Genomic DNA, 66,126 nt, shown 5'->3' with positions numbered 1-66,126 from the left:
CATGAACAAGACCCCGAGATCCTTAAACTCCTCCACTTGAGGCAAGGACACTCCACCGACCTGAAGAGGGCAAAGCACCTTTTTCCGGTCGAGAACCATGGCCTCGGATTTGGAGGTGCTGATCTTCATCCCGGACGCCTCACACTCGGCTGCAAACCGCCTCAGTGCACGCTGAAGGTCCTGATTTGACGAAGCCAACAGAACCACACCGTCCGCAAACAGCAGAGACGAGATTCTGTGGTTCCCAAACCAGACCCCCTCTACACCCTGGCTGTGCCTAGGAATTCTGTCCATAAAAATAATGAACAGAACCGGTGAGAAAGGGCAGCCCTGGCGGAGGCTTTTTTAATACCACAGATGAAAAATAACATCAAATATCAATATTCTGGAAGAAAGTGAGGAATGGAGAGTGCTGTTTTTTTTTGTTTTTTTTTCCTGTCACTCTGCTGCACAACAAAACTCAAATAGGAAACTGTTACATCACAGCATTTTGCCCTAAAACGCTTGTTGTGTTTAAAGCATTGTTATTTAAAAACAGCCACTGACCTCTGAAACGCAGACATAAATTGTTAGTGTTTGAATCCTGTTGTTTTTCATTTAGGATTTAATGTTCACATGCTTAAATAATACATTCAAACAAACTAACAAATGCACCTTTTATTTGAACCTTTCTGTAGTTTTGCTATCTGCCTCAACAAGTTTTCAGTCGCTCAGCAGAACAACTGTGAAGTGAAGCCATTGATCATCTGAGAACAGAAAGTAAAATAGCTTAATTTTATTTTCACATGCACAGTGCAGCGAGTGGAAAAATGTTGAAATGGGTAGAATTTGAGTAAAGTTGGAAAAATTAATGAGCCTGTGGTGATTCTGCAAAAAGCAGCAGATGCACAAAATATGTGGGAAATGTTCTTTGAATAAAGGTTGTATGAATGATGTAGAAATTGTTGTGTGTTGGGGGGTGTGGCTGGATATTTTGGTGTTCTTTTCTTTTCTTTGCTCTCCAGGTGGCATGAGAACTGATTTGTCTGTGGAGAAGGTGCTGGCTGAAGAATCCTTCACCCTCATCAACATCATGTGTAGCACCTGTGAATGGTGCTCACATGCAACCTTAAAGACTTTCAGCTGAAGCAGATAATTGGATGGTGTTCTGCATTTAAGTCATGTGTGATTCAAGCAGAACTGCCGGGAGCTCGACCTTGTGATGTTCATTTGTGAGACGCTGAGGACCGCACCTGGGTTTGACACATCGAGCCCGTGAAGCAAGGAAGGGTGAGGGACACATGCTGTCAGCACACATCAGAGGTGATTAAGTGTTTGACTAATTGTTGATAGTAACTTGGTATTTTGTTACGCAGTATACTTGAATTGTGATGAGGATTGTGCAGCTCGCTTCTCACTGTTGTGGCATGCGGACAAGTGGTCCTCCACCTGTTGTGAGAAGCTGCTTATTTGCATAAAGCTTAAAATACAGACCTGTATGTGTTGCTGATAGTGTGTGTCTTTTGAAGGATATTAGTTGTAACTGCTAATTTACCTCACCTCTTCTATGCTTCGCAGAGAGTCGGTTTGTCGTGTCCACCTGGGGGGTGTTTGGCGGTGGTAGTGGGTCCAGGAGCGCCGGGCTTCGATCCTTTTGGGCGCTGGAGAGCGTGCCAGCCTTCACTCCACCAGAAGGACGCTATTTTTGTTTTTACACTTTTTATGCACCAGTGGGTGAAATAAATATATTGTTTTTGGAACCGCTTTCTGGTTATTTGTAGCGCTGGGTTCCGTCTGACGCAGGTCCGCTCCTCAACCCGCGTCGACACATAACAGAAATATTACAATAAACCCAAGTAAAACTTTACACCCAAACATTCTCTGCACATTAAACGATAATATAGTTAAAAAAAGAGCAATCAGAGATTTCTGACGTCCGCCAATCCAGATCCGGGTCACCTCCAAAATTTAATGGAGTCTTCCATGGCCTAAAATGTATCTGTGCTGAGAATCCGTGAAGTAGTTTTGACGTAATCCTTCAAAGCCTATATAAATGGACATCTTGATCCAGAATCCGGATCTAGATCACCTCCAAAATTCAGTGGAGTCTTCCATGCCCTGATATCTATCTATGGTGCAAATTTGATTAGAATATTTGAAATAGTTTTGACGTAATACTTCAAAGCCTATATAAAGTGAAACTAGATTCCGGATCTGGATGAACTCCAAAATTTAATTTGTTGTTCCATGGCCTAATACCTATCTGTGGTCAAAATTTTGTCAAAATCCGTAGAGTAGTTTTGACGTAATCCTGCTAAAAGACAGACAAATAAACACAGATGATTTTATTACGCTCCTGGCGGACATAATGACATTATTGCTTCTTCCAGCTGGTAATTGTGAAGCTCAATAAATGCTGTTGTGATTGAAGAGTCATACAAAGGGAATGAGAGCCGATGAATCAATGATTTTTAAAGGCGATCTGTGATTAACGGTGGGGGGAGTAATGAGGCCGATAAAAGGAAGGAAGGATGGATGAAGAGGCTACGGAATACTGGAAACAGATAGAAGAGGAGTGAACAGATGGAGCAGAAAAGATTTTGTGGCCGGGTGAAGAATGTGGAAACAATGTAGCAGTTACTGTGAGGTACTATGCAGCAACGCCGCCCAGACAAAGCACTGCTGCTTTTATAATTACAAAGATTTCCCAGTACACAATCCTAACGGTTTGATATACTTTTATTTCTTCTGCTAATCTTAAGTGTGAAGTGTAAAATTTTTACATTTGGATGTTCAGTAGAACAAATGTTATCCTGACATCGCTTTTATTCTCTACGATTATCAACAACACCATTTTCAAAACCACACCAGTTGGCAGAGATTAGGATTTGTTTTTTTTTTTAAATGTAATTTATATTTTGCTTGTCCCAAGAAAGTTCAGTAAAACATGTTAATTATTTAATGTTGCCAGTACGATGTTGATAGATTGCCTTTCTGCCTATATTTGCTGCGTGCTTGCGGCATACCGAGTGAAAAATAAGTGGTCTGTTTATTCTGTGTGTGTGTGGGGGGGGCATTTCTAAGGTATAATCTGTGTACACAGCGAATAAAAATCAACACGCAACCCAGCAGTAGTTGGGTTTCTATTACCCTCCAAATTGCACAATTTCAAGTCATACTTTGAAAATGCATTTAATGGAAACATATATATATATATATATATATATATAAGCCAAATATCGCAAAAACATTTTTCAGGCAACTCAAAAGTAATTTCAAAATAAGCGGAATGGAAAGTTTCTAGCTCACATGAGGTAGAGAAAGCATCTCGGTACAATCTAAAATACGTGACACAATATGAGTACACGTGTTTTCTTTAATCATATTTTCATTATGTGACTAATTTGTGTCATTTGGAGGGTAATGTAAACCTGCCTACCTACACTGTGCAGTGTGCTGCTTTGCTCTGCATGGAAGATAGGGCCCCGTGTGTGTTTGTATTTTAATCAGCCAGCCAAAGTCCTGGTCATCATGTGATGACCATAATGTGGTTCGACTGAAATGAGCAGCAGCTACGGTACAGCCATCGGGCTGTTAGTGTGTGACTGCAGTGTGAAAAAATGTCTTTAGTGGGCGTTGTCTACTTCAGTGGACTCAGTGGTTCAGTAGCACAGACCAGCTTCAGGATTGCTGGTGGAATCACATTTTTTACCTCACTGGCTGGTCTAGGATCTGCACTTTAAGAATTGACAGATTATAAAGTTAGCCTTACTTTAGCCTAGCTGTCCTCTTCTGTTGTCCTGCAAAGTGCAAACAAGTCGAGTGAGGAGGAGGGGCTCTGTCTCAGAGAATGGGCTCCGACAGCACTCAACTTGTTATCAGTGTGTGAAACAACAGAAGAGGACAGCTAGGCTAAGGTAAGACTAACTGCATAATTTGGAGTTTTAAAAGGTTTGTTTGCATTTTATGATGTAAACGTGTGCACGTGTACCTCTGAGGGGAACTGTCCGAGCTACCAGACATTTCTAATGACATTTTTGTCTGATTATTGGCAACAAGAATACGTTGGAGTGTTTCTGATTGCCCTGTGACATTACATTAATTAGCCAGTTAGTCCATAATAGTGTTTGCATTGTAAATAAATAATGTGTGGATTCATTTCATTTTGGTCCACAGTGAAACAATAACCCCTGAAATGTCTATAAATAGAACCTAGTTTGTAAAATCTTAGAGTTCTCATTTAAAGTAGCAAAGTGTACATAGTGTTGCTATAATACAGCTCGTCAAACCAGCTAGTGTGCCTGGTTAGGATGTAGCCTGCTGGAATTCATACTTGGCACACTTATTTCTGAGCATTTGTTTATTTATGAGTGTTCATTGGTTAACATTAACCTACTAACCAGTTAAGTGATTATTTTTGATATTGGCTCCACAATGACAACTGAGGAGCTGCAAAAAACATCTCAAAAACAAAGGACATGCAGGACAGAAAGACGATCATCTAGGCTGGAGAGAGAGACGGGAAGGGAGGAGAGACAGTTTCAGTGTCACAGAGAAATCATAAAAAGACGAAGTGATGCTCGACTTAAAACAGGAAGAGGAGAATGTTTCCCGCCTCAGGTGCATTTCACTCCTCAAAACCGCCAACTGTAAAAGTGCATGTGTGAAGAAAATCTGCCGAAGGGGAAGTGGCACCTGTTTTACACATAATTTACACTTAAATCCCTGCTTGCTCACTCGAGTAATCACTGATACAGTGACAGCTGACACGCGGTGCGTCTACACTGTAAAACATCCTATGCTAAAAACAAATTGGCCCCAGCGTGAACAGTTTGTGTTTGGACACTGCACCGCCTCACGGAGTCATATGTTGCAAGTAGTGTGATTAAGTAATCACCAAACAAGCTTTAACCTGGTTGTTAATGTAGTAAAAATGGAGGTTGGTGTTTTTTGGACAGAGACGATGGACAGCCTGCGGGACATTCGTGTCTCCATATTGTCACTTTTTGCACATAGAACAAATGCTCCCTTCTGTGAAGTAACTTCAGTTGTTTCATAACTGGACAAGTTGCTCATTTTGTCTTGTTTTATGTCCTTCCAAAAGTGAAGTGTGTATTATGCTGTTAGTGGAAAAAGCATCAAACCATCATTCAGTTAATTGTTTACACGCGGGCACAGCGGGAGCACAGGCTGGTTTATTATTCTCAGCACTTTGTGAGTGTGTGAACAACATTGACCTGATTTGGAACAAACCAAACATGTCCTTATCGGCCAGGGACATGTCCAAAATACTCTCTGTTCCACTCCCCTCGTCGCTCGGGCTCCTCTGACGCGGCACTAACTTGCCACGCACAGGTCGTCTGAGCGAGAGGAGCTCCAGTTCTTCTTTGAGCCTGTTGGGTTTTTGTTAAATCCTTGGGTTTATCCTGTTGGGTAACGTTTTCCTGAAAACAAAGACCCTTCTGTCAGGGTTAGCTTCTTGTGGTTCCACTTGGTTTGGTCTGAAAGAGGAAAACTTGACTGTATGGTGGAGACGTGTGTTTGAAGTCGTTTCATGCGGTGGTGGCCCCGCAATGAGCCTCACTGCTGCTTGTGAATACAAATGAGTGAATTTGAGTTTGTGCCAAACACACGGCGTGACAGGTGAGCGGGAGGACGGGGGACGGAGAGCCTGATAGAGAGGTGAGGAGGAGGGTGAAGGAAGAAGTTGGTGTTTGAGACTCTTTTGCATCCTGCCTCTTCCTCTAACCACATTTGAAAAGTGGGGACCGAAAGTAGAATATTGCGCTTTTTCCTCTAACACCCCCCCATGGCTGAAGTGATACCTGAAGGTTGTCTGTCCATCTTACAGTGACCATCTGTCACTTCTCAGATTTCTAATTATGTTTGGCCAACATTTTGAAATTCACCCTAAGGTCAGATTATCTACAAACAAGGGGGACAAGCAAGTTGCCGTTTGTCACTTGATGGGCGTGGCCAGCTCATGGTTACTCGCCGTTAATGTGCATAATGTTTAATGGCAGATCATAAAAGACGGGAAAACCCGACGCTGTCACTGGGTTTTTCTTTGGTGCTTGACTGCTCCCCAGATCCAAAGATCACTTGATTTGTTTCAGTCCATTGTCTTTCCCGTGTCGCTAGTTAGCATGCTAATATCACTGTAAGATGTCTTGTAAATCACTTCAGCGGTGTGACATAAGCGTTTTTAGATTTAGAAGTGTTTATTTCTCACCAACTTTTACAGAATATATGACAAAAAAATGATCCCTGGGGACCAGGACTGGGAAAAACTGTCTGATAGAGGGATGATGCCGTTAGGACAGTTTGGGGACGAAGTCAGAGGGTCACAGGTTGTAAACAGCTGCGAAAGGAAAAATCTTAAGTCCACCCTTAAAGTAGTCCGTGGAACTCAAGTGCCTGATGTCAGTCGCTAAACGACTCCAAAGTCTCGATGCACGAAAAGAAAATGCTCTCCTTAAAGTCTTAAAGATGAACAGTCAGGAGAAAGAAGAATCTTCACCTAGTTTTTGCCGAAGAATCTTGGTGTGTATTTCTGCGGTGTAGATAATAAAAGTCGACACACATTCACGTTGACAATATGTACAACAAAAATTTATAAAAATGCAGCACGAGTACAGAATTTCTTTTCTGCTGATGGAGCGCTTCTGTCCATGGTGGAATCACGGCAGCTGTCGTGTCGCTGGGGACGACGCTGCTTTCCAACACATTAATATTCATCATGGCTTTAATCTGCAGAAATGAGGTTATTGGCAACTAGACGATTCTGGGCTTTTGCTTCACTCGCCCTGCTCTCTCTCGCTCTCTCTCTCTCTCTCTCTCTCTCTCTCTCTCTCTCTCTCTCTCTCTCTCTCTCTCTTGCGCTCTCTCTTGCTCTCTCTCTCTCTCTCTCTCTCTCTCTCTTGCTCTCTCTCGCTCTCTTCAAAGAAAAACAGGGGGAGAAAAAAACAGCACAAAAGGCCAAAAATATGTTTGGGAAAGCAGGAGGAGAAGACAAGCTAAGAGAAGGAGTTGTATAAGAGAGGGAGAAAGGAGGAGTGGAAGAGACCGCTGTGATGTCACGGTCGCATTAAGTAGGTCAAACACAAAGTTCTGATGTCAGTTACACCAAAGACAAGCCACTGGGCCAATCGCAGGCACGTTCACGCCCCCTTTTTCCACCGCCCATTTCTGCAGCTGTCTCAGATCACGTGCACGCGCACATGCACTCCTGCTCCTGACATTTACAGGCTCCTGGTTTCTGATTTACTCATGGGTGCCTTTAAAACTGCAACAATCCGCCATTATTTATGTTTAAACTCTGCTTTGAGCCAAGCTTGCAGTGAGCTGCTTCAGTACGTTCAAACATGGACGTCCTGTGCTGCTGAAGGAATGAGCACATCTTATCAGGACGACAAAGAGCTTCTGTTTGGACCGAAATAGAAACCTGGGCTCAGGCGTCGCTGATGACATCTGTTCTGCAAACTGAGCGCCGAACAATTAAAAACATTAAAACAATCATTGATTTTTTTTACAGTCTGTTGTTAGATTCTGTCTCGGTTTACATACCCCCAAATTCAGCCAAAACACAAACTCTCTCATTTGTGTCCTGTTTATGTCAAAATCTTTAGCTGTAAATATTTTTGAAATATGGATTTTATCACTTGCGTATTTTGTCAGAAACCCCGCAATCTAATCTTCACATCCAACATCATAGTGGACAAGCCCGAATACAAGGAAGGTTCATGGCATGGAGTTTGGCACAATATGGTCATCCTCAAAAATTAGTGCGCACACATGGAGATGAGTGCGTGAGGGAAGCCACCAAGACCACCAGTTAGACCAGTTATAGGAAAGAGAGAATGACACTGTGAAAGAGACTATTAAAAAGAAGACAGAAGAATAACTTAAAAACAACTTCTTCCAGGCGCTGTAATAGAGGCTGAAGCTGAGTTCTTACTTTCGTGGATGTTCATTGTGGAAGGCTACAATTGGAAACCTTGTCCATATCCCAGACATCCTCAGAGGATCAGGGAGGATGTCCATATTGACCCCGGTTATTCTATCGTGTCGTTGCCACGGTACGATTTCCAAGCTGTTCAAAATTTTTGATTTTACATTGTGAACTACACTGAAGCACCAGGACCGCCAGTCTAGAGTGTCCTGGTTTTGGATGGGGGCAAGAGCACCTGTATCGAGTCCAGGGTGTTAGGAAAGTGTAGTGACACGGACCCACAACAGGGGGCGTAAATGAATGGACAATGGATAAACCAAAATATAACAATTTAATGTTGCAAATTGTGGAGGAGTCCCTGTGCCCGTTGGTGGTCGGCTTTTCCCCTGGCGCAGGTGGTGCAGGCCTGGACATACTCCCGGACGTCGGCTTCCATAGACGCCCACCAGAAGCGCTGTCGGACCACTGCCACGGTTCTTCACACCCCTGGGTGATAGGAGAGCTTGGAACCGTGACAGAAGTCCAAGACCGCAGCTCTGGCCTCTGGTGGGACGTATAACTTGTCCTTTGGGCCAGTTCCCAGGTCCGGGTTCCATGCCAGGGCCTCCCGGATGGTCTTCTCCACGTCCCAGGTGAGGGTGGCCACGACAGTGGACTCGGGGATGATGGTTTCCGTGGGATCTGACAGCTCGGTTTTGACCTCCTCTTCGTGAACCCGGGACAAGGCGTCAGAAATCTTGGTCCCGGGGCGGTAGGTGATTTGGAAGTCAAAACGCCCGAAGAATAATGACCAGTGGGCTAGCCTGGGGTTCAGACGCTTGGCGGTCCGGATGTACTCCAGGTTCCGATGGTCCGTGGAAACCGTGAATGGAACCGCAGCTCCCTCCAACAGGTGTCTCCACTCCTCAAGAGCCTCTTTCACCGCAAGGAGTTCTCGATTGCCCACGTCATAGTTTCGCTCAGCCGGGGTCAACCTGTGGGAAAAATAGGCACAGGGGTGGAGGACCTTATCGGACTCCCTGCTCTGGGACAGCACGGCTCCAATCCCTGAGTCAGAGGCATCCACTTCAACTATAAACTGGCGGTTAGGATTGGGCTGCACCAGAACTGGCGCAGTAGAGAACCGGCGTTTCAACTCCCTAAATGCGGCTTCTCACCGATCCGACCAGGTGAAGGGGACTTTGGAGGAGGTCAGGGCTGTCAAGGGACTGACCACCTGACTGTAATCCTTAGTGAACCTCCTATAGAAATTTGCAAAGCCGAGGAACTGTTGCAGCTTCCTATGGCTTGTTGGTTGGAGCCAGTCTGTCACGGCCGCAACCTTGGCCGGATCAGGGGTGACGGAGTTGGAGGAGATTATGAACCCCAGGAAGGACAAAGAAGTGCGGTGGAACTCGCACTTCTCGCCCTTTACAAACAGCCGGTTCTCCAGCAACCGCTGCAGGACCTGACGTACATGCTGGACATAGGTCTCAGGATCCGGGGAGAAGATGAGTATATCGTCTAGATATACGAAGACAAACCGATGCAAGAAGTCCCGCAAGACGTCATTAACCAAAGCTTGGAACGTCGCTGGTGCATTGGTGAGGCCGAACAGCATGACCAGGTACTCAAAGTGACCTAAGGGGGTGTTAAATGCCGTCTTCCACTCGTCTCCCTTCCGGATCCGAACCAGGTGGTACGCATTCCTAAGATCCAATTTAGAGAATATTTGGGCTCCATGCAGGGGTGTGAACACTGAGGTACCGAACAGAGGTAACGGGTATCGGTTGCGAATCGTAATTTCGTTCAGCCTTCTGTAATCGATGCATGGACGGAGTCCACCATACTTCTTCAAATCAATTTCATTTATATAGCGCCAAATCACAACAAACAGTTGCCCCAAGGTGCTTCATATTGCAAGGCAAAGCCATACAATAATTACAGAAAAACCCCAACTGTCAAAATGACCCCCTGTGAGCAAGCACTTGGCAACAGTGGGAAGGAAAAACTCCCTTTTAACAGGAAGAAACCTCCAGCAGAACCAGGCTCAGGGAGGGGCAGTCTTCTGCTGGGACTGGTTGGGGCTGAGGGAGAGAACCAGGAAAAAGACATGCTGTGGAGGGGAGCAGAGATCAATCACTAATGATTAAATGCAGAGTGGTGCATACAGAGCAAAAAGAGAAAGAAACACTCAGTGCATCATGGGAACCCCCCAGCAGTCTAAGTCTATAGCAGCATAACTAAGGGATGGTTCAGGGTCACCTCATCCAGCCCTAACTATAAGCTTTAGCAAAAAGGAAAGTTTTAAGCCTAATCTTAAAAGTAGAGAGGGTGTCTGTCTCCCTGATCCGAATTGGGAGCTGGTTCCAGAGGAGAGGAGCCTGAACGCTGAAGGCTCTGCCTCCCATTCTACTCTTACAAACCCTAGGAACTACAAGTAAGCCTGCAGTCTGAGAGCGAAGCGCTCTATTGGGGTGATATGGTACTATGAGGTCCCTAAGATAAGATGGGACCTGATTATTCAAAACCTTATAAGTAAGAAGAAGAATTTTAAATTCTATTCTAGAATTAACAGGAAGCCAATGAAGAGAGGCCAATATGGGTGAGATATGCTCTCTCCTTCTAGTCCCTGTCAGTACTTGTCAGTTCTTGCCCACAAAAAAGAAACCTGCCCCCATCGGGGAGGTGGAGTTCCAGATCAACCCGGCAGCTAACGAGTCCCGGATGTAGGTCTCCATTGATTCGCGTTCTGGACGTGACAGGTTGTACAGCCTGCTGGACGGGTACTCAACGCCCGGGATCAAATCAATGGAGCAATCGTATGGCCGGTGCAGGGAGGGAGTGAGTGCCAGATCTTTGCTGAAGATGTCAGCAAGATCGTGGTACTCCTCAGGCACCGCCGTCAGATTGGGGGGAACTTTGACCTTCTCATTAGCTGTCATACCGGGTGGAACCGAGGATCCTAAACATTCCCAGTGGCAGGTTTCGCTCCACTGCGTCACACCCCCAGACGGCCAATCTATCCGGGGATTGTTCTTTACCATCCATGGAAATCCCAAAATCACTCGGGAGGTAGAAGGTGTTACATAAAACACAATCTCCTCCCTGCAATTCCCAGACACAACCAATGTGACAGGCTGTGTCTGGTGTGTGATTAATGGGAGAAGGGTGCCATCTAGTGCCCCTACCTTCAATGGTGAAGGTAGGGCCACTAGAGGGAGCCCAACTTCCTTTGCCCATCTGCTATCCAGCAGATTCCCTTCTGACCCTGTGTCCACCAGTGCTGGGGTGTGAAGGGTTAGATCCCCACTCAGGATCGTGACTGGGATGCGTGCGGATTTATGGGGTTTCCCCACATGAGTATTATGACCCACCCTTAGCCTAGTCTCTAAGGGCAAGCGTTGTAGTTTAACCGCTTGGGGCAATTCCTCTGTATGTGCTCACTCGAGCCACAGAAAAAACACTCCCTGCGGGCCAGCCTCCATTGTCTGTCATCTGATTTGACTTTGGCCCTGCTCATGTCCATAGCTTCGTCAGCAGGGGGAGCTGTTGCCACACGGAGCTCTCTGGCTGTGGAGCGTGGGGACGGCGGCACCCTTTCAGACCTGGAAGGAAGAGGGACGGCTCGTGCCCGGCCACGCCCTTCGCCCCGCTCCCGACGATGTTCTTCTAGTTGGTTGTCTAACCGTATAACCATGTCGGTACATAACACAGGGTTGGGTAGGATTACTTTGAAAGAATACATGTGGATTACTTGTATGTATGTACATACATTTGGATTACTTGTAATCTGATTACTTTTGGATTACATTTCAAAGTAATCCTACCCAACCTTGATCGAATCTGAGCCAAGACCAATACCTTAAAGGGTCAAGTGTGAGTCAAGACTGAGTCTTTGGAAGGGACGAGACTGAGACCTAAAAAAACAATTCTCCTTTCAAGAACATGAATTTAATAAGACTAAACATCATCCCTGATGATCTCCAGAAGTAAAGCTACTGTAGGGAGTCGCTCATTAGGGGTCAACCTGAACATTGTATGAGGTCAATCGCCTCCCCAAAAAAAGTACACCAGGACTGAACGTTATAAAAATCTCTGTGATAGATACTAAGCTCACATTCATGCCAAGTAATTGTTAATATAAATGTAGACAAAGACTAAGTCAAGATCAAGTAGAATTACTTTCAGTTTCGAGACGATGCTAGATAACAGGAAAAAAATGGTCTCAAGACCAGACTGAAGTACTTCACCTGGTTCTTCCTGTCTTACTATATGGTTGTGAGACGAGGACATTAACCAGTCCCCTGAGGTGATACCCAGATGTCTTTGGGACTGGGTCCCTTTGAAAAATCCTTGGGTACCACTGGAATGACTTTGTGTCAAACAAACGGTTACTTGGGGAGACTTGGATGCGAAATATCTTCTGCATTGTGAGGGAACTTCAGCTACAACATTTCAGCCGTGTGGCGCGCGTTCCAAGCACGGAGATACCTCAGTTGTTGAGGACTCCAGAAACTGCAGAAGGCTGAAGACACACCCATGCTTCACCTGGCTGCTGCAGATGGATGGCTACTTCCAAGAGGTGGGGGTGGACCAGTTATCTGCCTGAGTGGTTGTCATCCATAACCCAAGGTGGAGCTGTGTTGTAGTGGATGCAGACGTCCTTGGGACCGCCTGAACTTTCATATACTTCGGTAACCCCGTGCGTTTCTGTGGAGCCAAAGTTGTGTTGAAGTTGGCCTGCGCGCGTGCACGTCACGTGGTACAAGTCCGGTACAGGACATCATCAAACTGCACGTGCAGTCATATTCATGGGCAGCAGTGATTTTCAGCACACCCCAGTGTGTCACGTGACCTTCCTGGATGTATATCAGTGTGTCCGTCTGTGGTGGTGACCTGCACGTTTTATGTCCATTCATTACTGAATGTGTCCATCATTATGACTGCACGTGGTGTGCGTGAGACACAAAACACGTCACATCTCCAGCATGCTTAAATAATGCAGCCAGAATCAGTGACAGGGTCCTGATGGAGACACAACGGCGATGGAAAGTCGCTCAGATGATGCTGTAACTTTTCCTTGTTTTTTTGTTTTTTTTCTTCCATTTCTTCCCTCCCACCCACATCTGCTTTGTGCAGCGGAGCTGTTTCTGATGGTCTTTAGATACGTAGCATCAAACGCTTCCACTTCTTCTCATCTTGACTCGATGGTGGATCCGTGTGGGTTTGTGCGAGTCTCAGCAGACCTGCAGAATGAGGACTGTAACGAGATCTGTAATTCCACCGAAACTGTACAAATATGAGTGAGACTCGCAGACAGGCGGCTGAAAAGTTCACAAAAATTCTCTGCAGCATTCTTCAAGAAAACTGTACAAAGAGTCCAAAAATTGTTTTATTTAGACAACATTCTGTGCAGCAGGATGTTCTTTGCATCAGGACCTGACGCCAGAAGTCATTCCTGCATAATAGTACAGTAATTATGTGCAACAACGAATCGGTATGTTTTCATAAATGAAGCTGTCACATCTACACCACCATGTTGCTACAGCAGCCCAAAAGGGACAGACTTGCTCTGCATTTCGCATTTTGAAGTTAAACTGAAAAAAGGGGAGAATCAGTTGTTACTGATTGCGTGCGCAATAGACGATCGTACATATTGCTTATCACAAGAGGCGGAAAGGGAGCATGAATCCCCATTGTGAAAAAGAAGCAAAAATATCAAGGGAAACAGTCATGACTGTGTAATGCAATCTGAAACCTTACCACTAGAGGGCACCAAATCTTACACACTGTAGCTTTAAGGATGCAGTAATATTTGTAAAAACAGTCTGTGTTACACAGCAAATAAAAAAAAAAGAAATACAAAACAAACTGCTCATAATCTTGAGGTCACATTGGTATCTCTTGGATTGGTTTCAAAGTTGTACATCAAGCCTGGAATCCATGTTTCAGTCCTTCTCTTAGATGGTGGACCTGGATCAGTACCCAGCTTTTACATTTTTAAGGGATTCTTTGCCAGAGTTTGTAGTAGTTGGGTACTGATCCATGTCCACATTTCCCTTTACACACCATTTCTAGCATTATGAACACAACAGCTACAGAAGCTTGGTATTGATCCTTGTCTTGATCTTGGTGTAGGGCTGAAACACTGATACTAGACTGTATGTGAAAGTTTCAAGATGAACAGGGGGATACCAGTTGAGTTCCAGGCCAAAATCCAATTGACCAATGGTAAAGAACCCAACTCTAGAGATGTTTGGTCCAAAATAGTTACAGATGGTCTATAAAATCAAACGTAGACCAGGATCTAATTCAGCTTGGACCTGAAAAAGTTTCAAGCCAATCAAACCAGTAGTTCTTAAAAATTTTGCCACACAGAACTATTCACACCTTACAAGAGGGCACAGAATTCTAAATCAAGATGACTTGCATGATACTGGATCCTCTGGATACCTAATGTTGAGTCTTGTATGTGTAAAATATTGCATTTGATGGTGTTTAACATCTCTGTCCTCTTTTTACAAATGCTGCTGGTTTGTTTATGTAGCTAGGCTACCTGTTCTTTTTTAATAAAAAAACAAACAAAAGCATTTCCATGGAGTGAACATGATTGTTCTCCTAAATGTCACAATTCATTATGGGCCAAACATTTGTTTTTTCTGCTCTTGCAGTACCTGGACATAATTAATTTGTCTTACTGACCATTTTATTGGCAGCGGCACAAAGTCCTCAGCTCCACTAAATGACATGTTTGCACCATCTGTTCCAGTGGTCACAGCCGTGCCAAAAATCTAAACTCTGTATGCATTTAATAAAGAGGAGGATTTCTTTATGTATTATCTTATTTTTGACAGCTTTCTTACAAACTGCCTTCATGGTCCGATATCAGTCAAAATTAATGGATCAAATGTTTGAAATAAAAGTGGTGATGTCCAATCTGATCTGAACCTTCTGTTGAACATCAGAGTTGTGTTGTGGGTTGTGCATATTTTCCTTTAGGCGAGTAGAATATTAGTATCACAGTTTGAAATAATGCTTTTTTTTATATAACTAGGTTCGCAGAGTACATTGGACAAACATATTTATTAACATATTAGATCTTATAAGATGGAGAAAACACTATCGGCTTGGTATCGGCAGATAGTGAAGGCTCCATATCTGTATTGCATTGAGATGGACGAGTAGTATCCTGCCATCCTGTGCCATGTCATTTTTTAACGGGTTTTCAGTAAAATAACTGCTCCATGCGATACTGTACTGTTAGCATTTCTTAATGATTGATGGAAATGAAGACCAAGGCATATTCAGTGACTTGGAAATGTCCATGTATCCATCTTCTGACTTATCTAAAGAAAACTGGCTGTAAAAGTGATGCTTTTTATTTACAATAAACTTATATTTGGTTTGTTCATTCATTCCCAAATGGTTATGGGATACATTTGTTGAATTACAGTTGAAAGTCTACACTTCAAGCACTGTCCAAACACTGTTCATCTTGGATTGTTCAACCTTGGCTGAGGTGTGCACTCAACTGACTACCCTTCTAGTTTTTTTTTTGTGTGTGTGTGTGTGTGTGTGTGTGTGTGTGTGTTTATTTACTTATTTTCTTTTTTGGGGGGGGGGGGGGGGTGTGAAAGGTGAACTGAGACCTCCTCTGGGTAACAAATTAAGGTCATTTGGAGCCTGATATTTTGATTTGATTTATTTTGGCAATTAAAGTTACAGGTACAGAAGAATATAATATAAAAAGCAAAAATATATATTTCCATTGTGGTCGCCAGAAAAAGAAGAAAATACAACAGGCAAAAAAAGAAGGTACAACAAATTAAAACATGTATACTGTAAAAGCTGCACTATTGGAATGACTAAGCATAATCCTAAAAGTACACAGGTCGAACAGAAAATAATAGAAAATTGAATGGATTCTCACTGCAAAACTCATTTAAACGAAAACTTTGCTTTTGTTATTTTTATTCGAGTTATTTTCAAACTAAAGTCCTTATTTATCTGCTGGCTCGTGCACAGGCTTCCACGAGCGCGACAATGATGGACCGTACCAACATGAAACAAGAGGGGGGATCTGAAAAAGAAACTGGCTGTTTCGTCTGCTTTCCCAAAGTGGATTAACCTGGCTCACCCCGTGGCATCCACACAAATATATATATTTAAACAAAACACCATTCGTTTTTCTTGATTGGTGCGACTGACACACAGATGTTTTCTTCTTTGTGTCAGAAGTATTTTCCACCCCTACAACCCGGATGGTTCAGTCCATGGTTCTGATTGACCGCTTCGTGTTTTTTCTCTGTCAGAAATTTTCTCCTGCTGGAAAAAGGAGCAAGAAAAAAAACATCACGGAGGGGAGAGAGAGAGGAGCAGCATAGTGAACCAAGCAAAAACAGGAGGAGGAGAAAAAGTGAAATCACAGGAGACTGGAGGAACGTGTTGGGAAAGCAGCACAGAGACGAGACTATATCACATATCACCTCCATATACTGTAGAAGAAGTCCCTGCGTTTTTCTGAAGATTACAGGTGAGTTTACTCTCTATTTCAAAAACACATTTGTTTTTTTCTGTGTCGAGCCTAAAAACAACGAAGAAAACGATTTTTCTTCGTGTGTTGCAAGGTGAACCTCTTTGCTTTAATATTTGATAAAAATAAATTCAGTGTCAAAGTAACAATTCATGTAATTAAAAAACAAAACAAAACATTTTTTTCCACCATAAATATAGAAAAGTAAAACTGGTTAATTTTGGAGGTCCCGATGAGAGCAGCTCTTTTGTTCCGTTTTGGGCGCACATAATAATCCGGGCCACCACTGACACTGTCGCAGCCTCACTCACAGGAGCCTCCGTAATGCAAAACAGTCGCTCGTGTAGCTCAACATTATTTTACCCTCTGCTCCCCTGTAAAAAAACGTGGCTTTGTTTGTATGTACGAGATTAAATATTTCTATTTTTTGTGCAGCGGGTGACCTGTTGGGGTGTTGTGGCTGTTTACGAGTCTGAGGAGAACGTGTGTCAATGTCAAACGGGCGCGAGCCGGCTAAGATCAAACCTTTTGCAACACGAATTAATGACACAAACGCTCTGAAAAAGCTCCTTTAGAAAACACGTTGCCAGTTCGGGTCTGTTTTGCTTCATTGTGTCGTGCACAGATAACCAAGGACACGCGTGCCCGCAACCAGGTTGGCGCTTAGTGCGCCACTACGCTGCACTCGCGCGCACATTCTTTGGTGAATCATGATGACCGCAGCCGGCGGCATGCGCGCACGATGCGGCAGCTCCGCGAGCGAAAGGGGCCCCTGCTGAGCGCGTACGCGCATACCTGGTCAGAAATAAGTCTGTTTATAGAAGTGCAGACACGCACGCGCACACCGACTCTCCTTTGAAAGAGCTGGTAGGTGTGATGCATTGACCCTGAAGAAATAATCAAAACTGGGTTTTTAAATCGCTGCTCATTTGGCTCTGATGGTATCACTTCACACAGTTTATGATTTACCTGTTTGAATCTCAAAGATATTACAGACATTTGCACTTGCAGTGTTTGAGATAGCTGGGATACGCTAAAGCCCCCCCAAATGGATGGATGACATTTGAGATACCAGATAATGACATTTGCAGCAAGAAAGCACTCATAGAGTGTATAGATAAGGCTCAGCACATCAGCCCTGATGTTGAAGTGCAGGTGGTGAGAGAAAGTAGGGATGGGAATTGATAGTTTCATCAGTATCGATAACAGTGCTTCTGGTACTCAGTCTGATTTCTGTTTTGATTCCTTTATTCATTTGCCTGTACTGATATCACACACCCACAGTTTGTGCAACACTTTCGCATCATATTGAACAGCTGGATGCCTGGAGCCAATCTCAGCAGTCATAGCGTATGAGGCAGAGGATACCCTGGGCAGGACGCCAGTCTGTTGCAGGGCCTCATATAGACAGTGGTGGCCACAGTTCCGCTAATCCGCTAACCACTAATTATCGAAGCTAAGGTTTTCGTTAGCGGATTAGCTTTTCAGATAACTTTAAAAACCATCAGCGGACCAATTAGCTTCCGATAAATTTAGTTCAGATAATTTTTTGACCACTAACATATTTTTGCAAGCATAGTGAATAAAGCTTAACAGTTAAAAACATTTGTGAAGTCTGAAAGCTATGATTTTAGTGCCTAACTACATGTCTACTACATGTTTTGTAGCAGACAGACAGCTATGAGTGGTACAGTTCTATCCTCTGCAGGCAGAGAAGAGCTGACTACCAGAGAGAAAGGAAGAGAGAGAGAAAGAGAAAAAAAAGATCATTTCTCTTCACACCATACAGACTTGCTGGCATATTACACAAGTCATGCACATGCACAGACAGACAGTTTTGACTTATGGTTAAAATTTTAAACAAACATTGAAGTTAACATCACATCTGTCATTTTACAAGGTGAAAAAAATCTGTTATATGTTTTAATTTTAAAGTAATGCACTAATTTTGAAGGTTTTAGCATTTAGACACACACGCTGCAATGCATTATGGGTAAATTAGTTTCCCGACATGAGTGTTTGGTTAGTTGGTTGGTATAGCACGCAACTTACCGAAACGTGTGGTGGGTTTTCCAAATAAATCTGTATTTGTAAATATGTGTTGTTGTTTTTTTTCATTTGTAAAAAACACTGCCATCTACTGGCATGGCAGTATGAACAGCATTTGCCACACATTCGCTAAAAGTGCTGAATCCACTTAACAAACAGAATTTTCAGTTTTCATATTGCCTTTTTTAATACAAAAAAATAATGTATGGTCCTGGTCCACAGATGTGCATTAAGAAATTTTTTTAACCAAATGTTAATTAAGCTAGCTGCGAGCTGATTCAGAGTTGTTTGATTCATTTCTCTGTCACTGTAGTGTAGCTTGTCAGTAACGACAACAGCATTGCTTGCTGTTACACGTCCACAGAAGCTGTAATTTGTGGCCTCCACCTTGTAGTAACATAATAAGAGAGCAATGAATTACTTGAGTGCTCAATGTCAAATTATCAAGAACTTGATAAATGAAGCTTGAGGCCATGAATCTTTTGGCATAACTACTACATAACTAGCATAACTACTACAATGTAACCACAACCTTGATTTATTATAAATAATAACAGCACATTATATTTAGGCAAAATTCAAAAACCTTTTCTAAGTTTAATGACAGGATTAAACAATACAGTCAAGCTGCTTATAACTTGATCATAAACAGTAATGTGCGTTGCTTTTATAAATTGTGGGAGGTGTCACATTCAGAATTAAATCTTCAATTGAAACTTTATACACCACTTTTCAACATAAGAAATAAACTCTAATTTTGAAACCTCACAATCTAACAGCTCAAACAGCTTCATTGTTTCCTGAAGTCAACACTGGCAGATTAGCAAACAATAAAGGAGTAAAAGTTAATATTAATCAAGTCAGCAGGCAGCTCTCATTGTGTTTGTGCAGGTTTCCCAACCGCTGAATGTGCTTTATCAAATGGAACAAATGTGAACAAACAGCAATTGTTTCAATGTTATGCACATTTGTGCAACTTAAAGGTTTACAGCAACCGCTCTCTGTTGTCTTTATCAGAAGTTGGAAACATTTTTTGCCTTTCAAATGAGAGAAATTTGAAAAGTCATGGAAATGGGTCAGATTGTATTATTCATGTGACATGTTCAATCATTTCTGTGAGTACTGTAAGATTTAGTTTCCTTTGGAGGATATTTTTGTATTTGAAACATGAAAAAAACTGAAAAGGAAATTTAAAATTAATTTTTAACATCTAAAAATCAAATTACACCTTTTTTTCTGTTTTTCCTGTAATGTTAAAAAAGGTACGACTGTCCAACCCGATTTCATAAAGTGTCATCTGCAACAAAAGCTTCATTTGGTCAAAAGGAGTCTAACAGTCAAAGCTTCATTCACTTCTGTAAATAGATTCAGAAAGCTCCAATAAATTAGACCAAACTGCTCCCACCAGCCACAGTGTAGTGATGCCATGTCAACATGTCAATCTCCTTGGATTATTAATATGGCTGGCACACAAACACTCAGGGACGTAGTGTCATTCTAAAGGGCAACTGTTCCAGGCCCAAGACTTTATTTTTGTCCTTGACAGATGCAAATAATGACGCTCCAGAAATGCCACAAGTCACTGCTGACACAAAAAGCCATTCAAAGTAACACTGTTCTCTCCGCAACATGGGACAGTCAGATTTTTACATAATTTGGCAAAATCTTCCCAGATTAAAAAACTAAGTGCTAGCTATTGCCTATATGAAACCTTAAAATCACTGTCAAATTACAGAAATTTTACATTGAAATAAGGTAATTTCCCTTCTATATTTTGGTGGAACAATATAGAATTATAACGATGCGCCACTGTCAGTGTATTTAAGTTTTGTGTCTTTGTTATTTGATTGTGTATTGGCACTGCAACTCTAAATTGTTTCTTTGGTTAACCAAAAGCTAGCAGATGTCCTCCCTAAATTCATGTCTTCAAACTGTAGAACAGGGGTGGCCAAGTTCGGTCCTCGAGAGCCACCTTCCTGACACTCTTAGTTGTCTCCCTGCTCCAACACACCTGAATCCAGTGAAAGCCTGTCACTGGATTCAGGTCACTGGATTCAGGTGTGTTGGAGCAGGGAGACAACTAAGAGTGTCAGGAAGGTGGCTCTCGAGGACCGAATTTAGCCACCCCTGCTGTAGAACATTCTGTCCAGCACTGGGATGGGAACTGATTCAGAGTTTATTGATATTGATGCAATATCAGTTCTGCTTCTTAAGCCACCTTGACACTTGCACAAATTGATCCCCGCACACACAATCTTGCATGCCAATGAGTAAACATGTTGTGAACTGTTGTAAGCTGTGCGAGGCTACGTGCCAGTGCGCATAGAAAATTTTGAAATGTTCCAAATTTCTGGCATGCATAAATTTTGTGTAACTTGCGTGAACTAGTCGTGAACATTGCCCAACCTGTTGAAAACACTGCATGTCAATGCATCTCATTGCACGCAGGATAATTCTCAGGTAATTCCTGTAGCCTCTTGGATCTTCATTGTGAAGTTCTGTCAATAACTGGTCATAGTGTCCAAAGTGATGTCTTCTAGTCAGCCATTCCCTCACCCACACTGTCCTTGCTTTCCTTTTTTTAGTTGGGGCTGGGTCTTCTTCTTTGGCCTGCTCTTTCTGCATTTTCTCCTGCTCTTCAAGAAGTAGTGCTGCAGCTGCGAGATAATATAGAGGCCTTTTCTTGTTTTTGAGAGCTTCTTCTTTGGTGTTCACCATCTTGTAGGGTTGACAACAAATCGAGGAATGAATGGAACAATGCGATGCCTGCTATTTTATGTAGCATGGTGCCAAATGCCACGACTGCTTCGTGTATGCGTGAAGTGGTTGTGGCAATGCATGCCTTTGCAGGAACAATGCGCGTCGTGCATATCATGTCATACACTGTACGTAAAAAATGCGCCAACAATAGTTGAACAGGTGTAAATGTAGTGCAATGCCTAAGACAAATTTCTCTAATGGGACAATAAAGTTGACCTTGACCTTGACATCAGTTGTGTGGTAGCTTGCCATTGCACACCATTTTCAGTCACGCATTGCGTGACAAGTGTGTAACTTATGCATAAACATGACATGAACAGTGTGCAAACTAGGCTTCATGCTGTCAAACGTACCATCTAAATGACACGCGTTGGAATGATGAATTGTGCGGCAGTGCTGTGCCAAAATTCATTCAAGTGTCAAGGTGACTTTAGTCCGATTGCTTTTTTTTTCTTTTTCTTCTTCAGTTTTCTGTGTGGGGAAAACATAAGTCAACACAGGTTTTCAGCGTCAGTGTGGCTGGTTTCTTTGTTGCTCGACAAAGAGTGACATCATGACACTTGAGATTTTCTCATCTCTAGTATAGTACAGCAGCAGTTAGAAACTGCCAATGATTATTGATTTTGGACTGTAAAAATCAATTCTTGCATCGTAAAATTAAGTATTGGTGTTTTTCTTCCACTCATCATATGTTACAAAGTTACAGTTACAAAGAAGCCAAAGCAAAGCTAACACAGCTGTTATGTTTTTGTCATTTAGACCTGCATCCTTGTCCACATTATGAGGATTTATTAAAAACACAAAGCTTATGAAGGATTTGAAATGCAGACTGTGATTAAATTGCAGGATTGTCCTCCACAAGACACATCACCTTTGTTTATTTTTGCTCTGATTTTTTACTTTTTAACCCATTTTTATGTCATATGAATTTGGGTGGGGGTGGTCACAGTAAACCCAAATAAGTTGCATAAGTTAGACAAATTGAGGCAACCTGTTGCCATAGTTTTTTTTAAGTTCATGTAGTTAAAAATAAGTCATCAAAACTCAAGTTATTAGAATTAAATATTTGGCTTTACTTGTATTTGTAGATTTTTTTATTTTATTTTATCTAAATTTAAAAGTATTTTCAGTTGTTTAAAGTAAATAGAACTTTAACATTTTAAATGCCAAATGTCAATAATCAAGGCAGGAATGCAGATTCAACACAGAATACACTGGTCCTCAGTGGGGTTGGGAGTTCACCGTCTTGTTCATTGGTGTCTTTTTCAGCAGCACTCTGACACAAACTCACACAAAATAATAAATTGTCTGTGGGCCGGGTCCTGGATGTAGCAGCCGTGCTGTTCTGTGTACACCTGATCCCATCAGATCTCAGAAGTAAAGCAGCATAGGTCCGAATTAGTTCTTGGTTGGGAGACCACTTGGGAAAATTCGGGGCGGTGTGTGTTTCTCCATGTAGAAGTGGAGTTCTATCAGGAAGGGCATCTGGTCTAAAACTGGTACCAGATCCCACTGCAGATCTGTGCTGGATCCACTGGAATGACCCTGAGAAACGGAGCAACTGAAAGACAGCAAAATGAAAAAGTCATCACATATTTATTGAATATTTTGAACTCTGTTACAAAAGATTCCAACTCTTATTGAACTATATTTATTTGTGTATTTGTCAGGGACAGCAGTGATTCATAAACACATATACATAAATGATCCAGCATCAATCCAGGAGGCCAACTTTTGCCTCTTGTTCCTGTCCAGGCATTAAAAGACAACCTAAAAAAAACACACACACAGTGAGAGACTGTTTGAGTCTTTGTGCTGTTCATTTTTAGCTTGTATTATTATCACATTCAAAGCACTTCTGTATTTAAAGTTTGCATGTGTAAGTGAAGATGGCACAGTTATTATGTTCATGACTCTTGCTATTTGTGGATGGCGGTATTGTGATATGTGCGCGCCTCTGTTGCTTGAGCGCTGATGTATTTTTACAGTCTCCATTGAAGCTTGTACCAGATCAGTGTTTACCATTTATTAATCTGGCCATCTATTAAAATAATAATAATATTAATCTGGATTATTTCATTGCCGTGTTGGTGGAAATGACACACTGCTTAATCCATCTGCATGTGAGTCAGTGTGTGTAGATTTTCAAGTGTAGGTGTGTGAGCTTACCGCGTTGTCGGTACTGAATGTTAGCATCTAGGCCAGTGTGTTTGAGTTGCTGAGTGTTTTGTCTGATGGCAGCAGGCCAGACACAGATAGGCCAATTCAGCACAATGCCCTGCCTGGTCCCATGAGTCCACGCAGGCCTTCACAACTCTCTATTTATAGTCAACCACTCTGCATAGACTCCATTCATATTTCTAATGTTGGATTTGGGAGCACACAGATATTCTAGTTGGCCAGATTTGCAGTCCATTATTGAGATTTGTGAGACCTACAGTACATGTGTCCAAATCACAAGCTGGGATTGACTTTGTTTGTATGATTGAGCCTCCTACAGCTTTCCCTCTGCATAATTTGAGATGTTTGTCCATAGATCTCGTACACGTGGTGGAAAGCCTGAGTGGCACAAAAAAAGCAAATCATACTGGCAAGAAAGTAAATGGTCTTCTGCCATCGCTTACAGTATCTTTGTGCTGTATTTATATCTATTCTCTGCACTTGTCACATCTCCTAGCAACAAGGACCAGCCAGAGCCACTGAAGAAATAAAAGTCTGAAATCAGATTAGTATTTAAAAAAAAAGAGGAAATGCACAGAGGAAAACGCTCTTACTATCCTAATGATAGGATGTTTCTCGCTGATGAAAGGGTCTGATACACATCTTATATGACAAATACGATACAGAAGTGATGCTCATTATTATGGAACAGTTCCATTCTGTCCAGTACGATGCTTTCAGATACAATTCTTTGTTTGATGTAGACGCTTCTTTTCCATGACAAATTAGAATAAGGCAAAAGTGGCTCTGCCCAGATCAAGAAGCCAGCTGTTTTTAGCTCAATAATATAGCATAAATTCCAAGTGCTGGAGTTCATTTCTGTTTTTTTTTTTGTTGTTGTTTGTTTGTTTTTTTCTTAATTTTGTCAAGATTCAAGCTCCTTGTCCAGAAGAGACAAGCCAGCCAGATGTTACATGTGCAGCATGTAATGGCTATTTAACAAGCGCTCTAACAGGCTTCCCTGTTTGGATCCTACAAGAGTTTAACACTGCACAGCATCTTCACTTGTTAAAATTGTTCCACCCCGTGTGAGTTGGGCTTTTTATCATTTTTAACTGAACCGCCTGCATTTTAAAATAATGCAACTTTCGATTCGATTTAAATTTGGCTCCTACCTTATGGCTCCCCAGTATATTGCAGTGATTGTGGCTGCTGGTCCAGCTGACCTGACTCAACCTGCTTGGACATCATGACTTGGATGACTCAGACACTCCACAGACTCATTTTACAAAAACACAGAAACACAGAAGTGCAACAGAAAAAAAAAAAATCACAGATGACATTGAAATAATTCTGCTCTGGTTTTCTGAACAAGTTGTCTCACCAAAACCAGCAACTTCCTGCAATAACTGACCAATCAAGAACTGAGACATTTGGAGCTGCTCGCTCACTCTTGCGGCGTGTGTGTACACAGTTTTGTATGCGCTCACAGCTCTCTCGCATCCCATTTATTTTATTTAATTTTTTCAGATTTTTCTTTTCATATACTCCAGACACTGATCTGCCTCCGTAGAAATAGATAATGTTGCAACAAGATCTCCTTGAAACAGAGCTGCCCTGCAGGTCCAAGTCTGTTTACTTGCTCGATTACGTAAACAGAGAAAATAGAGCCATTTCAGTAATTGCGAAGCTGTCAACTGTGTAACGTTGAAAACTGCAAACTAATTAAGTGATACAAAGTCAATTAGACATGGGCTAGCTCAGAGCTAAATTAATGGGCGGTCTCAAAAACAAAAATAAAACAGAGTCTTAGAAGAGTGAAATTGTGGGTGTAGACTCTGTTTTCCCAGAAGGTCTGTCGTGCGCCATACGAAGCAGCTTTCACTTATTTCATACAGTTCTTTGACTTTTGACATATGTGTAGCAATGTGGCTTTTTATTTGCTATCAGATGTTCAGAGGGAACTTGGTGTTTTTCTTTAACATACGGACTTTTTAATAATCAGGATTAGGACTATTACACTTTCACTCACCTTCCACTTTTTAATCACATTTAACAACAGTGCAACCTAAAGGCTCTCTGTTAGGAGTGGAATGACATGCATGTGTAGAAAGTAGAGTGCACATGTTGTGAGCCCTCTTTTGTAAGTACGATCTTAATATTGCACCATATAAAGTTCTGTTTGTCCTTGGACCAGGTTTTTGTTGGTCTGTGGCACAATCACCTTTTGCTGCCTCATGATAACAGTCACCAGCACTGCACCTGAACAAACCTCATTTTAAGACCAACACACGCATGAGTGCACCCATTACAATAAGTATCCTTGTTATTTAAAGAATGTGGTCGACAGGTACGACAGTGACAACTGCTTTGAGTGGAAGGTGGCATTGAGCTGCTTTGTATCTGATGGAAGATTAGACCCTATGTCCACCAGGCTACTCCAGTTGAGAGTCTTTGAGTAAGGCATTAGACCTCCAGTTGGTTCACTGGACCTGCTTCATAAGTAAGTCCCTTCGGCTGCTCTCTTGTTTTCACTCGGGGTCGCCACAGCAGATCCAAGGTGACTCTGCATATTGATTTGCAGGACGCCCTTCCTTATCCAACTCCACATTACATGGAGAAATGTGGCAGGGGTGGGGGTGGGGGGGGTTGCATTAAAACCAAGTGCACTAACGACTTGGCCACTACTCTTCCTAAAGGCACCCTTGACACTTGCATGAATTTGATCCCCGCACTGCTGCGCAATTCGTCGTGCCAATGCATCCTGCTTTGTCCCACTTGACACCACACTGTATAAAATAATCATTTCATAGCCGATGACACATTTGCTCTCATAATGTGGCTGACAAAACCATCTCTCATTGCTCCCAGAATCCCAGAGAAATTATCTACAGCTGCAGGTAGTCTCGTGCACGTCGTGCGGTAGAGAATGCATTTGGAATGTTGTCTCAAAGGTAATTATTTTTAATATATAGGGATGCATCGATCCCGATACCAGTATCAGGTATCAGCCCGATTCAGTATTCATTTACTCATACTTATAATCATAATATGCCTCCTATACTTAATGACCTGATACGGCTTTACAGCAGGGTGATGTCAACCTCTCAATGTGGGATTTTCACACGCACACTCTGAAATTTCCGGACTATAACCGCTACTTTTTTCATATGTTTTGAACACTGCGGCTTTAACAATGATAATTTATGGATTATTACAGGCTTTTATGTAATTTACTCATAAGTCAAATACGTCCTTCAGTGCTGTCCACTGATTGGCTGAAAGCCGCTGTCCATCATGTGGAGTAAATTCACACACACAGTAAATAAAAAGTCTTACCTGTTCGCTTCAGTGGAATTCATCACCATACGATCTTGAAGAAAAATAATCCACGTAAAGCCTCCTAAGTTTAGAAGATAACATCTCAAAATGCTTTAATTCCTTGTGTGTCTGAAAAAAGTTCCTCCGTGATTTCAGCACTTTGCGCCGCAGTTCCTTCATCAGAATGCCGATCAGGGCTTCAGCGGCAGAGGTTGTCCTTCAGGTTGGTGAGTTTCAGCCCTTGGTGTGGGTGTTCAGGTGTCTCTGTCCGCTACAGGGGTAATCCATTTGCGGAATCTCTGTGCGCTACGTTCAGAACCTCCGCCCGCTTCACGAACTACGCTTTGGGGCAGAAATTAAGCCACTGCTCCTCGTTACCGGCTCAGTTACCACAAGCTACGGGCCATTCTGTCTGAATGCGAGGAAATTATCTCATGAACCACAAAGAAAAAATAAAATAATGTTAAAATTACTCTGTTTTGCCTCGTGCTGATTTGTGTATGTTACCTGTATGTATTTAATTAAAAGTAAAAAAAAAATGGTGTGGAGAGTGAAAGACTGTTTAGGTCAGTGTTAATAAAATAATAATGTTGATTAAAAACATAAACAGGCTCACAGCTGATAATGCAGAGAAGCTTCTTTTCATCAAAATGAATCTGTCCCTCACATTTTCAAAACAGGCTTTTAGTCCTCACAGACATAAATAAAGTGATGGACAGTTTCAGTTCTGTTCCTGGTGTTGTATATTTTGTAGTGCTGAAGTCCACAGGTTACATTTAAGTGAGATAACTGGCAGTGTCATGTTTGTTAAGAAACACACGGTTAATGTTAAAGGACAATTTGTTGTAGTCAAAAAGTGAAGTTACATGATTTAAGTGAAATGTTTGTAAATAAAAACAAAGCTAATGATATTGGAAGCAGTTACAGTCAAAAAATAAAGAACAACTGATGAATAAAACATGATTTCAAAGTCATCATAAAACTGTAATGGTATCATTAAGTATTCGTATCGGTACTCTGTATCGATGCATACCCAAATGTATGTACTCGTACTTGTGCTTGGTCTGGAAAAAAGCAGTATCAGTGCATCCCTATTAATTAATTAATTAATTAATATATATATATATATATATATATATATATATATATATATATATATATATATATATATAGTAATGAATTGGTAAAACAGTTGCATTTTCATTCCTTCTCATGAGTTACGTACTGTATCTGTAAAGTTATGTTTATTACAGACGTAGCATCTCATCATAACCTAATTTCAAGTTCAGATGCCCTGCACGCAATGACATGCATTGACCCGCAGTGTTTTTGAATAGGTTGCACAATGTTCACAACTAGTTCATGCAAGTGGCACAAAATTAATGTGTGCCAGAAATTTTGAACATTTCAAAATTTTCCTTGTTTACAACAGCTTACGACGAGTTTACTCTTTCGTACGCAAGACTACGCACCAGTGCGGGAATCAAATTCATGCAAGTGTCAAGGTGCCTTTAGTGGACCTGCTTCATGGTTAGTCGATAAGAGGTGTATGACTGAGTCCAGCTGTGTGGCTGGTGGGAACCTGATAAGAAGCCTTTATGGGTAAATGTAAACAATCACATGCTTCACACAATGCACCATGTAACTGTGGTGTAGTACTGTAGTAGAAGTTACGGCAGCAATAGTCTCACCTTCATAGATTGTTTATCTCCATCAGTTCAAGTTACGGCAGCAATAGTCTCACCTTCACAGATTGTTTATCTCCATCAGTTCAAGCTCACGGTTGGCAAGGAACATTTGTTTCTTCTCAGCCCTTAATTAAGTTTAGTCATCTTTGTCCTGTATCACCACCAATGATAATGGACTACAATGATGGGAACCTGATTGGCATTATCATCTTATTACATGACCTCTTCCATGTGGATGTGCATGTTTTTCCATTCAAGCTCAACAGGTGTTGGGCTTTTTGCTTGTTGGCTTTTTGATTCCCAAACTTGGTGAGAGGCAGGGTGCACCAGACGGGCTACCAACCGATCACAAAGTGGACATATACAACTTTCGATCTCATTCATTTCTTTTCATAATTTAAGGATATCTGTTATCATAATCAGCATGTATTCGATCTGTAGGCAGAGATCACAGTGCCCTGAGGGTCCTGTGCGGACATGCGGAGAATATGCTATTTCCACATACACATGGTTCGAACCGTGGACCTTCTAATGATACAGCAACCGAGTATACCACCTCCATCCATCCTTAAACCAATCAGTATCAGAGAAAATGTACTTGTATGCTGTAATGTAAGTAGATGAATAGTATCGATATATTTTTAATCAGACTGCTAGAGGATCTACAAAATCTGGTTTAAATGATTCGGTCGAGCTGCTAATAAACCTAAAAATTTTGTTCAGTATTGGAAAAATACCTGTTTTAATATCCCAGAGCTCAAGGGGATGTCTTTGCAATATCTCAAATGCTTCACATATTTTTGTCCAACCAGCGAACTTCAACCTGATGGAGACATTAATATGTCACACATGTAAGAAAAGACAGCAGCAGTTGTGTTAAATTGCACGAGTACACTGTTTATTTGTTCTTTTATGGCCAATTTCTACAAAGTGTCCCGAGAGAAAGCCCAACAGACAGAGTGGATTGTCTGAGTGATGAGATGCTGACACGGACACTGAGTGATCGACAACGAAGTATTTCAGGGTAGAAAATGATCTGCTGAGAAATGCAGAAAGAAAATGGCTTTTCTGAGCTGTTCTTTTGCAAATGTTTTGTACATTTTGTCTTTGGGAGAGCCAAGATGATCTGCATATGTTCATCCCACGCTGCCATGGGAAACGGCACAGGAGTTCCTCCTGGTTGGCTCTGAGAGGAGATGAGGGGAGCTTTAGATTTTTTTCTGGGTCTCCATGGTGGCTGCTGTTGAGCTTTCTTTCTCCCCAGGCATTTATGGCTCATGTTTATCTCTTATTTTCTGCTCTCTGACATTTAGTCCAGCGGTCTTGGCAACAGATTCCCTGATGTTCAACGTGATCACAGGAGAGTGGTTTTGTATTCAAATACACAGGAGTAGATTTATAGTCAGAGTGTAGTATTAAATGAATTTTATTTTTAATACCACTGACAGCAGCAGAAGGCTGCTCTTAAAAGATGGATGGATTGTACAGTTTTGCTGAAGCCCTTAAAATGATCTGACAGGCTGTGGAACCACATAATCAATCTACATAAATCTATGACGCTACACAGTCGGCGATTTTTCCATTTCCCTCCAAATTGCACGATTTCAAGTGGCCCATTGAACATGCGCTTCACGAAAATGTGTGTATTTTCTGGATTTGAAAAGCTTTATTTTGAAAAATGTCAATGGAAACACTTTTTCCATTTTTACAGGTCATGTGACATAGAGAACGTGAGATTCTAAAATACAGAGCACAGTACACATGGTAAGACGATGTTACAACAATATTAGATTAAAACATGCCAATATGTAGTCTGATCTGTTGCCAAGACTGTTGGAATTACAATTCTGGTAAGGGGCCTGGACCTGAACCAGTGACGTAAGGTGAAGATTAGATGTTTACGGTGCTAGATCTGTCTAGGCAGGTACAGTTGGAATGACTTTGTATCAAATGACTGGTCAATTGCAGAGACTCAGATGATCCTGGGGGAACACCAGGTGTGACATTTTGGCTGTGAGGAGCAACGGCAACTTTTGGGAGATGGAGATGAATCACTTGTCTGCCTGGGTGGTTGTTGTCTAGTGGTTCTGTAGTTTGAGACATATGGCAACACACAGCACCGATGCATGTTCCCTGACCCGACTTAGCTTAGTGAAATATTACAGTAGTACTACTTTGGAGATTCTGATACAAATGTTGCTAGAGCTAATTATCCGTATCTGTCATCTACTACTATAAGCAACAGGTTGCTCACTGTAGTGACGCGGCTACCCGTAGTACCACGGTCTAATGTGGCTTGCTTCAAAACAGAGAACAGATACGGTCCTCTGAGTATTTGTGTCCTGAACACCTGGGTCCTTCCACTGGAAGCTACAAATGAACATGTGCACACTTCACTATAACCAAGAGAAAACCGTGAATCTCTTTTTAAAAACAAAAAGAAAATCCTTGTATTTTTCTTCTTCTTTTTTTTTTTTTTTTTTTTTACTATGACCTCTCTTGGTAGAAATTTCAAAGCAAAGAATGCCAAGGAACCTTGATACTTTTTCACATCTGCATTTTTTTTATTTATTCATTCATTTTCTGCTGCTTATCCAGGTGGTGGCAGCCCAAGCAGCTCATCCCACATTTTCCCTATTCTTGACCAAGTCCTCCAACTTTTCTTTGAGGAACCTGAAGTGTTCCCAAGCCAACTGGGAAATGCAATCCCTCTATCTCAGCCTTTTCAGAGTGGTCTGCAAAACAGTGGTGGTCTATGAGCAGCACCTAGGGGTGTGTGTTCCACAAACTGTTTAAAAACATCTCCATTGTCCAATAGATAGTAATATACAGTTGGAGTGGTAAGCAGACATATTGTTTTTGGAGATTTGGGGAGTTATGGTTGGTGGTCCACAAGATTTATTTATTTTTATTGGTTAAGCCATCCTAGGTCTGAAGAGGTTTGAGAAACACTTGTCTTGCATGTCTTTGGTCTTCTTCAGGGTTTCCTCCCACTTGGCTGTGCCTCCCTCGGGAGATGACTAGGGTACATCCTCAGGAGATTACTCCTCACCAGATGTCTGAACCACCTCAGCTGGCTCCTTTCATTGTGAAGACACAGTGGCCCTACTCATAGTCCCTCCTGGATATTTGAGCTTCTCATCCTGTCTTTGAGTTTAAGCTCAGGTACCTGACTAAGGAGGCTTATTTCCACCACTTGTATCTGAAATCTTGTTCTTCGAACCATTACCAAAGACTTATAACCACACGTGAGGACAGGAGCGTAAATGGTCTGGTAAATCGAGAGGCGCCTTCTGGCCGAGCTCTTTCTTCATGATGACATCCACTACAGTGTCCACCAGACTTCAGACCCAGCCCCAATCCGTCTGTTGCTCTCGCGCTCCAATGCACCCCCACTCATGAAAAAAACCCTGAGATATATCCACTAAACTCCCCCACTTGGGGCAGTAATTCTACCCTAACCCACAGGGGACATCCACCCTTTTCTGACAGAGGACCATGGTCTCAGATTTGGAGGTGCTGATCCTCATCTCATTCGCTTCACCTCAGACCTGCCAAGTTCACATCAGAGCCCACCATCTGATGAAGGCAAAAGAACCACATCATCTGCAAAAGGCAGAGCTGCAATTCTGAGGTCACTAAACTAGACATCCTCCAGTCTCCCTACTCCACCTTGAAATCCCTCTGCACCTGCACTTTTTCATCCGACTAAAATAGACTGCTTCATTTTCCCAGAAGGTGTGATTCACTTGGGTTGGTGTGAACAGAATAATTGCACTCTGGTGTGGACCAAAACAACTGCTCCGAGACCTCAGACTTGAGGTGGTCTTGGTCTGGTTCCAAACAGTCTAGAGCAGTTTGTTTGTTGGAAACTGAAAGAACAGACCAAATAATCAAAACAAATATGAATAATGCACGCTATATATAATATTTAAGTGTAACAAAGATTTTTTTTGGGGGGGGGGGATCAGTTCCCCCGTTGAGGAATATTTTGACATTTGTATGTGAAATTCTAAGGCATCCATGTGCAGCATGTGTGTTTTATATATATCCTTTCAAGTTTTAACGTACATAACGTACATTCTCTGGTGACCTTAATGTTCCATCCTGACATCAGTGCGCTGCTTTTCTGTCTGTATTCGTGTCTTTGATCAGGGCAGCGAGTGCCGGCGGCAGCAGAGAATCAATCCAGGTGAAAGAAAGGATTCTCTGCCAGCAAAGATGTTTACACCTTTTTTCTCTCTTCACTTGTTGTTGGGCATCGAGATGAGAACCAGAGGATGGCAGAAGTGAGATATTCAGAAAAAGGAGTGATTACGAGTAGAAATGGAGAGCCGAGTAAAGCGTTTGCAGCGAGCACAATAAGGGATGATGGAGAGAAACAGGAGAGTGCAGAGCTGTCAGAAAAAGATTAAAATAAAGAACAAGAGGGCAGACTGAGAGAAAAATGTGTGACAGCAGCTTCCTGTATCTGCACCACAAACAACAAATGAAACTGCAATTTAAAGTTGAAGACAATAATTTTTTTCCTGTTTTTTGCAAGTCAATTTCAGTTCAATTTATTAATTTATATAGCTCCACCTCATGACAAAGTCACCCCAAGGCACTTCACACAATTCACAACAACACAGATTAATCTAAAATCAAAATTAAAAGCAAGAAAAACACAATAAAAAAATAAAACACAGTAGAATAAAAAGAAATTACAAAGCAAGCACAAACAGATTAAATTAATGATAAGACAGTCTAAAAAAGTGGGTCTTCAATCTCGATTTAAAAGTCTCCACCATGTCAGACTGCCGAATAACAGCAGGTAGATCATTCCAAAGAGTCAGACCACGGTAGGAGAAGGCTCTATACCCCACAGACGTCTTGTTCATCCTCAGAACACACAGAAGCCCTTCGCCCTGCAAACGCAAGGGCCTCGAAGGTACGTAGGGCTTAACCAAGTCCGCCAGGTAGGAAGGTGCCAGTCCATGAACAATTTTATAAACCAACAATAAAACTTTAAAATCCGATCTGGCAGAAACCGGTAGCCAATGAAGGGATGCCAGAATGGGAGTAATGTGGTCAAACCTTCTGCTTTGTGTCAAAAATCTGGCAGCAGCATTCTGTACCAACTGAAGTCCTCGAATGCTAGACTGCGGCAGGCCAGAAAATAAAACTGTTGAGAAGGTGTCGTAGCACGGACCCACAACAGGGGGCGCAAATGAACGGACAATGAATAAGCCAAAAAGTAACAATTTAATGTTGTGATAATACACAACTAAAGTCACAGAAATCTGCACAGTCAATTGACACCAGGTGACGTGTGGGCAGGCTCGAAGATAGAAGACCCCCGACGAGAGAGAAGCCGCGTCCCACACGGCTTCCACCACCAACGGTCTGAAGAACACCGGAGCCGCCAAGTCCCGAGTCCCCAGGTGGCCTCTGTCTTCGGCTGTCGACCCTGGTACTGCTGGCAGAAAGCAGAGATAAGATGAATGAGTGTGAGTCCGCACACTCAGTAATCCACAGTCCATACACAGTTAGGAGGGAGCACCTCCACCTCCAATCACACACTCGTGCAGCTCCTGGTTAACCACTTATCTGGGTTGGGGTGTGAGGCGAAGCAGTCGCTGTCACACCAAACGCCAATCCCCCAGACAAGGCAACACTCCAGGAAAACGGCTGCAACAGAAGTTCAGGTTATTACACACAAAGTGTCAGTCAGCAGAGAAATTACCTCTTCAGTCGTTGCGATTTCTTGGCGAGGAGGTGGAGTTGCAGTCCGGCTTTTATGGTGGTGATGATGATGATGAACGAGTGACAACTGGTGCAGAGGATGACTGACAGCTGTCACTTCTTCTGGGTCTGGCGCCCTCTCGTGCTTGGAGCCCGCACTCCAAGCAGGGCGCCCTCTGGTGGTGGTGGGCCAGCAGTACCTCCTCTTCAGCGGCCCACATAACAAAAACATTACAATAATCCAGTCTGGAAGAAATAAACGCATGTATCAAAGTCTCAGCATCAGCCATAGACAGAATGGGATGAATCCTCGCGACATTTCGCAGATGAAAGAAGGCAGTCCTGGTAATGTCTCTAATGTGGGGGCCAAAAGACAATGTAGGATCGAAAAGTACTCCAAGATTCCTCACTTTTCCATATGATGCACAACACACGAACCAAAATTAAGCGCCAGCTGGTCAAAATGATGCCGATGTCTGGCTGGACCAAGAACCATCGTTTCAGTCTTATCAGAATTCAAGAGTAGGAAATTACTAGACAACCAACTTCTCAAAGATACAAGGTGATGTTCCAAGGCTTTTATATGGGCAAGATTACCAGCATGTACAATTGAGTATCATCAGCATAACAATGAAAGGCAATCCCATAATGCCACAGAATATGCACAAAGGGGTGCTATATAACGTGAGAAAAGCAAGGGGCCTAACACAGACCCCTGTGGAACCCCAAATTTCATTTTACCAAGGCCAGAAGTAGTGTTATTATACACAACACAATAAGAACGACTGGACAAGTATGATGTCAGCCAAGCAAGAACACTTCCAGTAATCCCAAAGTAATTTTCCAGCCTATCAAGTAAAACACAATGAAGTCACAAAAGAAAAAAATTTACGATGAAAGGAAAGTAAGCCTTTATTTCCAACTCAGCAGGTTTAAACTACTAGGAGACAGAGGGTTTACCTGTTTCTGGGACTTTCTCATTTCTAGAAGCATTTATATCACTGTCGGTTGAGACGTTTTGTAGCCACTTTGAAAGCAAGAAGGTGTGATCCCATTTCCAGTCTCTTTATATATTTGAGCTTACATTTTTGATGAGACTTGAGCGAAACACCAGGATACTAACTAGCGATCTAAGATAATGACCACATCCTACGTGTTTGATGATTCAATGATGTTTATATGATATTCGTTGCTGTTAGTTTGGGTTACTGCTCTGAGTCTAGTCTGATTGAGGTTTCTTCCTCAAAAAACAAACCACTCGAGGGAGGTTTTTTTTTTTTTTTTTTTTTTTTTCATTCCGCTGTTGCCGACATGCTTGCTCGGGGAGTGTTGGTAAGGTCCTTACCCTTATGAAGCGCTATGGGCCGACTTATGTTATGATTTGGCGCTATACAAATAAATTGATTTGATATCTGTGGTACTCTCTCCAGGATCCTTGGATACTGCTGAAATGGAACTGTGTCAAACGAGTGGTTACTACTTGCATTACAAGGGAATGTCAGCTACAACATGATGGCTACGTGGAGCATTTCTTTGCACGATCCAGGTGTGCCAGTACTGAGGATCATAGCAACTGCTGTAGAAAAAGCCAGAGATAATTTGTGAGTGAGCAGTTAATATCTACGCGTGTGAAATAATATAATACGCCCGAACATTTTTTTTACGCAAGTGTGGTTTTAGCAGCGATCTGACACCATAGTCCCTGGGGACAGGCGCTGTCCTCCTCGTGCCCTCTGCTCCCCTTTGGCTCCGGGCGGAGCATCCTGTTCAACAAAATATATACTCAACAAAAATATAAACGCAACACTTTTGGTTTTGCTCCCATTTTGTATGAGATGAACTCAAAAGATCTAAAACTTTTTCCACATACACAATATCACCATTTCCCTCAAATATTGTTCACAAACCAGTCTAAATCTGTGATAGTGAGCACTTCTCCTTTGCTGAGATAATCCATCCCACCTCACAGGTGTGCCATATCAAGATGCTGATTAGACACCATGATTAGTGCACAGGTGTGCCTTAGACTGCCCACAATAAAAGGCCACTCTGAAAGGTGCAGTTTTATCACACAGCAAAATGCCACAGATGTCGTAAGATTTGAGGGAGCGTGCAATTGGCATGCTGACAGCAGGAATGTCAACCAGAGCTGTTGCTCGTGTCTTGAATGTTCATTTCTCTACCATAAGCCATCTCCAAAGGCGTTTCAGAGAATTTGGCAGTACATCCAACCAGCCTCACAACCGCAGATCACATGTAACCACACCAGCCCAGGACCTCCACATCCAACATGTTCACCTCCAAGATCGTCTGAGACCAGCCACTCGGACAGCTGCTGAAACAATCGGTTTGCATAACCAAAGAATTTCTGCACAACCTGTCAGAAACCGTCTCAGGGAAGGTCATCTGCATGCTCGTCGTCCTCATCGGGGCCTTGACCTGACTCCAGTTCGTCGTCGTAACCGACTTGAGTGGGCAAATGCTCACATTCGCTGGCATTTGGCACTTTGGAGAGGTGTTCTCTTCACGGATGAATCTCGGTTCACACTGTCCAGGGCAGATGGCAGACAGCGTGTGTGGCATCGTGTGGGTGAGCGGTTTTCTGATGTCAATGTTGTGGATCGAATGGCCCATGGTGGCGGTGGGGTTATGGTATGGGCAGGCGTCTGTTATGGACGAAGAACACAGGTGCATTTTATTGATGGCATTTTGAATGCACAGAGATACCGTGACGAGATCCTGAGGCCCATTGTTGTGCCATACATCCAAGAACATCACCTCATGTTGCAGCAGGATAATGCACGGCCCTATGTTGCAAGGATCTGTACACAATTCTTGGAAGCTGAAAATGTCCCAGTTCTTTCATGGCCGGCATACTCACCGGACATGTCACCCATTGAGCATGTTTGGGATGCTCTGGACCGGCGTATACGACAGCGTGTACCAGTTCCTGCCAATATCCAGCAATTTCGCACAGCCATTGAAGAGGAGTGGACCAACATTCCACAGGCCACAATTGAGAACCTGATCAACTCTATGCGAAGGAGATGTGTTGCACTCAGGAGGCAAATGGTGGTCACACCAGATACTGACTGGTATCTCCCCCCAATAAAACAAAACTGCACCTTTCAGAGTGGCCTTTTATTGTGGACAGTCTAAGGCACACCTGTGCACTAATCATGGTGTCTAATCAGCATCTTGATATGGCACACCTGTGAGGTGGGATGGATTATCTCAGCAAAGGAGAAGTGCTCACTATCACAGATTTAGACTGGTTTGTGAACAATATTTGAGGGAAATGGTGATATTGTGTATGTGGAAAAAGTTTTAGATCTTTGAGTTCATCTCATACAAAATGGGAGCAAAACCAAAAGTGTTGCGTTTATATTTTTGTTGAGTGTACAATTAATTGTATTGTATTTTACAGTATATTCTGTTTTAATATTTAAACAACTGAGGTATGTGAGATAGAACGAGATTAAGTGAACATAGCAGGTCATGTTCATTCAAATTTGCAGTTGGTGGGTGTTTTGTATAAGAGTTATATTGTAGTCTGCAGTGTTTTGATGTCAATTTCAGTTACAGTTTCAGGGGCACTTCTAAAATATTAAAAATATATTTTTTTAAATGGCTGTTTGTGCATAATTTTGTGGTTTTGGGGGGGGGGCGCTCGGAGGGAGTCTTGCCCGGGGAGTGATTTAGTGTAGAACCGCCACCTACATGATGGGAATTAGGAGCAGGTGCAGTTGAAGTTCCATGTGGATGTGTGTGTTTGTTTCATTTCCAAAGCCTACATGTTTGTGGCTGTTTTGTTAATAAAAAATATTCTGCTGCCACATATCAAATCATCGCTTCAAGTCTCCAGACTTAATAGAAATATGTTCATGTCTTTTTGAGATATGCTACTGGCAAGACAGAGTTGCCAGATTTGCCGGGTTGGTGACTATTACAGTGTTGTTTTCAACATCATGAGCAAAGCTTTCTGCAGAATAAGTGTTGGTAAACCTCATATTTTATGTGAGGAACTACGTCATCTGTTTGGGTCAAGTGTTTTAGCGTCATCCATGTCCAACCAACCACACCCAGCTGTTCGGTGCTTCTGGATCATTTGTGTGGTGGCATTAGATTACATTAAAGGACAAAGAGATGGTGTCAGCTTGACGGCAAGCGAGGGAGAGAAAAGGGCGATGACACAGGGGATTGACACAAACAGATTGTGCCTACTCGGAATGAGTCGTCTGTGAACTGGAAACGAATGAAATGTCGCCGTGCTGCACGATTATGGGTGCAAATAAATCAGGCTTTGATTAGTTTTTAATTAGTGAAGCTCTCTGCTGTTGGAGACATGGAACTTGTTTACTGCAACAGATGAAATGAACAACTGTTGTTGTTGGCAGCTGAAATGTGAACTGTAAGCCAATGAGAAGCAAGAAGCATTTTTCTCTTTCTCAGCTGACAGGATGTTCTCTTGCCAATTTCCCAATCTCTCCCCAGTTGTCATTCCTGTAAATCTTTCTCTATGTCACTGCCCCCCCCATGTTAACAGACTTGTGCCTTCTGTGAGTTTAACAGTTGTAACATGCTCCAGAACACGTGGACTCAGACAGGAGAGGTGAGAGAGCCAGACATAGAGAAAGATGTAATGGAGGAGGGAGTTAGGCTGATTTTAAAAACACAGAGATTAAACACAGTGGCTGAGTTGCTGAAGACCCACTTTAGTGCCACTTTAATGCTTGAGCAGATCACGTGAGTTTATTTTTTTAACCATCTGTCTCTCTGTCTGCAGCTGGTGTAACAACAGTCAGATCCCAGTTCATTTTGAACAATACAGCTTCAGGATTCATCATTTACTGTGTAAAAATTATTTTTAACAAGGAAGAATTCAGAGTGCTTATTATATGCTCAAAAATTGGTAGATTAACTATTGGTTTTTAACATCTTTAGTGAAAGTCTGAGCATATTTAGGTGCCTGGAAAGGTGGGGTAGGCACTGGAGAGAAGGGGAATGAAAGCGAGGGCAAGCGGGAGTATATGTGGATGAAGAAGAGAGGGTGCATGGAGGTGGATGAGTTTTCAATACTTGGGGCCAGCTGTTCAAAACTGGTAGAGAGATGAAGAAGAGAGTGCAGAGTGGGCGGACTAGGTGGGGAAAAGTGGCAGGATTGATGTTTGGTTTTAACCATTCTGAAGAAGTTTAAAAATAATTTTGTTTAGTGATGTTGGAAGACTTAAAAACAGTCAAGAACAGTAGCTGGGTTTCAATCACAAAATTGCGCAAAAGTAGAGCATTTATTTTCAGAACATCTGCAAAATCGATTGCAAGATGACAGCATTTCCGTGACTAATAGAATCCGACTGCATGATTTTGTCCTCTCACAGTAGGGGAAGCTGGGGCACAGTGGATCAGAAATGTTGTTTTGTGGCAGCATAAACACATTATGCATAGATTTAGGTCATTCTATTATGGATTTAATACAGCAAGTTATTGTTTATTAAGCCCCGTTTACACATAGACGGTAAGAGCTCCCGGAAGCGTCCCGGAAGAGTTTTTGGCTCCTCCGGGCTGTCTTAGGGATCAAACGCCGTTGTTAACGCCGGCGCTAGGGGGCGTGGCTTAGTTCTGGCTTCACCGGGAATTGTCGAAAAAATTATTCAACTTGTCGAATAATTCCGGGAGCGCTCCCGGAGAATTCGCGTGACGACAGAGACAACGTGAACAACGGCGTTTGATACTTTTTAATCGTCGTTTCATCCTGTCCCTTCCTGTAGTGCCGCAGTTTACACCGCCATTATTCGGCGGCCGGCATTGTATCCCTCATCAACGTCATATAAAATGGAGATAGAGCCCACATTGGCGTACACAACAGCGTTTTAACTGGCCACAGAGGCAGACAAAACGGCAGCGCTAGCGGACATTACGCCGTTCTAAACGCTACCTCCCGGTTAAAACGGTGTTCCAAACGGCCGATAGGCGGCAGTCAGTATAAAAACGCTAGCGCGCTGCATGCAGGCCTCTCACTTGCGGCCAGCTCCAGATATTTTTGCAGAGAAGCTCCAGTATGCCTCCTAAAAGAAAGTTGGCAGCGGCAAGGACTTAAAGAAGAAGGAAACCAAGAGGTCTGGTTCAGAAGCAGAGGGGAGGCCTGTGGTGGAGACGGAGCAACACGTTGAGGAGGGGGAAAGGAAGGAGAAGAAAAGGCTGAGGATGATCTCCCTCCCCCTGCAGTGACAGAGGCATGTATTCCTGCTGCTTCAGCCTATTATACTCTGGGGGCAGTGCCTATATGCAAATGATCCTGGAGTAATGCAGGATTTGCCTGGATAAAAACCTGGGTATTAACCAGCGGTACACAGGGCATTATCGGTGGCAGCAGAACACCGCCGTTCTCACGCGCGTCTTAACCTGTGATTGTAAAGGATAGAACTGGGTATTAACCCCCGTTGCCTGACGTGTGTCCGGTGGGCGTCAAAACGCCGCTTTATTCGGCGGATTTAGCGGCGTTTTATCCCCCTATTTGTGAATAGTACGGCGGTCAAAACTCCGACGAAATGCTCCATCCCTTTCCACCGTGAAAACACCCGGAACTACCGCAAACTTCAGTCTACGTACTACCCGCCGACAAAACCGTCTATGTGTAAACAGGGCTTTAGGCTGTGTCATTTATGTCTCCCCAAGTGTAATTTACAAGTTTTTGATTCACTGTGCCCCGGACACCAATTCACGGGGCACAGTGAATCAACTTAGAATATAATGAAAAAACATATGATTATAAATATTTCTTCAAAATTCTTAAATATATGCTGATGCATATACAAACTATAATCCAGCAAACCAGCTATGTAATGTGTGAGTGTCATATAGTGATACACGTCCTTTAGAAACTATTATAAATACAACTGTCATAATTTCTGTTCAAAAGTGAAAACAGTTGTTTATATACACAAATTATAGAAATAATTCATGGAAAAATAAATGTGTAAGCTTCGACAAGTAATATTTGTCAGCCACTTGATACTGGGGCTTAGTAAATCAGTTTCTAGACTGATTCATTGTGCCCCGATTCACTGTGCCCCGAGGTGCATGTGACACACGAGTCATGTTATCAAATAGCTGATAGTCTGGAGAAGACATAACACATGCTCATCAGTTGGGTGGGGTAGTCTTCTAACTAAGAACAATTTTTTGGGCCACCTTTCCTCTGTTGTGAGAAATAAATACAAAGACACGGACATCCACAAAATTTGCTTTTGATAGGAAAAAACTTTTTACCCTTAATGTATCCAAAAACAAAACACTAATTTATAAGGAGGATGTCTTTATGCATAAAAATATGACATAACTGCTGCAAATATATATTCAGTTTTGTAGATATAGCTACTGATTCACTGTGCCCCATGATTCACCGTGCCCCAGTTTCCCCTAACTGTCGTTGTTGTTCCATTTTGTTTTTAAAATCCATTGTTGGTGTAACTTTATCTTATAATTATTTAACAAGCAGCCCATATTTTTGTCAATCCACACTTATGGTGTCATGTATTTTAGATTGTCATGTGACTTTCTGTACGTCATGTGACCTGTAATAGTGGAAATAGTTGTTTCTATTGCAGTTTTCAAAAATAAGACTTTTTCATCTCCTGAAAAACCAACTTTGGCAAACCTATTTGTGAGGTTTTTTATTGTTGTTTTCAATCCGCTACTTAAACTTGCGTTACGTGGAGGGTGATGGAAAACCCACCAATGTGTACATTTTAGAAAGTGAAACGAGATTAAGTTTGGCATATTGTTTGATACTTGGAAGAAAAAACTGTTAAGTCTTTATTTCTGTGTTTTCACTCATTGGATTATCATCAAAAATTTATTTGGACCCAGCCCCAAGTAATCTACCACTATAAGCAACAGAATGGTCATCGCCATGTCACAAGATTCTTGAAATGGAATATCTCCACTTGTGGACATTTACCATTACTGCAGGTACAATAGAATTTTACCAAAAGCTCTAAATTTTAAATAATCTCCTCAAACCTTGTTAGACCACACCTGAAAGAAATGGCAATCAAAGTCTTTGGGTCGTCTAAATCTTTCTATTCTATCACAACATATTTCTATCATTTTACTGTATGCATACATAGAGATGTTTTTCTTTTTATGTCCACATGGTATTGAGTGTCATTATATATAGAAGTCCAAGCACGCATGTGGTCATAAAGTCATATGAGGACACATGGGAAAGAGACTTACAAAAATAGTGAAGGACGAGGTGTGGCACAGCAGTCTGTCAGAGAGAGATCAGACATTCAGCCAGAGGAGTCATGTTCAACCCTAACCCTGTAAACAAGCAGCACTCGTCTCCAGCTGGAGTGTCTTTGAGCAAGATACCGATCTGCCTACAGAAGGTAATAATGAAAATGGGACATTTCAGGAAGAAATCAGGCTTAGCAAACTGTAGGCATTAATACTGAGATTTTAGTTTGTGCTTTTTTTTCCAACTGGAGCCTCACAATAAGAACATTTTCACTTCATTTGCAGAGCCATTAAACAGAACCGTCCAGAAACTCCGGAGTACAGATGGGTTTTAGATGATTTACAAGTGTCAAAACATGTACCACTGTAAATTTGATAAAGTCTAAGGAAGTGAGAGAGTGTGTGTGTGTGTGTTCGTGCGCGCGTGTGTGTGTGAATGTGCCAAATGCTGGAGGCATATTCACAAACCTTGGCGAGGCCATGGTCCAGAAACTGGCTCCATAAGGCCTCTAGTGATGGAGAAGGCAGGGCAGAGACCAAAATCTGGCATTTGTCATGATTATTTGAGAGTGTTACTTAGATTTGTCAGAAATACTGAAGTACTTTAAAGATAAATCATTGTGGCAGACCAGGGGATTAAAACAAAAGTTGGTTTCCCTTCAGTTGCATGTTGAAGGTAAACAGGAAGCTCAAAGGGGGGAAATACAACCACTACAAAGGGAAGCATTAACAATAGCACCAAACCATAAAAATATATATCGAAACAGATCATTATGAAGAAGTAACATTAGTCAAGGACTCCGCCTCCAAATCACTCCTCATTGGTACATTAAATCTTCAGCCAGTTCCGCTTTGAGTGTTTGAATTCTAATTATGACATTTCTTGGGGTTCTTCCCAGACAATGGAATAACGGTGCTGCGCCGTTATACTGACTGCCATCATAGCGCTGCTATACTGTGGCATGATGGCATCTCGCGTTTTTTTTTTAGCGCAAGACTTGGTGGGAATCTGACCACATGCACACCCATCTTTGCGTGGAAATTGCACATAAAGAACTTCAGCTTTTTATTTTATCCTGTTTACATCCAGACAACACAAACCATGACAAACACAAGCGTTACACCAACCCCGATGATCAGAGCACGATCTCTGCATTTTTTGTTTCATCTTGGTGGTGACCACAGTCCATGTAGCCGAGAAGGAGCAGCCAGAAAAACACCCCAATGTGTGGGGGTGTGCGATCGCTGGGGAGGGGGCACACCGGCACGGAGTGTCACGGAGGCTGAGGCTGGTGCACAGCCGACTTGATTGACGCTGTTTGCCGCAGGATCAACCAGATCGGAGGTTAACAACAATGCTGCGACCGCTGTGACAGGGAACAGGGAGGCTTTTGTGAATAAAATGGCAGAACAGAAATCTAAATTCTTGAGGTACTGAGACATACGTTAATTCTTTGACATTTTGGTGCTGGATAGTGGCCTGCATTATTTCAATTTTTCTATATTTTACAGGACATGTCGCACTGAAATCATAACGTTTCCAAGTGTTTCTGACAGCGTTTACATCACTTTGAGGAAAACGTCCCATGCATGCTTGACTGGAATGTGGCTGCTAACGTTAAGAAAGGAGCCGCAGATTAATTGCAACGTTTCCATCGTGTTATGATGGCTTGTTTTTAAGTGATAACTGTTCATTTTAATGCAGTCATGGTAAAAACAGCAGCTGCTCTCCACGGTGAGAAAACTTACACATTCACGTTCATCATGAACGCAGCCTGTAAGAAACGATGAGCACACAAAGTGCTAGGCTAATAAATAGGTGCAGAGAGAGTGAGGGAGAGGTGAACCTTTGAGGCAAACAGTAGTAGCACTGAGGTGGAGTATGTGTGTGGTGGGGGCGACTTTACTGCTGATGAATCATTTCTTTCAGAGGAGACTCTGGGCCTCCCTGGGGCAGCTCTTCGTTTTCTGCACACATGCGCAGCAAGTTCACTTTCTGTTGCAATCTGCAGATTGTTTAATCAGAATCCAAGTTTGAAGCATATTTATTGCAGCAGCAGAACACAGTTTGAGTTTGGCGTCTAGGCCCCGACCTCGTCACTCCTTGAAGATGCTTGCTTGTGATGCTGAGGAGTGATAATTCAATATGCACGTTTCCACAGGTCGATGCTGGGGTGAAGGTGGGGCTGAGCAGCAGCAGGGATGTGGTTTCATCAGTGACAGTTTTGAAAGGCAGAAGGGGAGCCGGGAAATTTGCATCTTAAATAGCTCACCCGATGTGAAGGTAATGTTTAGTGAAACATGTAGACTATGTGTATTTGGAGCAAGTATGTACTAGTTATGTGGAGTGAAAGCTTGTGCAGCAGTTGAATGACTTATAAAACTAGAAAAAAAGGATGATACCTGTAATTATACAGAGGTGATGTATTTCAGCCTTCAACCTGCTGTTTGGACTGTAGAAGGAAGAGATAACATTCCTTGACATTTTCTGTTTGAGTAGAGACTAATTACAAGTGACAAAGTGACAAAGTTTTTTTAATTCGGCACACAAAATATTCAAATAGAAAAAAATGAGCAATTCCACAAACAAACACAGACAAAACTAGTGAGTCCGAAAGGGTGTGGGCTGAAGCAAAGCTTATTAGCGTCCACCCCTGCTAGTACAAGTCCAACAATTCTAATCAGTCATATTTACATAAATATAAATTCACTACTACATGTCGACACACAGACATACACATCAATATACTATTCACTTATAATTATATTTATATAGTACCAGATCATAAGAAAGTCGAATCAAGGCACTTTACGCCAGTAAGGGCTAACCTTACCAACCCGAGGCTGTGTTCAAGATGATCGTCAAAGCTGTTAGTTTTCAGCGTGAAGGTCAGGTCTGTACTAAAAGGTGTCATCTTTATGCCAGTTAGTTAGGTGTTGCAGAAAATGGACTGTAATCTCCAGCAGTAATTCACTGTCAGACCCATTTTGTTGTAATCCTTGATCTTGGAGTCTTGTTTTTCTTTTATAATCCAGTAGAGAAAAGCTTCTCATCTTCCAGACTCTGGCCCACAGTCCCTCTCTGTCCGTGTCTACTGGCACTAATTACTCATTAAATTTCGTACTGTTCCACAGTCCACCCAACAAAGTCCCAGAGGAAGAGAGCGACGTGCAGTAATGTAATGACTTTATGTGTGTGCGCACGTCTGTGTCAAAGAAGACATTAACTCTTACAGTAGGCACGCAGAGCAGCGGAAGAAGCCAGGAGAATTAAAAAAAAAAGAGATTAATGCACTTTGTGCTCTTCTCTCTGCAGGAAGCGACACCATGACGACGGAAATGCAGGAGATCGCCATCACGGAGGACAAGCCTTTACTCACGGGTCAGGCCGACACCGCCAAGGTCAGAGATGATTTCTCACTCCCACATATGCATAGTACATAAATGTAAGGTCAGAGTTCAGAGGAAACGGTCAACATGCAGAGCACTTGGTGTTCCCTGCCTCCCACAGTGATGAAGCATCATGGGAAGTCGTCAGTGGCGGCTGGTGAAAAACAGTCTTGGTGGGGCTGCTGTGCCAATAGATTCCCTTGCCTTGTCCAGTACAGGCATTCAAGTGAACAGTCGGAAAATTACTACAATTCCACAATAATCATTTCATGACCTTCTCAAAATCAGCAGTTTTACAGATAAAGTTAACCATTTACAGCTATATTAGGCCCCATTTCTACTTTGGAAAGGAACAGTATCAAATACAACACTCAAGTTCTTGAGCAAAGAACATTTCACCATTTGACACCAATTACACACATAGTACACCAAACTGTACTGAACTGCCATTATCTTCAGACAAACAGATCCTGGGGTTCACAATGACACCCCCTTAACAAAATAGAAAATATCAGCAAATTTACACTCTTTCAAAATATGGAAAAATTCTTCAATTGACAAAAGAACATTATGTTCATACTACAATGTTCACACCACCTTCAGAGAGAGAGAGAGAATGTGTGTGTGTGTGTGTGTGTGTGAGAGAGAGAGAAAATGTTTGTGTGTGTGAGAGAGAGAGAGAGAGAGAGAGAATGTGTGTGTGTGTGTGTGTGTGTGTGTGTGTGTGTGTGTGTGTGTGTGTGTGTGTGTGTGTGTGTGTGTGTGTGTGTGAGAGAGAGAGATGTGTGTGTGTGAGAGAGAGAGAATGTGTGTGTGAGAGAGAGAGAGAATGTGTGTGTGAGAGAGAGAGAGAATGTGTGTGTGAGAGAGAGAGAAATGTTGTGTGTGTGTGAGAGAGAAAATGTTTGTGTGTGTGTGAGAGAGAGAGAGAAAATGTGTGTGTGTGTGTGTGAAAGAGAGAGAAAATGTTTGTGTGTGTGTGTGAAAGAGAGAGAAAATGTTTGTGTGTGTGTGTGTGAAAGAGAGAGAAAGTGTGTGTGTGTGAGAGAGAGAGAGAGAGAAAATGTTTGTGTGTGTGTGTGAGAGAGAGAGAGAATGTGTGTGTGAGAGAGAGAGAGCGAGAGAATGTGTGTGTGTGTGTGAAAGAGAGAGAAAATGTTTGTGTGTGTGTGTGAGAGAGAGAGAGAATGTTTGTGTGTGTGTGTGTGTGAGAGAGAGAGAGAGAGCGTGTGAGAGAGAGAGAGAGTGTGTGTGTGTGTGTGTGTGTGAGAGTGTGAGAGAGAGAGAGTGTGTGCGTGTGTGTGAGAGAGCGAGAGAAAATTAAGGTAATATTTTGCATGAACATTACTGAGTGGAATGGAGGCAAACTAAAGAAGCTAGAAAAACTTAAATTAAATAACTTGACTAACTAATAACACTAAAACCTTTAAATTAAACTGGTTAAAATTAATTAACAGTGTGGAGGACAAAGCAAATTAAGTTTACAAAACCACTTAATTAAATGCGTTGCTAAACTTGGGTTTGTCTGACTATAAGTGTCTTGTGTGAACTCAGTGGCTGAGCTAGAATTTCTTTAAAAAAACATGCAAATTGCTATTTTAGGGTTTTGTTTTGTTTTGTTTTTAAACTGAGCAAATAATTTGTTTTAGAGTGTGGAATACTCCAAAGAATATTTCACTTCTGTGAACTGATCCTCATAACGTGTAAAGTGAAATCAAAATACCAGCATGGCTGCAGCTTTGAACACTGTTACAAACAGCCCCGGCCTCCCCTATTACCGTTATAACTGGTCTGCTGTCCCAAAAAAGATCACAGCTTTGACCCCCTAAAACAAACAAACAAACATCACTCATTCGTTTTATCTTAAATTTTCATCCTCGCTTCCACACCAGGAGCAACATTCAGGAATAAATCCGAGCAGCTCGTCAGCTGAGCTGAAGTGGATCCAGAGGAGTCAGTCCGCAGCTGGCAGAGGTGGATGCGCTCCTTTCCACGCCGCAGTAAAGAGCGCAGATCAGCAGCCTCCGTGACGTGTGCGTGCTGACAGTGTGAATGAAGCCTGACACGGTTTATAACGAGTCAGACAAACGTCTCTCCTCCAACCGGGATGTGCAATTGTCATTAAACCACGAGAAAGATCTGATGTGCGCACCTCCATGCGCCTCCAAAAGAATCCCCGCGAAACTTTGGTGTCATTGATTTGATTAGTTTTGTCCCAGTTTAAACCTCCGAAGAGTTCTTCAACTTACTCCAGCAAAACACACAGAGACAAAATAAAAATAAATAAATATAACCAAAACGTCGTCATCACCATCATCTCTTCCTGCCTGACTGACTGACTGACAGCAGCAGCTGCAGCGTCACGTGTATCACTGACTGTTTCAATCTAACGTTCCCGCATTTTTGTAGCAAGGGCTAAAATTCCGGCGCCCAAAAGCCATTCATTTTGGCAATGTTGATTTGCCAAATATTTATTAATTTTCCCTAGCAACTACATACAATTGGTTATTTCGCTGCACTTCAAGGGTGCATTGAATGAGCGCCCAAGACGAGGAATAATACGTTCTCTGCTTCTGTCGGTGGAAATGCACTGTTGAATGAGAGTCAGTTGGAGGAAGTGTTGTTTTAATCATTCATATTACATGTAGGCACATACTATTAAGTAAAACTGACATTGATAATACTTTTTATATATATATATATATATATATATATATATATATATATATATATATATATATATATATATATATATATATATATATATATATTATGACTTTTCCCCTCCACATCTAGGAGGGCAGCGCCCTACCGCCCCCTATGGGCCAGCCGCCACTGGAAGTCGTGCATGATTTAACCTTCCAGACTCTTTCAAGATGGATCACGTCTATCAACAAAAATAATAAATTTTACATTCCACATTTTACCAGGTGTTTTATTAAAGCTTATCATCATCATCATCAAATCAAAAGCTTTCCAGGATGAAACAAACAAAAATGCAGCAAGGCTTGATGTCGGTGGTGTGGATTGTTCACAGTCTTCATGGTTGTGAATGTGCGCATGCATGTGAGATTGTGCCTGTGTGCGTTAGCTCAGATTTAACAAGGTTGACGTCAAAGCCCACAGGGAGCAGAGCAGCTCCTTTGCTTCAGTCTGACGTGCTGCTGTAATGCTGTGTCGTGATGTTCTGCAGATGCAGCGCTGCAGAGCTGCGCTGTCTTTCTCACGGCTGACATCTGGTGGCAGAAGTGGAACATCATGCTCCATGTTGCAAACGTGGCAAGGCGACAGAGTCGAAATATAGTGACATTAAAAAGTCTAAAATTCTGTTGTTTTTCTGTAAATGGTACCCGATCAAACCCAAAACAAAAAGTATCTGAAGACTTGCATTATTTGGAATGATCTAATATGTTTTTTTTTTTTTTCTATATCAAAGGTTTTTTTTTTTCACATTACATTTAAACATTGTTCATCAAAAATTTAAATATGAAAATCACAAACTTGTAGTTGCAGGTTGAGGAAGGTTCCATTCACCCAGAAATGCATTTTGTCTCTGCTGATAAAGATCACTGCTGAATATTTGGTGTGTTGTCAAACTACATGACTTTGAAATCTGTGAAATTTAGTCTTTTTTAAGTGTTTAAGTGGTTCTCAAAATGTGGACCACCATCCACTGGTGGGCAGTGAAGTTACAGCAGGTGGGCCATGAGCGGTCATTAAAACCTCTGTCACACCTTCACGATTTAGCCAGCGTATGCTGAGCGTGTTAAAAACGCTGACATACATTGGTGTACGTCTAATAAGTTAGGGGTAAGTTTTGCACAAGTTAAGGACATGTTGAAGCATGCTGATATGTCGTAGTACAGCGAGGTGGTTGAAAAATTTTGAGCATGCACAAAATTTTGGCGTATGCCAGTGTATGGCTTAAATTGCAGGTAAGTTATGCACATGCCCACACATGTTACTTGTGACTCATAAGTCGAACTATGGCAAGATAATGTTTAGCGTACCTTATTTATAACCTGTGAGTAACATGCTGTGAATCTATGTGTAACTTATTTGACGTGTTCCCGACGACCACAGAACTTACTGAATGTGTCAGCTATGGTATAATCCCGCTGCATTGACAGCGATTGGTTAAAAAAAAAAGGGTTTGGCAGGAGGAACGCATCAATATTCTTCAGACTCCATGGTGAACAGACATGCAGGATCCAGCAAGGTAGTGAGAATGCCCACTAGCTGTCCTCCAACATCATCATGACGTCATGGGTTTGACACTGCACCAGCCGCATGGCAACAGAGCAGACGGGATGAATAATCCATGTCATGTGACATACAAAGCACCAGTCAAATGACAAGGATCCACTCAGCTGTTATATAATGAGTTAGATAATGTATCTGTAAAGCTATGTTTATCGCATCATAATCATTCACATGCCCTGCACGCTTTGAGAAAATAGGTTTGCTCAATGTTCACAAGTAGTTCACAAAATTAATGTTTGCCATAAGTTTTGAACATTTCAAAATTTTCTTTGTGCACTGGCACGCAGTCGCACACAATTTACAACAGGCTTACTCACTGCCACTCCAGATTGCATGCCACTGAGGGGATTAAATTTGTGCAATGTAGATTTGTAGTGCCATCGCCATGTGCTTGTCAGTGATACGCTGCCGCACGCTTTGCTTAAGTGAAACTATTGTTGGGCATAAATTGCGTATGCAACACGCAGTCGTTGGTGTAAATTAATTTAAATGTTATATATAGGTTAAGAACATGCTATGTATGCGTCCAACAGTGCGAAAAAAATTCAGCATATGCCAGTGTTTTTAATACGGTCAGCATATGCTGGCTAAATCATGAAGGTGTGACAAGGCCTTAAAATTTCTTACTCTTTGTGGCTGATGAATTTAAAAAAAGTCAGCATTTGGTCTTTATTCTTATAAACTACTTATATTTGAAATGTGGAATGTTCATCAGACAAAAAAAGCGCCTTAATGATGTATTTTTCTGAGAAAATCAGGATGGGCGTTCTCTCGCTAACCCCTTTAATAGATTAAAACTTCAGAAATACTAATGACTGTATAAATTAATAATTGAAGCTACACAGGCACTTCTCCAGGGATAATAAATCTCATCTTCCCTGAACCAAACAAAATATCTCGGTCGGGAATGTAATGAGTTTGCTTTCACACAGGCTGCACATTAGCTCCACCCCTCCTGTCATAATTACTTAGAGGTACCAAAAGGTTTAGAAAATTCATCAACATCCACTTTCTATCTGATGTTTTGACAGCTGTGCTGATTGGCCAGCTGTACCGTGATGGCACTCAGCCAAGGACCTGTTTTCTTTGAGGTGTGTGTTCATATGGATGGCGGTGCAGCCATGCTGCTCTGACTCTGAGCGTACCTCATCCCGTCAGACCTCAGACGTGATGCTGAGTCTGTTCTGTTTAGTATTTGGCTGAGAAACTGCATGGAAACACCAGGAGCAGTGGGTAAGTTTATCCATGTGGAACTGTAGCTGTCAGGAAGAGCATCCAGAGTAAAACCTGTTCCAAATCCCTACGTGGAACTGTGCCCAATCTGCTATGGCAGCCGGGCACAGCCAAAAGCGCAAATGAATACATTTTAATAGAACAGTTTGTGAATGATCAGCGTGTTCTCTCCAGTGACCTGAAGGTCTTCTCCTCACGTTCACTTATTCTTTCCAAGCAGCAAAATTTCCACAGAGCTCATGATGTCAATAATTCATGAGCCGAGCAAATGGATGTGCGTTTACAAGTGAAGCACTCTAAGTGACACACTCCCTTCGTATAATCTTTCCACTGTCCCATAAGCACCCGCATCTCTTGAGACTTTCTCCAGAGTGTCATGTGGGCAGAACCCAGTGCTTAAAAAAACAACTGAGAAACAAAGACTTTCCTGCTTTCTTTAAAAAAAAAAAATAGAAAAATGAGACATTACAAAAAACTCAGAGCACCGGATGAGAAGAATTTACACCACATCAAGCCAAAAAGAAACTTTTGTATTGCCATTTTTGGCCCACAGGCCACAAATTGTTCACCCTTGCTTTTGTGTGGGTTTTTTTTTCTCTCTCTCTCTCTCTCTCCATGAAAGTCAAACCACCAGGGAAAAGCAGCCCAAATTGGTGCTGATTGCTTCCCTGGATGAATGGAGAGTGTTCACTTCAGGAAGGGGATCTGACTCTAAAAGCTTTATCAAAACCATAAGTGATATTGATCCATGTTTATCACATGTTTTTCAAATGAAAAGATTCCTCGCTAAAGCACATGCACTCCCCAGGTTGTTTTATAAACGCATCTCTCAAGGTCTGTGCACACAAAAATGGCTCACTTCCCTAATTTAAACACAAATTTATTCCTTTGTTTCTTTCAGGATGCTGAGCTCGCTGCGAGGATCCTCTTGGATCAAGGGCAGGTGAAGAGATTTTTTTGTTCCAGTTGTTTCGTTTCCCTGCCATTAACTATATTACTGTTGTTATTAAGTTTTATTTTGTTCTCATGCATGACAGCTCTTAACCGCAAAGATGGGAGGACAAATCCACTTAAAGCCAATTTTCTCCAAGTCTAAAGGGACAGAGGATTCCATACTCAAAAATAAATTATGAGACCTCAACAGAAACCACAATCAGATCTTGGGTTTGTAACCACATACTTTAAATTATCCAAAATATCACCAGACTTTTAAATAAAAGATAGAAAGCAGGATATGATCCAAGCAGGGTTTTCTTTTTGTCTTCCTTTTTGCTTGAGCTGCTGCCCCTGCGACCTGACTCCGGATAAAGCGGAAGAAAATGGATGGATGGATAACAGTTATTTTCATATTGGTTAATCGCTCTGTTGTTTTCTCGATTAGTTGTTAGGTCCATAAAATGTCAGAAAATGGGGAAAAATGTTGAGTGTTTTCCCGAACCCAAGATGATGCCTTCAGATGTCTTGTTTTGTCCACAGCCAAAGAAATTAGTAAAATAATCCAGAAAATATTCACATTTAAGCAGCTGAAATTACAGAAAGAAATTACACAAAATGATTAATCGACTGGGCAGCACGGTGGCTTAGTGGTTACCACTGTTCAATTCCTGTGGCCTTTCTGTGTGGAGTTTGCATGTTCTCCCCGTGTTTGCGTGGGTTTCCTCCGGGTGCTCCGGTTTCCTCTCTCATCCAAAGACATGCGGGTTAGGTGGATTGGACTCTTTAAAATTGTCCGTAGGTGTGGGTGTGTCTGTGTTTGTTTGTCTATTTGTGGCCCTGCGACAGACTGGCATCCTGTCCTGAGTGTACCCCGCCTCGCGCTCTATGACTGCTGGGATAGGCTCCAGCCACCTGCGACCCTTAATTGGACTAAGCGGTAGAAGATCAATGAATGAATGAATGATTAATCAACTGTCAAAATAGTTATTGATAATTTAATTTTTTTAAAAGATTTTTTTTAAACCTGTAAAACATTAACACAGAATCACCTTTTGGCCTTTTAAAGTCTTAATTCTGACCTCTTTTTTCCCCACACAAAGTGTAGAATATCATACATCAAACCTGGAAGCTGGCCAAACGGAATACGTGTGTATATGTGTGTATTTTTGGCCTCAGTTTTCCTTCAGCGAGCCCAGGTTTGCCGGAGTGCACACGAAAGACTCGTGTTGTCTTTTAATCACAGTTTTCCTCCGTTCCACTCGGCCATGTGACCGGTGAAGCATTCGATGTCTTCAACCTCAGCCACCCACGCTGTTGCTCCTTCAGCAGGACTGAGATAAGCGGTGATGGAACTCTGCTCCCTCCAAGAAACTTCAGTGTTATTTTAAAATTTTAGCAACTAAAGCCTGAAGCTTTAACGTCCCTGAAAAGGAAAAATAATGTGAAAGTATTCTTCCGTCATACCTGAATTCTTAAAGCTTTGTGTTTGTCTACAGGAGCACAATGTCGAGACCCCACATGGTGTTGTGCACACAACCCTCCACGGCATACGAACTACCCGCAAGCCAGCAATCCTCACCTTCCATGACGCGGGTCTGGACAGTGAGTACCTGTCCGCCTCAGCCAGCCCTCTTCTCACCACTTCTTTCACTCGTCCACGCTCCGCCCGATTTCTTCCTCTGCTTTCTTTCTGTCAGGTAAGAGCTGCTTCTCCACTCTCTTTAAGTTTGAGGAGATGCAGGAGATCGTCAAGAATTTCACCGTTATCCATATCGACGCTCCGGGGCAGGAGGAGGGAGCTGCCGTCTTCCCCACAGGGTACAACGTTCACCACATGCTGCCGTGTTCCCTCAGAGTCCCACAGCAACCCTCATCTCTTATAAGATATTACAACATCCTTGGGCATCTAGTGGGCTTAAAACTCATTGATCTCCTCATCTTGCTCTTCTCAGAAAATTCTCAACTATTTACTGTATGAGTAAAATAAAGAAAACAGATTCTCATTCCATTTTTCTCAGAACTGCAGACCTTAGGTGAAATCCAGTTTACCTTTCAGTTTAGATTTGATTTAAACCACTTTGAGAAATATATGGTTTGAAACCCAGAATAAGACACGTAACAGGCACCTGAAAGCAGCCATTATTTGGAATTTAAAACCAGTTAAATTCCCTGTTATTTATCAGGATTAAAGCCATTTAAATAGTTTTACTGTGAAGTTATCTGTGAGAAAGCAAATAATCTATTTTATATCTGAAGTTTTCAACATAATGATCATAAAAAATGGGTAAAACAGAGTTGTATTTGAGAAATTGAACAATTTCAAAATTAGCCTTTTTTTTCTTGCATACAGTATTGTAGCCTCTTGGGCCCATTTTTTTAAAACTTTTATTTTATTTTTTAAATCAAATCAAACTGTATGTTTGTGTGAGACTGTTGATTTTTTTTTTTTTTTTTTACCTTTCCAAATTGTGATGGATGTTAGACTGGACTCATTTGTGTTTCCTGTTGTAGTTACCAGTATCCTTGCATGGACACCATCGCAGATATGATTCCTGCTGTCCTGCAGTTTTTCAAGTGAGTTCGTTCTTATTGTTTTTGATGTTAGCATGGACGGAATTTAATTTAACACAGACATGGCCATTAACTGATGCACACGTACAATACAAAGGAAATTATGCAAGTCAAATATATATATATATATATATATATATATATATATATACACACACACACACACCTCCATGCATGGTGTGGAGACGTCTACAACTGTTTACATCATGAATTTTAAAATGGCATTAGTGACCTGGCTGGAGAAGCTTCTGGTTCATTACCAGTGTAATGCCACAGAACCACAACTGTTATTCATACATTAAAAAACTACATCATATTATTGAATCATCATATATCATTTCATATTTTTGAATTAATTCCTGACAAATTAAGTTTATTATCTATGCAGTATGTCCACTGGCATTGGCCATCTGTGGCTTTTCCAGATGTTGCAAAATAAAAATAGCAACCGTATCTGCCCCAACAAACCCAAAAGAAGGGGCTTCAAAGTAGGCAAACCTCTTAAAAGTGCCCACTTTAATGGATTATGGTCTTTTTCATGTTTCAGGGTACAGCTGGAAACAGAGATGGTGGGTGGATTGGGGCGCATTGGCAGGAATGTGATTGATGGATTTTTCTGTTCTACATACACTGACCGGCTGCTTTATTGGGTACACATTGCTAGTACTGGGTTGGACCCCCTTGTGCCTTCAGACCTGCCTTAATTCTTTGTGTCATATATTCAACAAGGTGTCGGAAACAGTCCTCAGATGTTGGTCCATATTGACACGATGGCATCACACAGCTGCCCATTCAACCAGTCTGCTCATTCTCCTCTGAACTCAACAAGGCATTCTTGTCCACACAACTGTGACTCACTGGATATCTTCTCTTTTTCGACCCATTCTTTGTAAACCCTAGAGATGGTTTTGTGTGAAAATCCCAGCAGATCAGCAGTTTCTGAAATACTCAGACCAGCTCATCTGGCACCAACAACCATCCCACATTCAAAGACATTTAAATCCGTTCTTTTTTTTACGCATTCTGATGCTCAGTTTGAACTTCAGCAAGTCGTCTTCACCACATCTAGATGACTAAATGCATTGAGTTGCTCCTATGTCATTGGCTTAGTAGCTATTTGTTATTAAAGTCTCTACCCAGGGCTCTTGTCTGTTGTGAGCAAGAAATGAGAATCGTCCATCAGAAGCCAGGAACCAAGCAAAGTCGAACCCCAAAAGCAGGTCAGCCAGGACACAAGAGTACAGTGCAAAAAACAAGGTGCTTTAATGATCAGAGGTCATACTGAAAGTCAACATCCCGAAAGGTCGTGAACAAACTGTGAGGGCACCAAGAAAATAAACAAACTAACCAAACCAGGACCACTGCAGAAAATAAAATACAAAAATACTCACAACCCAGGGGCACAGAAGTAGCGATTACACTCCAAAAAATAGGACAACAATTCTTAACCACAACTAGACAATCGACCCGAACAGTAAACAAGGAGCAACTAAAAAGACCGAACTGATGAATGTCAGGTGTGCAGACAGTCAGAGAACGGAACCATCGACGCATGTGAACAGAAAACATGAGAAAAATAATTGAACAGACAAAACTCGGGGAATAACATAAATCAGACAACCAGGGGTGAGTAGGAAAAATAATTACCAAGAGACAAAACTCAGAGAACAACAAATCAGACAACCAGGGGTGAGTAAAAATAATAACCAAAACCGCAGACACAGGGAAATAACAAAAGGAAATAAAAGACAACCCTGGAGGAGGACAAATAAGACACAAAGAACTAAACATCAAAGATCTCAGTAATACAAAACGAGCAGCATAAAACTGAGGTCACAATCAAAATCCCAAATCATAAAGGAATGACGACCTCAGACAAAGACAGAGAATGAACGAAGGTCCCGGGGCAACCACAGGTGCACATATAGACACCAGGAAGGACAGGTGCACATATAGACAGCAGGAACGACAGGTGCACATATAGACACCAGGAATGACAGGTGCACCCAGAGGGATGCGCAAAGGACTCACACATATACTTCAGGGAAGACACTGACATAACCCGGGGGACACAAGGTGATTTTTTTCCATCCCATTACTCTGCTAAAAAATCCTGGTGATAACCCTGATCATTATGAATTATTGATTGTGATTGTGATTATAATGATGGATGTTGCTGCAGGCTGATGTCTCACAGTCTTGCCAGATGTTTCTGGGTGGTGGACATTTATTTTCCTCACACATCATGAATATTCATGACTCATCAAGATGCTGTCCATCTTGTTCTGGCTTATGCTGAGGTTTCTGCCCAGCTGGACCTGCATGTAAATGGTCCACAGGGAGGCGCCATAGTCAAACAAACTACAGATATTTGGATCTGCCTCATGTTATACTTTCATGCTTAAAAGTACTCATTATGACATTTTCTCTCTCTGTGTGTGTGTGTGTGTGTGTGTGTGTGTGTGTGTGTGTGTGTGTGTGTGTGTGTGTGTGTGTGTGTGTGTGTGTGTGTGTGTGTGTGTGTGCGCGCGCGCATGCATTGCTGTTTTGTATCCCTCAGCTTCCGTACTGTCATCGGAATTGGTGTGGGAGCTGGAGCCTATATCCTCTCCAAGTTCACAGTGAGTGTTAAATTTCATCTTGAGCACTTGCCTGCATGTATGTGTTTGTGTAAATGTTTTTTGTTTTTTTTTATGAACGTTTGTACAGTTTTAAAGGGGTATTACAGAATTACTTCACTGGTTGAAATTGTCACATTCACAGATTTTGCAGCATTTCTCATAGAAGAGTGAATCCTCTTTAAAATTAAAGCATGACCAGAGAAAACCAAAGCACTTATTTTATACTTTTACAGTGCTGCATGTTTGCAGAGCTCCAAAAAAGAGAATTCTGGGTCATGAGACCATACAGAGCTTTTTGACGTAAAGCCGCGCTGCCCTCCACACTGTGCACGGCGTATCGTCTCTGCTGCGCATTAAAAGAAGATGATTGGTTGAATTTACGACTGCTGTTAGGTTATGCATTCGAACCTGAACAGTGTAACGGTGCAGAAGAAGAAGAATTCAATTTTTTTAAGATGTTGCATATTTTATCTTAACTTATTTTAACTGTTTCATTTAATCATCTGTTTCTTTGTTGCTTCTTTAATCTTTTCAGCTGGCAAATCCGGACTCAGTGGAAGGTCTGGTCCTGATCAATATTGACATAAACGCCCGAGGATGGATGGACTGGGCTGCTCAGAAAGTATTAGTTATTTTAGTTATTAAGTTATTTTATTTTTGTCCTCCGTTTATGTGCCATCGTGTGAATAGAAACATTGTTGTTTAATCTCAGGCAAAGTTTAAATATGTTTATGAAGTTAGCAGCTGACTTAATTGATTGATAGTATTGATTGTGTTATTGTTTTTCTTATTGAATTGAATAAATGATGATTAATTGAATGATTTTTCTCTCTCTCTCTCTCTCTCTCTCTCTCTCTCTCTCTCTCTCTCTCTCTCTCTCTCTCTCTCTCTCTCTCTCTCTCTCTCTCTCCCTCTCCCTCCCTCCAGCTCCACTCTATAACATCCTCCCAGACAGAACAGATCCTGATGCACCTTTTCAGTCACGTAAGAACACTTGAAAGGTCAACTGCAGTTTCCCAGAAGGCACATGGGAGATGAAAGCCTAGGTTTAAGTAAAGTAAATTTCATTTATAAAGCACATGTAAACACTGCCGACCAAAGTGCTGGACAAAAAGTAGATTAAATTTATTAAATTGTATCTGTTTTGTTCTATGACAATCCTCCGCTGCCCCGCGCCATTCCAAAACAAATGAAATGGTTAATATGAACATTTATGACATTTATATAATGAGACACATATTCAGTTATTTTCATTAATAATTTAAGAAAGCTGGGAGAATGATAACACTATGTAACAAATTTTTATTTTTGTTTTGTTCCTGGGTACACAGTTTGTTTTCCTAACCTGTTATGCCTTAAATAAATAGGAAATAGCTGTTATTCCACAGAAACTTTGCTTCTGTGATCAGGACAATGATATTTTGAAATTTGTCAGTTTTCAAGAATATTCTCGATTCGCCCTCACTACTACTGAGTAGTCTTCTAGAATATTCTTGAACTGGTAGAACTGTCCAGAATTTTCTAGAAGTTTCCAGAATTATCTAGAAATGTCAAGAAACTTTTAGAACTTTCTAGAACGTTATAAAAAATAAAATCAAAGTTTGTGCTAAATGTAGTCATTTTTCCATAGACTTTAGACATAAGCAGTTGAAATATAACACAGAGAAGCCAGGATCAAAAACTGTGTTACATAGTGTAATAAAACAAAAAAGTAATTTTTATGTAAAAGAAAAATATGATTTTATTTACTTACGTTTACTCATTTACAGGTAGACTCTATCCTGTAGTTGCTGTTTTTTTAATAGAATTAAAAAATTATTTCAGACACAAACATTTAACAAAAGTCCTAAAATTAATAGCAAAGTTAAAAATGTAAATATTACAAATTATACATTTGAAAAGGAGCAGGAAACATTTTCACAAGTTTTAATCAAAATAAAAATGAAAAGGTTATTTTCAGTTAAGCTGCCATTTATTGTGAGTACAGTGGAGGTCAATTCAAGTACAGGAAAGACTTTTTTCTTCAATGAAATTAAAGAAAAAAAAAACACATACCAATGTTTATGTATCATATTGGTGTTGTCATCAGCTGAAGCAAGTTTGAAAATACCTGCATGTCCAATATCTGCATAAATCTAACATTGTGCATCACTAAATATGTGAAATACAAGAAATAGATATTATGTGTTCAACAAGACTTTGATTGACATCCTGAGAGGAATTCTGATCTCTCCTGTTGGACAAGTCCCATTTATTTTTTTTTATTTTTTTTTTTATATATCTGAAAAATCAGAATTGAATTTATTTTCAAGTAAGTTCTCACATACAAGGAATTTGATCTGGTGTCATTGGTACTTAAAGAACAATAAAAACAAAGGGAAACACAAATACTTCTTGGTGTGTAAACAATAAAAATAACAGGGAAAAAATACTTCTGTAAGAAATGAAGGAGTCAGACAAATAGGCAAAACTATGTTTGCTGTAAAATAAATGTAACATCGTGGAATGGGGCTGTGCAAAGGCATGCAGATGTACAGAACCTCTCAGTGCAGGGATGATCAACTTGTACTTCATGGGAGTGATGGGGGGACGCAGGGTAAATGGGGGTCTCTGGCATTATTTATAAGTCTAACTGAGGACAAAATGAAAATGTTGCTCAACTTGACAAGTTTATGTAAGCCTGAAAAAAAGGAAAAATGTGGATACGATACAAGTAATCACAGTGTGGTGCTACTGGGGTAGTAGTAGTAGTAGTAGTAGTGCAATACATTGTTAAGATACCAGGTTCTGTTGTAATGGAAATGTGATGACTGTGATGGATTCAGTTCACTCCTGTCTGTCGTTATCAATGTGTAAACAATTCTGTTGTTGTTGTTGTTGTTGTTGTAGGAGGAGCTGTCATCACACACGAGTCTAGTTCAGTTTCACAGACAACGCATCTCCAAAGCTCATCATCACTTCAACATAGAGCTCTTCTGGAAGAGTTACAACAAGTGCGACATGCCTCGTTACGTAAATGCACTTTACTCGAAATCAAAGCAACGGCAACATAATCTGTTTTTTAAATTTCTCTCCAGCCGCAGAGACCTGGACATTGACCGCAACTGCACCTTCAAGTAAATGTCCTCTAAACTTTAATCCTCACCCTCTAAATGCTCGTTATGCTTAATGGCACCATTCACATCGGCATTTCTGTCGACCACAGATGTCCAGTCATGTTGGTGGTGGGTGATCAAGCTCCGTATGAGGAAGCGGTTGTAAGTACCCCCACCCAAAAAAAAAAAACAACAAATCAAACACAAGGCAGGAACTGGATATTATTATTATTAATAGAAACTTTTCTGTTTGGGCCAATTGTGGTTTTAAAATGGCATCCGAATTGATTTTGGTGGCAAATATGGCTGCAACAAACAGTTATTGATTAATGAAGAAAATAATCGTCTGATTAATCAATGCAACACAATAACAGAACACCAGAAATTGCAACCCCACCCACAGTAACATTGAGAAAATCACTTCCCCATATGATAATAAAAAGGACAGTTAAAGAAAAAAGTTATAATAAACAAAATGCAGTACAACAAATTATAAGGGACCCAAAGTAACAAGGTTCTGGGACACAAGCACTGAAGTACACAAAAGAGAGGAGCAGTAATTGATGAACCAAAGGGGCATCTCTTTGTTACAATCATGAATAATTACGGTCATTCGTTCAAAAAATTGATTTTTTTAATGAGTCTGTTATCAAAATAGTTTTCAATTAATTTAGTAGTTGTTTAATAATCAATTAATTGCTGCAGCTGTAGTGTTAAAGTACATCTGTTTTGCCACACCTTTTTAAAAAAGGTATTAAAAATGTATGTCTTTTTTTCTCATATTTCCATATTAATAAATTTACAGTTAAATAAATTATTCCTATTATTAGGTTCCAGCTTTTCCTCATTTTAGAATTCTAATATTGTTGTTTGTTTTATTAAACTTATTTATAATTCATATAACTGTAAGTTGAGAAATTTCCTCCTTCTGTATGTCCTTCCAGCAAACTTTCGTATCTTATAACTTAACCTATTTATGCCCAGATTTTTTTTATATAAGTGGAAATGGTTGCATTAGTACCTTTGAGATTTTTTTTTTTTTTTTGTGAGTAGAAAATGACAATGATACACTTCAGCAACAATTGTTGCCAGTAGGGCAAAACAGGTTAAGAACTGCAAAACTGTCAAAAGCAAAATTTTTATACATTAATACTGACAGGTCAAACAATTGCATTCCATAAAATCAAGCATTTCTAAGATTTTTATGAATGTCTTTTCTTTTTTACTGAGTTTTGGGTTTCAAGCAGGAAATGTACCAGAAACCCTGTAATTCACATTGTCTGCTAGATGGGGCCAAAAGCTGCTCAGATGTGTGGCAACGTCACACCTGTTTATTCATTTGAGAAGTTAAAGTTTGGCTAAAGTAAGATCAAAAATCAACTTACATTTGTGTTCCTGCCCTTGTGGGCAACTTACTTCTCCTTTATTTGTTATTTGAAATTTTAGAAAAACAAGTCAAAACCTGTTTTATCTGAGAGTTCAGTGTTACTTCCTTGTGTGACCACCAGGTGGAGTGCAATTGCAAGACAGATCCGACATCAACGTCATTTCTAAAGGTTAAGCAATAACAGTGTGTCTTTCAGTTTCATGTCTGTCTGTGATTGTGGCCTTAATTCCTCTGCTCCGCCCACAGATGGCTGATGCTGGTGGGATGCCTCAGATGACGCAGGTAACGACTCGACAGTCTCACAGCTCAACAACGTTAAAAATACACGGGTGATTCTTAGACTACGGGCGCTTATTATGTCCTTTGATCATATTGTATGAAAAACAGAAAAAAGGGGAAATTTCACACTTTTATAGTTATCTTTACAATGAAAGTGTTTTAAGAAATTTGTTCTAGTAGTCTATGATGACTTTTTCACCTTTTTTCAGCATCATTATATGCAAATATTGCCGTTTTGTGCTTGTCCCACACCCAGACTTTTGATCTTCAATGATAAAAATGAATGGTAAAAAAATGTTTTTTCTAATGTTTTAAAATATCTCTGAATAAAATATCAGTAAAATAATCAAAACATAATTGGGGTATTCAGTGTCATACAACTGTTGTGATTTTTTTAAACAAAATGTAGTTGTCCCACACTATTGCCATAATTTCCACCACAACACTGTAATGTCCCTTTAAACAGTTTGTATGAAAGATTGTTTGGGTAGTTTCTATGGAGATAAACAGTGACATCAGAGCACATGTATATAGCGCCAAATCACAACAAACAGTTGCCCCAAGGCGCTTTATATTGTAAGGCAATGATGTGGTGGAAATTACATTTACAAGGCCAATAGTGCCCGTAGTTAAAGAATCACCCACACACGAGTGGGGACAAAAACATATTTACTTAATCAGACAAAAGAGCCTCCTGTCAACAGTTTATTCATCCTGAGCTGAAGGTTGTGCACCAGGTTTGTTGTTCCTGTTGTGTGTTGGGGGGTTTGGCTGGATGTTTTTGTGTTGTTTTCTTTTCTTTGCTCTCCAGGTGGTATGCAAACTGGTTTTTGTCTGTGGAGACAGTGCTGGCAGAAGAATCCTTCACCCTCATCAACATTATTGGCTGCACTTGTGGAGGATGTCCACGTGCAGGCCTAATGACTCGCAGCACCTGTGGATGATGCTCACATGCAGACTTAAGGACTTTCAGCTGAAGCAGATAATTAGATGGCGTTCTGCATTTAAGCCATGAGTGGTTCAAGCAGAATTGCCGGGAACTCGACCTTGTGACGTTCGTTTGTGAGACGCTGAGGACCGTGCCTGGGTTTGACATATCGTGCCTGTGAAGGAGGACGGGTGAGGGACACATGCTGTCAGCACACATCAGAGGTGATTGATTGTCTGAATAAGTGTTAATAGTAATTTGGTATTTTGTTACGCAGTATATTTGAACATTGATGAGAATTGTGCAGCTCGCTTCTCACGGCCGTGGCGTGCGGACTGATGATCCTCCACCTGTTGTGAGAAGCTGCTCATTTACATAAAGCTTAAATTCAGACCTGAATGTGTTGCTGATAGTGTGTGCCTTTGAGGGATATTAGTTGTAGCTGTTGACTTACCTCACCTCTTCCATCCTTCACAGAGTCAGTTTGTCGTGTCCACCTGGGGAGTGTTTGGCGGTGAATGTGAGTCCAGAAGCGCCGGGCTTTGATCCCTTTGGGCGCTGGAGAGCGCGCCGTCCTTCACTCCGCCAGACAAACCATATTTTATGTTGTACACAATTATTGCACAGAAAGGGAAATAAATGTTTTGTTTTTGGAACCGCTTTCTGGTTATTTAGCGCTGGGTTCAGTCAGACGCAGGTCTGCTCCTCAACCCGCGTCGGCACATAACAGTTCCCCTTCTTCATGCAGAGGCAGCAACTCAATGAAGTAAAAGAATACAAAATTTGAGCTGAAATTTTGAAATAAATTAATTAGATTAAAATGTTAAAATTTGTGCAGTAGTATTTAGGCAACGTGTGGCTCCACTCTGCAATTTACACAGCATCTAATCTGATTGCAGCATTGGTTGCAGGTTGCAAAGGGGTTTTATTTGATCACTTCTATAAGCATGGACATGTTTTGGGTATTACTTGACGTAGGCCAATCAAATTGTCCTGTTTGCTCCTGAACCTGGCACGTTGTTACTGAGCCAACACCCTCAGTAGGTGACAGAAGTGAGAGGTTTTCTGGTGACAGAATTTAATTTTTTATATATATATATTATTTATTTCATTTATATAGCACCACATCGCAACAAAGTTGCCTCAAGGTGCTTCACACAAGAATCCACCTGATTGTTTCCAGATCCCATCATGCATACACCGCACCCCCCCATGTCATCAGAATGTAACGTTACCTGCTACCAACTCACTCCAGTTCCTAGTTCTGTTTTACCAGAATGTGTAACGTTGAATCTCTGTGTTTGCAGCCTGCTAAACTGACGGAAGCGTTCAAGTATTTCATTCAGGGCATGGGCTACAGTAAGTTCACATCATCACTGACACACAACTTAGTAACACATGAGTTATTAATGACTTTAATCAGTAACCGTCATGACGACGGCTACAGAGTCTGAAAAACATCCTACATTACTGCTGCACCTCCATTAGTTGAATACAAAGTGTCTAAGACATGCTAACCACTCAACAACCACGTCACAAACTGTTTGGAGCCATTTTCAGAATTAACCCTAGTGTGTTTACTTGTGCATGTACGTCACAAGATCGTGCACCTTTGAGAGTTTGAGTCGCGGCAGGTCTTGCGGGTAGCACAGGGGAGGTGATGGTCTAGTGGTTAAGCGTTGGGCTTGAGACCAGAGGATCCTCGGTTCAAATCCCAGCCTGACTGGAAAATCACTAAGGGCCCTTGGGCAAGGTTCTAGTTGCTTCCGGTGTGTATGGCAGCACCCTCACATTGGGGTGAATATGAGGCATTATTGTAAAGCGCTTTGAGCGTCTGATGCAGATGGAAAAGCGTGATATACGTAAATGCAGTCCATTTACCATTTACAAAGTGCAGCTGTTGCTTTTGGTGGCAGAAGCAAAGTATGACAAGTGGAATTAAATCTCCTGTTCACCACTTTTTAAACGTTCCCTGTGGAATGCAGTAACATTTACTTGCATTAGTTAACATCCTGTGTGCAGAATTGCTGAACTTTCTTTCTTTATCTTTCTGCAGTGGCTTCAGCCTGCATGACCCGCCTGTCCCGCTCCCGCAGCACCTCCATCTCCTCTTCCCACTCCATAGATGGGTCCCGTTCCCGTTCCCGCACCCTGTCCCAGGGCTCACAGGTCTGCCAAATGCCAGCTAGCCCCTCCCAAACCATGGAGGTGTCATGCTGAAGAAATGGCGTGAGTGAAGGAGTCGTGAAAGGGAAACGTGAAGGATGGCGGTAATGCAGGAACAAGACGAAGGTTACTTATTTGTCACTGAACAACTCCCGTCATTCCCCGCAAAAGCAGAATAGAAATGGAGAGAAGGAGGGAGAGAAAGAGAGGGATGATGGAGGAAAGGTGTAAGTCTATTCTGTCTCCTTGCGCTGTCCTACAAGAGGAACTGTTCTGTCTGACGGGGACAGAAAGAAGCTTAGGCTTTAGAAGGGAAGAGCACTGAAAAGAGGAACAAGCAGAATTTAGTCCTCTCTCCCTCCCTCTGCTGCAACTTCTGTCATCCAGTAAATCCCTTTAATTTCAAATAAGGGGTGTGGCATATATAGACCACAGCCTTTGATTAAGCAGTAGTAATGCTTCTGAAAACTATTTTGTAGTTGATGATGACAGTGTAGTAGAAATGAAAACAATTTTCTCTAATAAGCAAATGACTAAAAAATACTAAAGCAGAGATACTTCTAAAGATGGGTGTCGACTACTTTTAGAGCTAGAGTTATTGTGTTGTGTTTAATTTCTTGGAGTGACTTTTATTTTCACATTTATAAAATGTCTCAACAAGAGGCTGAAGCGTCTATTGGCTGAGTCGAAATTTTAAAACAGCCAGTGGGAGCCTTTAGTGATGCCTTGATGTTGCCAGGTTGGTTATGTCTTCCATTTGCCCCGTCTGTTCGTGTTTTGTTTTCGTAATAGAACTGAAGATCAGGCGGGCAGGAAGCGCTTCTTTTTCTGGTTTTTCTGACTGTTTGGAAACTGCGTACCTGATATCG

General features: G+C 41.6%; 1 protein-coding gene across 2 annotated transcripts; it reads left to right on the top strand.

Moving 5' to 3' along the window:
- The first annotated feature begins 16,248 nt into the window (after nt 1–16,248).
- On the top strand, nt 16,249–65,798 carry ndrg2 (NDRG family member 2). Of its 2 annotated transcripts, none has more exons than XM_034164224.1 (16): nt 16,249–16,445; nt 45,705–45,790; nt 52,176–52,217; nt 53,707–53,812; nt 53,908–54,028; nt 54,722–54,784; nt 57,342–57,402; nt 57,938–58,024; nt 58,330–58,386; nt 60,292–60,395; nt 60,480–60,518; nt 60,608–60,659; nt 62,006–62,053; nt 62,131–62,166; nt 64,399–64,489; nt 65,113–65,320. In XM_034164224.1, the coding sequence occupies exons 2-16, from the start codon at nt 45,716–45,718 to the stop codon at nt 65,163–65,165; spliced, it is 1,035 nt and encodes a 344-aa protein (XP_034020115.1). In that variant the 5' UTR covers nt 16,249–16,445; nt 45,705–45,715; the 3' UTR covers nt 65,166–65,320. The 2 variants fall into 2 exon arrangements, with proteins under 2 accessions (XP_034020115.1, XP_034020114.1); XM_034164223.1 differs by having other exon boundaries at nt 16,250–16,445; nt 64,399–64,450; nt 65,148–65,798.
- The last annotated feature ends 328 nt before the right edge of the window (nt 65,799–66,126 follow it).

The sequence above is a fragment of the Thalassophryne amazonica genome, chromosome 23 (assembly GCF_902500255.1).
Source record: "Thalassophryne amazonica chromosome 23, fThaAma1.1, whole genome shotgun sequence".
Classification (NCBI taxonomy): Eukaryota; Metazoa; Chordata; class Actinopteri; order Batrachoidiformes; family Batrachoididae; genus Thalassophryne; species Thalassophryne amazonica.
This window is presented reverse-complemented; position numbering and strand designations above follow the sequence as displayed.

Bases quoted from the DNA above. Each gene is read 5' to 3' on its own strand.
- ndrg2 (XM_034164223.1), top strand. From the start codon at position 45,716: ATGACGACGGAAATGCAGGAGATCGCCATCACGGAGGACAAGCCTTTA. The intron at 57,403-57,937 runs GTGAGTGTTAAA...TAATCTTTTCAG, and splicing joins ATATCCTCTCCAAGTTCACA to CTGGCAAATCCGGACTCAGT. The intron at 58,025-58,329 runs GTATTAGTTATT...CCCTCCCTCCAG, and splicing joins TGGACTGGGCTGCTCAGAAA to CTCCACTCTATAACATCCTC.